The following is a 72089-nucleotide window of genomic DNA, read 5'->3' on the forward strand; positions in this document are numbered from 1 at the left end:
GAGTTTTACCAGGCCTGCTGAGTTTCTCCAAAATTTCTTGTCTTTTTTTATAAGATTTCCTGCATCCACAGTTCTTTTCTTTTAAAGGTAAGGAGGTGTGAATGGAAAGCAATACAAGGGAATGTTTAGAGTCTTTGACACATTGGATTAGTAATGCCAGATAAAATGGCAAGATCAAGGTGTTGGTCATGATTTATGTGGGAGGCTAAGAATGTCAAGGAGTGTGGTAATGTTGGGAGCATGAATACAAGTAGGCATAAGATGAAAGGGAGAAGAAATTATTCTAATTCATTCATGTGATGGGGGCATCCCTGGCTGTGCCAGCATCAGTTATTGATCCATAGTTGCCTTTCAGAAGGTGTTGCCTTCAAGATAGCACTGTTGATGTAGAATGACTGGAAACAAATTCTAGAAGTGGTCATTGTGATAATAGTAAACATGGACTGTCAATATTCAACTTTCAATATCTGATTGTCATAACTGAAAGACTTCAAGGACTAAAAATGTTTTTTTCAGAAAAAGACAACCACTGACTTCAAACGTGATTGCAGCAAGTCCACGGAACCCATTTGAAATAAACATTATATGCACTGAGATTACCCTATTATTTAAAGACTCAAGTTACCAACTGAGTTAGTGTTGAGAAATTTGCATCTCTTGCATAATTCACATGCATAATGAACTCATATTGGGAGATGAAAAATTAACTGCAAATTATTTAATATGGAAATACAGAGGGGCAGACTCAAGAATACACAAATAGACTCATATCAAGAGCTGCTTTGGGCAGCAAAATTGAGAGAGAAAAAGAAATATGAATTGGTAACAACAAGGTCACTGCAAGACCCTCTCTCTCTCTCCCAACATCAATGTCAGTGAATCGTGAAAATGCAACCTGGGACAATAAACACTCATTGAAAATTCAAGACCTTTGCTACTGTTGCAAAATATAAGTCAACAAGTAAACAACTGGACTGAGATTTTAAAAGTAATACCACAATCTGAGGACTAACTTTAAAAAAACACTTGCATAGCCATTCTATTTTCTGTGCTATAAACTTTCTCTTTTATTCTTTTCAGTGAGCATTAATATTATTCCTCTTTCTTTCACTCAAGAAAACCTTGTAGTTTGGCTCTAATTAATTACATTTTAGTTGAAATGTGAATGCTCCATGCTAAAAAAGAAATAAAAATATTGATGCAAATTCTTCTCCTCATCTGATCACAATAAAGGATTTAACACTTCAGTTATATAGGGCATTGATGAGACCACATCTCAGATACCATATGCAGCTTATTGACCTCCTTATTTAAGGATCAATGTAACTACATTAGAGATTGTTCAGAGAATGTTTACTTGTTTAATACCTGGAATGCATGGGTTGTCTTACAGGGATATGTTCGACACATGGGGTCTAATGGGATTTAGACAAATTTGGTGTGACTTGATCAAAGTGTATAAGATTCTGAATGATTTGGAGGTGCCAGTATTGGACTGGGGTGGACAAAGTTAAAATTCACCCAACCCCAGGTTATAGTCTCATAGGTTTATTTGGAAACACTAGCTTTCAAAATGCTGCTTCTTCTTCAACCACCTGATAAAGAAGCAGCACTTTGAAATCTAGTGCTTCCAAATAAACCTGTTGGACTATAACCTGGGGTTGTGTGATTTTTAACAAAATCCTGAATAGTCTTAAAAAGGTGGAATGGGGAAAGAATGTTCTCTGTCGTGAGTGAATCTAGAACTGGGAGCTTTGTTTTAAAATTAAGATTTACCCTTTCATTGTGGAGATGAACAATGTTCCCTGTAGGTTGCTGTGCAGCTGTACTGTACATGCCAATTAAATGACCTTAGAGGTCCATGCAGAAGATAAAAAATTGTAGGGAATGAAGGGCATGAGGTGATTTCTTTTTATTCTCTCTCTACTTCAGAAGGTAGTGGAAGTGAGTTTATTAAATATATTTGAGGCAGAGGCGGATTGATTCGTGTTAGGCGATGGTGGCAAATATCACCAACGGTAAATGGTGACTAAGACAGATCTTATTGATTGATAGAACAGGCTTGATGGGCCAAATTGCCTACTTCAGCTCCTATTCCATGTATTTGTTTAATTAAATAAAGATGAGGTGATAATAAAAAAGCAAATAGAAGCAGTGATCTCAGGTTTTGTGAATGGTTACAGAGAAAACTCAAGTTACATTTCAGGCTGGTTCAGTACAGTCAGTGCCTCCCTTTCATCCTCAAGACGTTTGGAATCAAAATATTTTGTCCTGGACTGTTCAAGTGGAGGTGGATGAGGGAAGTATAGTTAACACTACCCATCCCCCAGAAAGCAGATATAGCACCTTCATTGTGCAGTGGTTAATGATACCTATAGGTTCACAAAGACTGATAGATGCAAGTGGGAGATGAAGTATGTTTTCCTTGCCAATATTATCTCAGTTAACTGAAAATACTCAGCGAAACATGAGATTCAAAGAATTAAACCAATGGAGTCCTGAAACTATACCTTTGTTTGGAAAAATCAGATTTCTTTTTTGCTTAACAAAGCTCTCGGAGATGATACGTCTTTTACATTGTCAAAATTGTTTTGTACTGCAAAATCAAGAGAATGTTATAAGACAAGTGGAGATGGCAGAAGCAGAGAAGGACAGTGAGGCAAGGGAGGAGAAAACAGAAGTATCAGATGTATAAGCCATCAGATTACATGTAGCCTAAAGGCGAACTATAACAGTGGATATTGGTTTTCAGTGTTTTATGGATATATATCTTGCACAATCACTGCCCTTAAAAGAAGGACTTGCATTTGTGTATGTCTTTCACTATCATGAGAACTTTCAAACTGCTTTACAGCCAATGAAGTGCTTTTGTAGTGTTGTTGCTATCATAATGTAAGAAATACATAAGCCAATTTGCACACAACCAGCTTCCACAAACAGCAACTTGATAGTGACCCCATCATTTGTTTTTGTGATGTTGACTGAGGAATCAATATTCTCCAAGACGTAAGGACAGCTTTCCTGGTCTCCTTGAAAATAGTGCCATTGGCCTTTTGCATCCATCCTAAGTGAGATTAGGTGAGATCTTGATTTAATTCTAATTCAGAAGGTAACACTCCCTTGTTGCTCATAACATGTGCGAGCAAACTTACCAGTAAAGTACAACAAAAGCATCCAGATGCTTTACCTTTGCAGAGCAAACACAAACTAGCCCCGCACCTACTGCACAATGTCCATTCCCTGAAACATTCCAATGCAATATATATATATATATATATATATAGTATGTCACTTCTGATAGCACATTTTGAACATACAATACCTGAAATGTATCCTATGGTTATTAAACATTGAAAGGTGCAATAAAGGGAAAATATTGATCCATGCATTACTTGGGTTCTTGCTAGGATCTCTCTTGGTGTCCTGAGGAATGAGAGAGGGACACTTATGAGTCAGAGCAGCACCTGTTGTTTCAGGACAGATATTCAAGAAGGTGGGTTGGACTTCTCCCTCTTCTGTAGATACAGAGCACCCCTTCTCACTATAAGGACTATAATGTAACATCTTTTTGAATGGCAGAACAGGTTTTAGGGGCCAGCTGTCAGACTTCTGCCCCGAATTTGTATGATGATAAATGTATATGTATAGTTTTAAACCTGTAGATATTTGTTTCCGGTTTTAGGTAAATTCAAATTTATGGTAAAGTAGGCCATTTGGCACAGTGAACCTTCTCTACAATTCAATAAGATAATGGAGAATCTGATTGTGGCTTCAATTATAGATTGCCGCCTATCCCAATACATTTCGTTAGTATCTTAGTCTGTCAATAGGTTTCTAAATACTGAGGAACTAAATGTGACAGGGCAAACAGGTGTTGTAAACTATTTTATGAAGTATATTAGGATGCATAAAAGAGTTCTTGTAGTGCAATGGTAGTGCCTTGCCACTGAGGCAAGAGACCTAGGTTTCCATCCCACATATTCCAGAGGTGCGTAATAACATCTCTGAGACAAGTTGGTTAGAAAATATCTGTTAGCTTGTAGGCAAGGGCTTTTGTGCCTGGGTTCAAGTCCACCTGCATGCGTGAACAGGTTTTTTTTAAGACATACTGTATACATTAAGAGCTAGCTAGCAGGTCAGAGGGTTTTATTGTGTGTGGTTGGTTGAAATAAAATTCTAGCTAGAAAGTTTATGCCTGGAGTTTGTCTAGAAGCATCTAACTTCACGAACAACATTGGTTGAAAGTAAACTTTCGGGGTATGGTTACTCACCCCTGCTTTATGAATGCAAAACGTATGACAAATGAAAGAATTAGTAAGAATGACGTAGACTTAAGTTCTTACTCTAGCAAAGAGAAAAAAAGGCACGTCTTTCACAGTGTCTCTACCATTCATAAGCGGGATAAGAATTAAAGTTTTCAGAATCTGATAATTTAAACAGATTAAATTTTCAATAGAAAGTAAATTTTCATGGATAAAATTGATCAAAGAGCTGAATTACTGAATTCTTATATGGAATTGTTAACTTTTTACAGGTTTAGAAGGCTTGAAGATAGTTCCCCAATCTGTGTTGGCATTTGGGATATTTTGCCTGCACAAAAGGGTCAAGAATGGACATATCTTTTTTGATGAGTTAAATTTGCACACGAGCAAATGTCGGAAACATTAAAAGTAATTCCTTGTTTTCTTTCCAGCAGCATTTAGAGTGCAAAGGGAGCAATCAGCGATCCAACAGAGAATGACGACACAATGATAACTGCCTAGTGACACTATGTTATTACAGGTCATTGGTGACAAGTCAAAAAGAGAACTTACGAGAATGATTTGTAGATGCAGGTGTTGGACTGGGGTGTTCAAAGTCAAAAATCACACAACACCAGGTTATAGTCAAACAGGTTTATTTGGAAACACTAGATTTCAAAGCTCTGCTCCTTCATCAGGTGGTTGTGGAGAATAAGATCGTAGGACACAGAATTTATGGCAAAAGTTTACCATGTGATGTAACTGAAATTATGTGTTGAAAAAGACCTGTTTGTTAAGTCTCTCATCTCTTAGAATGAACATGTTGGTTTCAGTTCTTTCATATGTAAATCGTAGAATATTTAAAAGTTACATTCTCAAGTCAACTTTAACAAATGGTTTCATGTCACTTTTAAATGATCTACGATTTACATATGAAATAACTGAAACCAACATGGTCATTCTAAAAGATGACAGACTTAACAAACAATCCAGGTCTATTTCAGTTACATCACACTGTAAACTTTTGCTTTAAATTCTGTGTCTTACAATCTTATTCTCCACAACCACCTGATGAAGGAGCAGCGCTCCAAAAGCTAGTGCTTCCAAATAAATCTGTTGGACTATAGCCTGATGTTGAGAGATTTTTAACTAACCAGGAGAATGAGAGCAGAAATGTTTTTGACAATCTTGTAACTCATAACAGAATTTGGGATATACAGTAGTCCCCCCAGTGGGGATACGCTCCGCGACTTACCACAGAAACCCAAAACCATAGATAGGAGTGAAACCATTCATTTCAATGAGAAATTTACCTTCCTGGCAGGTTCCTGTTTCTGGAAGGTTCCCTAAAATATGTTCAGCCTGTGGTAAACCGCAGGTAACTGAAACCGTGGAAAATGATTCCACAGATATGAGAGTTGCCCTGTACAATAAGAAAATGAGCCCAAGAAACATTTTCGTGTAGTCAGTGTTACAGGTTTGATTCAAAATATACTGTGAACTGTCTCAAATGTTATAAGAGCATTTAAAAATAGACACGACAAAGAAGGTTCGGAGGAAGATTGGGATCAAAGAGAGTGTATTTTATTGATGGCAAGAAATTCCAGCCTAAAAATGTTGGTTGTTGAATCATTCCATTGTGCAGTATTGGATAGTGGATGCACATCTACAGTGTGTGGAAAGACTGGCTAAAATGTTGTCTAGACTCGAGTATAAAAGACTGGGGACAAAGTGAAGCAATTTGAGAGTTCCAACATTTTGGGATTTAAGAACAATACACTAAAATCTTAGGAAATAGTCAATCTATGTAAATTGCAATTTATACCACCAGGGCACAACCTCATTCCTTTAATGGAAATGGGTCCACAAATAATTTGAAATTTTGCTACTTTTGGAGAACAAAAAGTTGCATGACAAAAAGTCAATTGCATTAAAATTACACAGCAATTTCCCATCTATCCTCTAAAAAGTTAAATTTTTAGTAAACAGTTGAGGAATAAGGTGCAGGGGGCACAATAGACTTATAGAAGAAACAGGCGACAGATGTGAGATGTGCATGAAATTTCAAAAGGACACTATGATAACCCTAGAGTTTTTTTTAAGCCAAAGATTTCAATTAGGCTTTTTAAAGAAAACTTAATTCAAGGGATGTAGTATTACAGATAAGACAGCATTTTATTTAGCCGTTTCTAATTGTCTAGAGTATAGTTACCAGTCAACTACATTGCTGTGGGTCTGGATTCATACGTAGACTAGACCAGGTAAGGACAGCAGTTTCCTTTCATGAAGGACATTAGTGAACCAGACTTTTATTTTCTAACAATAAGCAGCAGTTTCATGGTCATAATTTGATTACAAATTCAAAGTCATGGTAGGATTTGAATCCAGGTTGCCAGAACATTACTTAGATCACTGAATAGTCTAGTGACAATAGCACTAGGCCATCACCTCCCAGTCAAAACACCAGCATCTCTTGCATCTGTGCCATCTTTAAAACACTGCTGGGCACCCTGACAAGCATTAGCAATCCAGCATTGCCCCTCACTGGCAGCTTAATGGCACAGCAGCAGCAAAGCCACACTACTCGCGGTACGCAACTGACATAGTTGACACTCCCTTGTATATAGCTTAAAAATGTGTTGCTGGAAAAACGCAGAAGGTCAGGCAGCATCAAAAGGAACAGGAGAATCGACGTTTTGGGCATAAGCCCTTCTTCAGGAATGAGGAGGGTGTGCCAAGCAGGCTAAGATAAAAGGTAGGGAGGAGGGGTGTTGGGAATACAACAGGTGAGGGTGATAGGCCGGAGAGGGGGTGGGGGCGGAGAGGTCGGGAAGAAGATTGCAGGTCAAGAAGGCGGTGCTGAGTCTGAGGGTTGGAACTGAGAAAAGGTGGGGGATGGGGAAATGAGAAAGCTGGAGAAATCTGCATTCATTCCTTGTGGTTGGAGGGTTCTCAGGGGGAAGATGAGGCGCTCTTCCTCCAGGCGTCGTGTTGCCATGGTCTGACGATGGAGGAGGCCAAGGACCTGCATGTCCTTGGCGGAGTGGGAGGGGGAGTTAAAGTGTTCAGCCACGAGGCGGTTGGGTTGCTTGGTGCGGGTGTCCCAGAGGTGTTCTCTGAAACGTTCCGCAAGTAGGCGGCTTGTCTCCCCGATGTATAGGAGGCCACGTGGATAGGCTATGACAAAGGTTATAACAGCAAACATTTTTTTAATGAAAAACTGAAGAGATGCACTCCTACCCCAAATTTAAAGATGAGATTCCAATGAAATGGCATTTTCATGGATTCAAATACTTCATCAGTTCCATCATCATTCCAATCCACTGTATAGCATCTTCTTAGATTAGATTCCCTACAGTGTGGAAACAAATCCCTTCCGCCTGACCTTCCGAAGAGTAACCCACCCAGACCCATTTCCCTCTGACTAATGCCTCTAACACTTTTGGCAATTTAACATGGCCAATTCCCCTGAACTGCACATCTTTGGACTGTGGGAGGAAACTGGACCACCCGGAGGAAACCCACGCAGATACAGGGAGAATGTGCAAACTCCACACAGACAGTCACCCGAGGTGGAATCGAACCTGGCACCCTGGTGCTGTGGGGCAGCACGGTGGCTCAGTAGTTAGCACTGCTGCCCCACAGTGTATATATATATATTCATGTCTAATTCTAACAATCCAATTATATACTTAATCCCTCTTTCCAAAACACTCCATTACCTTTAGACTTTCAGAAAGGACTCCCAAACCATTATAACGAAAACTGGACCCAATTGAAAGCAGATGCACTTTGATGTGCAGTTGCCTGCATGAACTGAAGATGTGCAAACTACAATCCACCTCTGTTCCCATTCTTCTGCAATTACAAAAATAATGGATGCTGGGTCCAGAACTTCAAGAACCAGGACTCCATGCCATTTTGGCAAAGCTGGAGCCCTTGGCCTGTAAAAATGTAAGCTTAATATTTTTATAAATCACAATTCAAATCTATTGGTAAGTCTTTTCATTAAAGAGCAACATATAGGTGTAGTATAAGATGACAAGATATGCCAGAGATACAAAATTTATTGTAAAATTAAACTTCTTGCAAGAATTTGAGTATAAAATACAATTTATGCCAACATACAATCCAAATCGTTGATGCAGATACAGAAAAAATAAAATTTTCCATATCACAATGAGTACTTCCCTCCAACAATAATTGCTTTATATTTCCTCCCACAAATTACAGACTTATAAAAATCATAAAAATATTGGCTCTTCTACTAAAATTTCAATATAGCATTAATATATTTTCTTTTCCCATCAAGCACTAGAAGCAACTTGCTGAACAAATTATACCGTAAAAGTAAAAGCTCAACCTTTCCAAAAGTAAAATCAAAAAGCCATTGTAAAACAATTTCTGAAATCTAAATGCAAATACATGACAAGAATATGACTGGATGCAGGGGTTTTTCTATTTTCGAGATCTAGTAGAACGCCCCATTGGCTTAGCTGGTTGTGGCATGGCAGCAAGTTCGATTTTTGGGGAACCATCCCTTTTGCCTATTTTTCTGCCTTGGTTTCTTACATTTCTAGTCACTGTTTCTGTAAAGTAATAGAAAAAATAAAATAATTTCAAAAGAAAAACCTTTGAGTACCAAGAATGCACACAAATTAGACAGGGATGATTAGTAATCTCAAAAAAGGTTCCTCTGGAGAAGAGTGATCACATAAATTGCATATCAAGTTTGATAGGAACGTGATTATGACCAAAACTAGAGACTTGCATTCAAACGCTGTCAAGTATTCAGGCACAAGTTGGAAGAAGTGGATAGATAAATTAGGTTAAAAGATTGATCGTGGGTTAACAATGACAAAAATATAAAAGTATAGGGTGACCACCGTATCCACAGAATCTGTTTCTGCAGGTTCAGTTATCCGTGGTTTACTGCAGGCAGAACATATTATATGGAACATTCAGAACCAGGGACCGGGGGCTGCCAGAGAGGAAACTTTCTCATTTAAATGAATGGGTTTGCTCCTATCGGCAGTTTCGGGCTTGTGCGGTGGGTCTTGAAACATACCTCCAGTGGATACGGGGGAGACTACTGTAATTCATAATCCTCAACACATATGCATGCCCTTGAAACAAAACCCCACAGAAAATGGTACAATTATGCCTAACTTAGAGAGGCAAGCATAATTGTACCATTGCCTGCATCAGTCCATAGACATCTCTCATTTACAAAGAAAGACAAGTAACAACATTCATCAAGCCTGGGGGAAAACAATGAGGTAGGCCCGAGGTGTACAGGGCCAACTGGCATCACTCTGGCCACCTGAGTTCCATAACTAGAAAGGATTGAGTGGGTATGTGATTAATCAAGCGAGTGACAGATGGAATATAATTTAGGCAAGTATGAAATTATCTTGTTAGGCAAGTTGAATGGAGATTTTTGAATGAGTGTAAAAGTAATACCATATTGGAATTTAGAGTTTCATGTGTCCCTGTTCACAAAACACAGATGTTAACATCCAAAAAGCAATCAACTTGGAAGGTCAACAGTATGTTCTGATTTTATAAATTATGTCAGAGAAAAATATCTCTATGAAATAGTGACCAAAAAGAGTAAAATTTAGCATTCAATTGGACAAAAAGGAACTAAAGTCAAAAACTCAGCTACTTCCCTTAGAGGGCAAAATGAGCTGTTATAGACTAGGATAAGAGGACTATCCGATGTCATATTAGATGGGCCTATACTCTGGACTTTAGAAGAATGAGACATTATTTCAATGAAGCAATTTCCCCCTAGTTAATAAAGGGGTTGACAAGGTAGATGCTAAAAGGCAACTTCTGTAGGTAGTGTATGCCTACGACTAGGAATCAGTCTCAGGTGAAGGGGTTGGCCATTTCGAACCAAAATGAGAATATTTTCTTTTTTCACTCAATTAAGTTTTGGGATTATTTACATTGGAGGGTTATGATGCTAAGTCATTCAATACATTGAAGGAGTACATATATAGAGCGTAATGTAGACTTGATGTAAAAGTTCAACCTTCATCTAATGAATATTAAAGGCTCAGTAGGCTGTTATGACATTCCTCCTCCACCTAGTTCTTGTACAATGGAAGATGCCAGATATTTCAATCTATTTACTGACAGATGCATCTGTAATGTGGTCCAAAAAAGTCAAATGTTTGAAATAAAAAGAATTGTGATTTAGTGTAGTTAAATATAGAATTCAACTTGGAATGTAAAAACTTAACCATTTATATTAGAAGCATCACCAATATTAAACTTAAGTAAACCTAAACTACCGCTAGCTAGGTAGTATTTAATACTCATTCTTAGATGCCCAGAGAGCAGTTAAGAGTCATCCACATTGCTCCAGGGGTGTGGAGTCATATGTAGGCCAGACATTTTATTTCACTAAATGATCCCAGTGAACCAGACAGTTTTTTTCTGGTGATCAACAATGGATTCATGGTTATCATGAGACTCAATATCAGACTTAAAAAAATTAAATTCAAATTCCACTATTTGTCATGGGAGGATTCAAACCAGTGTCCACAGAACATTATCTGGGTTCTAGATGAACATCTAGTGATAATACTACTAGGCCATTGCTTCCACAAATATATAACCAATTTTAATGAATTAAAGGCAATTTGTATTGCTTTAAATTGTTTAAAAATGTAATAATAAGTTTTGTTTTGAATTTCTTAATGACTTGTTTTATAGAGATGAAAAGTAGTTCTTACCAATTTTTGATTTTTTGGGAGATAAATCGGTAGTTTCTGTAATAGCACGCTTTCCTCTGAGGGTTCTTTTTGATGAACATGAAGGTGCTGGCTGAAGTGAAGCACTAACAACTAACTGATCTGAAATTGGTTCTATTGCTGCAGGCGCACAAGATTTGTTTGCCCTCGTAACTCTCCGAGCTGATTTTGCAGATTCCACTAACTGGAAGCTGGGATCTTGTGCTTTGCCATCATCTTCCAGCTCATCTTTCCTGGAATGCATAACCTCAGCACCATTTGTTCGCATTTCAACATTAGGTCTCCTCCGTTTATCTATTAATTCATTTTTGTCTACTTGAACAATCATATTAGCAGTTTCCTTGTCATTGTTTCGTCCTCTTCTGGCTGTCTTGGTCTTTTCAGATTCAGTAGCTGAATTTACTGTGACTTGTTTCTTTCCAGTTGCATTTACGCTCATCTCCTGACTGATAACAGCTGAAGTGCTTCTTTTAACCCTTCCACGGCCACCCTTTCCGAGAACAGGATCAACCGCTTCTTCAATTTGTGGCCCTTCATCTGAAAATGCTTGCTCAACAGATAGAGCATCTTTCTTAACATTTTTTGTTTTGTTGTTTACGTTAGTAACTGGCTTATGCAGCTTTTTGTCAAAAGACTTTTTTCCCTGAGTACCTTCCTCAGTTTGAGTTGCTTCTTTTGAAGTTGTCTTCGACAAATTCAGTTGTTCTGCAGCTTCAAAAACTGCATTTTCCACTTCAATTTTTGTTTCAATCTCTTTTGCAGATCTTCCCTTTCTAACACCTCTCTTGGGTCGAGTGTTTTCTTTGATTTCACATTCACCTGACAATACTGTATCAGTTTTCTTAGCATCACTCATCAATTCAAAGGCTTTTGCTGCTTCATTAATACTTTCACATTTATTCGCAGTTTGTTTAGCAGCTTGCACATCTCTCACCTTTGCCTTAGATGAATCCATAGCCATTTTAAGTTCTTCTTTCCTGGAGGTCCCACTGACCAGAACATGTTGCTCTTCATCATTAGTTGTGATTAATTTCTGCGCTGCTAGGTTTCTTTTTGATTTTCTAGATGGCAATTCTTTTACATTTTCTTCCTCAATTTGAGTTACTTTCTGTCTAGTGTTTCCTCTTAGTGCTCTTCTTATTGATGTAGGTGATGGCTTTAAGACTGATTCACTATGTTGACTGGTCTCTCTTGTTGCAGACATTTCGTCCTTAGCATTTTCATATTTATCTTTAGTAAATGCCTTTGATTCACACAAAACATTAGCTTTTCCCCTTTTTGGCCTTCCTTTCTGTTCAGGTGATTCAGGAATTACACATGCATCAGCAATTACTTTGTTGCTTGCACGCTCAGGTACTACTTTATCTGGTATTTTTATTGACTCCAACGAAGTTTGTGAATTTACTTCTTTTGCAGATTTTCCTCTTCGTGACCGTCTTTCAAGTACAGGAAGCTCTGTTCTCTTAAATGTATCTTGCAACATCTCTACTGTACCATCTAATTTGGCAGATGTAATGTTAGAATCCCAGTGTACATTTTTCTTTAATAGTGCTTCATCAAGTTCTTCTTTTCGCAATTTCTTTGCCAGAGCAGATTCCTGTCCAACTTCTTCCAAAAGAAAATCCTGGGGTCCTCTCTTTCCTCGTGTGGACCTGGATTTGGAACAAGCCAGGTCTTTTTCAAGTAATTTTAGATTTGCAGAGTTAACTCCATTTTCTTTATCTACCACTTCCTCATTTCTTAAATTATCCTGTAAGACATTTGAGTCCTTTAAGATTTCAGCACGTGTACAGCGAGTTCCTCTCCTCCTTGTGTACCCATCTGTTGTTCCAAGTTGCTTTTGTCCCTCAGGTTCTTCAACATTAGAATTCTTCCTTCTCTGTGATCTTCCTTTTGAAATAAGCACTTCAGGATCTTCAACTGGAAGGTCTTTAACCTCCTTGCCGTTTACAGAAGTTTTTGATGATGCACATTCATTTTTCGTCATCGTTAATTCGACATTTTGGACGTTACTAGTTTCATGCATTGCTAGGTTCAAAGGTGAATTGTCTAATTTTTCATTTTGTATGCATTGAGTTTCCTTCTCATCTTTTGAGGTCATTGCTATAGCCGAATTTTTCAGTTCTGTAACTTGGATAATTTCAGTTTCCACCTTTCTTCTTTGAAGTCTCTTCCTTGAATTTTTGTGCACCATCTCTTCAACTTGTAACACTGGAATTTGTCTTTTATCTCGCCTGTAGGTCTTTGCTGAAGTAGAAGGGTCTGTTACTTCATTGTCTTGAATATTTTGGGCTTCTGTCTTGTCTTCAGTGCTGTTGACATTTTGAACTATCTTCTTCCCTCTCAATGATTGAATTAATGGTGAAAATAGCTCGTTCAACTCCTCATCTTTACATGGACAATCATTTCTAATTGGTGTGGCATTGTTGCTTGGCAATTCTTTCAATTGAACATTGAGAATATTTTGAATTTCATTCTTCCCATTCAACACAGTTACTTCCTCAATTTGATCAAGGAGTGCATCTCCTTTGCCTGGAGTAGTATTATTTGATCTAAGTGACATTTTCACATCAACATCTTGATTGTTGCAGATTTGCTTTCCTTTTGTTGAGGCAGACAGTTGCTTTGATTCAACCTGTGGAATTTCATTCTTCTCTTTCAATAATCTCCTTGCCTGCGATTTCAACACATTTATTTCCTCTATTTGCTCTCGGGGAGACTCTTTTTTCCCTGGCATGGCTTTATTTGATCTAAGCGATATTTTCTCATCAGTTATCAGACTGTGAACTTTCTTCCTTTTTATTGAGGTAGACAATTCTTCGGACTCAATTGGTTGTATTTCATCCTTTTCTTTCAACAATCTCCGCGCCTGTGGCTTCAACACAGTTACTTCTTTAATTGACTCTTGGGGAGATTCTTTCTCATCTGGTGTGGTCTTGTTCAATGCAACTGACATCTGCACATCAACATCATTAGATTCCTTCTTTGCTAAAGATTTCCTGGTTGAAACCATTTTGCTTACTTCCTCTATGCATTCAACTAAACATCCGCTCTTATTTGGTGTGGCATTCATTGTCATTAGACATTCTTTTGAACCAATTTTGTTTGTTTCCTTCCTTCCTTTTAACGATCTCCTTGCTGGTAAAATTAATTTATTCAATACAGCTTGTCCATCTTTAGATTCTAAAAAAAGAAAATAAGTATTTACATAATATTTTCACAAACTTAATGGCCCAATGAGCTTTGTACCAAGTATTTGTTTGGTTAGTATTACCATTATAATGCAGGAAATATGGAAGCCAATTTATACATAGCAAGGTCCCATAAACAATGACTAGGTGTTTATTAGCAATCATAGGTGGGAATAAATAAATGTTGGCCAGCAAACAAAGGAAATCCTGCTCAGATTCATTTTATTCAGCTGGTGTTGGTTTAGATCCCATCTGGAGAAAACCAGCACTTCATATGGTACTATAATGCAGCGATCAGGATAGATATTGTACTCAAGTCTCTACAGAACTGAGAATCCATAACCCTGTTCAAAATTGAACTTCTACACCCAACTAAATCTCACTGTGTTCATTAGCGCATTAACACTCAACAATATAACTACATTTTACAGATTTCACCAAAACTAAAGCCAGTTTTTATGAACTTCACTTAGACGCATTAATTTAAATGTTACACTTATAAATGATTTGTAATCAACTGCTTTTATTATTTTTAACTCTGAAATATACATAGTTGATCTCAAATGAGCAGCACCTAAATTAATCCTCAGGGTCCCTGAATAGACAAACATGATAAGCCTCCTATTAGTTGCTACAAGCACATGTATTTGGAAAGGTTAGGATTGATTAGGGACAGTCAATATGGTTTTGTGCATGGAAAATCCTGTATCACTAACTTGACTGAGTTTTTTTTTGAAGAAGTGACAAAGAAGATTAATGAAGGCAGAATGATGGACACTGTCTATATGGACTGCAGTAAGGCGTTCGACAAGGTTCTGCATGGTAGACTGGTTAACAAGGTTAGATCACATAGAATACAGGAGAATAACCATTTGGATACAAAATTGGCCAGAAGGTAGGAGACACTGTATCAGTAAAGGGTTTTTTTTGGACTGGACATCTGCGGCCAGTGATGTGCCATAGGGATTGGTGCTGGGCCCACTGCTTTTTGCCACTGATATAAATGATTTGGATATGAATTTAGGAAGTATGGTTATTAAATTTGTAGATGACATCAAAACTGGTGGGTGTAGTAGACATCGAAGGCTGCCTCAGAACAACAAAATCTTGATCAGATGTGCCAAGTGGCAGTAAATGGAGTTTAATCTAGATAAATGTGAAGTGCAACATTTTGATAGGGCACATCAGGACAGGACTTATAAACTGAATGTTGCTGCACAAAGATATCTTGGAGTGCAGTTTCATACTTCCTTGAAAGTGGAGTTGCAGGCAGACAGGATAGTGAAGGCAGCACTTGGTACACTTGCCTTTATTGGTCAGTGCATTGTAAGGTCATGCTGCGGCTGTGCAGGACATTGGTTTGGCCACTTTTGGAATACTGCACTCAATTCTGGTCTTTATGCTATAGGAAGGATGTTGTGAAACTTAAAAAAAGGGTTCAGAAAAGACTTATAAAAGATGTTGCCAGGGTTACAGGGTATGAGCTGTAGGGAGAGGCTGAATAGGCTGGGGCTATTTTCCCTGGAGCAGCTAAGCACCATAAAGAAGTCTATAAAATCACAAGGGGCATGGATAGGGTGAACAGTCGAGGTCTTTTCTCTGGGGTGGGGGAGTCCAAAACTAGAGGGCATAAGTTTCAGGTGAGAGGGGAAAAATTTAAAAGGGACAACCTTTTCATGCAGAGAGTGGTGCGTGTATGGAATGAACTGCCATAAGTCATGGAGGTTGTCCACCAGATGTGCACACTTAATTACTGGCTCTAAAAATAATTTTCAGTGTCAGTACAGATACTAAGAATTAATCCTATCCAATTTAATATTTTGCTTTTTGCCAGAACAAACACATGAAGCGATAAGTTCAAAACTAAATCTATTTCTTTTTGAACTATTCTTTTTCCTTCAAACCACACTTACTACACTGATGCTGGCAATTATAACAGAACCTTCAGCCAGTACAAATTTTGGGTTGGGAACAAATTCAAGTCTCAAAAGGAAATGGCTAACATCTAAATCATTGTAATGCCCACTTCCACTCTATGACTGGAAATTCATATAGGAGTATGGCCCTAATAATTAGTTGCCTGAGATAATGGATCCACAGTACTGCACACCCCTTGCTCAAAGTAAGAAATCCTGCCTCCAAATCAGAGAACTATTAGTTCTCAGTACCAGTAGCACCACAAGAAACATGTCCAGACTAAGCCAGTGATGGAAATCAGATAGAATATGTGGGATGGGCTAGTCAGGTTGCCTTGCCATCAAAGCAGGAGGCAACAATCAAGATGTCAGTGGGAAGGGGTTTGAAGAATCACAGCTGAGGGTCATACTTTTTGTTAGGGTGCTGTCTGGTCAGACTCAAGGTGCTTGAGCAGGACTGAACACTTCCTTCCCTTGACAGCCAAATTACATGGCATGGGTACTCACCACTGCTGGCAAAATACTACTGCAGCAGAAAAAGGACTTTACTTGAGTACCTCAACCCCAACACATGCAATCCACCCGATATTTACACTGCTCTCAGTAGAATACCAGTGGAGGTGAATAGTGATATGAATGGAACCCCTGCTATCCAATACAATTTTATGTCCTCAATCCTGTCTGCCTGCCCCTAGTGAAGACGACTACATAATATTTTAGCAGTAGATGCTAGGATAGGGAATAGAGAAACAACCTTGACATAGAATCCAAATCAACTGGAACCAGATCTTCAGCATTCAGTACAGAGTCCACTGAAATCAGGTGATCAGAAAACTGCTCACAGTTATGAAATAGATCCCATATGTCATGCCTCCAGTTTAATTATAATAATACATGAAGAGGAGAGGGGAACAATTAAAGAATTCAAGTCAGAACTCTTACCTTTAAAACTTTGGTTAACTAATATTTTAGTTGCAAGGCATCACTTCTACCAGTAGAAAGGTTTTCATTGTTAATAAGGATTCTTTATCCATCAGATTTAGGAATATTAATTAAGCATAAAATTAAATTTCATTCTCCCAATAAGTTAATTAAAATAATCCAACTGTGTGACATGTTTAGGGAAATGAAAAACTTAGGCCAGATAATTTGTGAAACATACCACCTGTTTGGCTCTCCAAATAATCAACACTTTTAGTTTCAAACATGTGAGAAGTTTCAAACTGCTCAGATTGCAGCATTTGCAGTTCTTGGGAAGATGGAGAGGTCACACGTTCAGTCTGAATTTGTTCCTTTCTAGACACCTGAAATTAAAGTAAGTTGTATGTAAGAATAAACAGCTTTAAAATATTCTTTCATATACCTTAATCCCATCACTCAGTTTTAACTTAAATGTAGAGTCAGGTACTTTAAAACACTCCAGCATAGTGGAGTAATAAGATATACAAAAGCATTTTGGTCATACTTTAGACCACTTATGAATCTAGTGCAGGACTGGAAAGGAATTTAACTCTATCAAGAGAAGGTGTGTTTTTAATTTAATTTGTACTGCTTTTGGGGCAGACTATGACCAGAACAGAGAAAGGAAACAGAACATGCAAAGATAAAAAGCCAACATATCCTCAAGCCTCTAAGGAAACAGAAACAAATCAATTTATATCTTACTTGCCTTAACATCTGATGTCAGACTTGAATTATCACAGGTTTGGCTGGAAGATTTTTTTTTTGTTGATTGTAAGTCATTGTGATGTTCTACAACCTGACTCAATTTATTTTCTGTTGTTTCTGTTATCTGTCTAACACTATTCATATTCTCAGGTGATGTAGGTAGTTTATTCGTTGCCTCTTTGTTTGCACTTCTCTGTAAACTTGGTTGCAGCTTGGAATCTGGACTCTCTTCAGTTTTTATAGCAGCTGAAAACATTTCATCCAAACTCGTCTTGTCGCAGCTTTCTATCTCCTTCACAGTATGAAATAAATTCTTTATTCCATCATAGTTTACTCCAGGAGATTCTGCTTTTTGTTTAGTTTCAGTCATAAGCTTAGGCAGCCCAGCAAAATTTTCCACTGGCTTGCCTTTGACTCTGGGAGTCTTCATGATCCTTTTAATACCAACCATATCTTCCACTGGCTGGCTTTTGACTCTGGGAGACCTCATGATCCTTTTAATACCAACCATGTCTTCCACTGGCTGGCTTTTGACTCTGGGAGACCTCATGATCCTTTTAATACCAACCATATCTTCCACTGGCTGGCTTTTGACTCTGGGAGACCTCATGATCCTTTTAATACCAACCATATCTTCCACTGGCTGGCCTTTGACTTTGGGAGTTTTCATGATTCTTTTTACACCAACCATATCTTCCACTGGCTTGCCTTTTACTTTGGGAGTTTTCATGATTCTCTTTACACCAACCATACCTTCCACAGGCTTGCCTTTTACTTTGGGAGTTTTCATGATTCTTTTTACACCAACCATATCTTTCACAGGCTTGCCTTTTACTTTGGGAGTTTTCATGATTCTTTTTACACCAACCATATCTTCCACAGGCTTGCCTTTTACTTTGGGAGTTTTCATGATTCTTTTTACACCAACCATACCTTCCACAGGCTTGCCTTTTACTTTGGGAGTTTTCATGATTCTTTTTACACCAACCATATCTTCCACAGGTTTGCCTTTTACTTTTGTGATGTTTTTGTAACAATCATTTATACCAGAAGAGAAATCAACTCTGCATCTCAGTAAACGTGAAACTGAATTGCTGTATTTTCCACTACTTTGACCAGGGGTACTTAATGGTGAGACAGTCATTACACCTAAAAGAAAAAGCAACACAAACATCTTTAAAGTGTTACGCATTTTAAATATTGGCAAAAGACTTTATAACATAATTTTTGATGTAATTAGTCATTGAAACTTGTTGACATTGTATTTGTTACTTCAATTATCTTTCCTATCTATAACACACTATGTAGTACACTACATCAACAAGATCCTATTTAAACTTCTTTTAATAAATAACTTGCACCAATTCCTGCTCATCCCTCATGTCTGTGTTCATTGTTTACACAGATTCCAAGCTCAGCAGCTTTAAAAATTCAGTTTCCAATCACATCTAAGCAATGCTTCATTCTAACTCTGCAACTTTATGCAGCCTTACAAAACTTGAAATTTTTTGCTTTTCCATACATCTGACTCCATGTAAATCTCCAACTTTCATTAGTCCATCCGTGGCAGCAGGGCTATCAAACACTTAGGCCTCAGGTTGGGCTTTCTTACTAAATCCTTTAGACTTTCTCTGGTCTGATTCTATTTGGTAACTTTCCTGTGAATAGCCTCTCTGTTAGAACTTTTCCTACATTAAAGTGGCACTATACAGATACAGGTCTTGTTTGCAAGTTTTGGTTATTACATTAGAAATAGATAACTAAAATGGGGAATAAGTTATATGGGAGCACAATTTTAAAACTCAACAAAAACACTTCACTCCATGTAGGTAAGTGGTTGTCTAAGCTTAAAAGCTTACATAAACTGTAGTTTATCAGTAAGTATTTATCTAAATGCCATCCACGAGTGGGTTTTTTTAATGGAATCTTTATAAAGTTGTTTTGACTCATGACACGTTTCCTATTTTATGCTTCTAGAAGATGGGTCGTAGTGATCTGCAACATTTCTTTTATCATCCTATATAGCCATCCAGAAACCTTGCCCATACCCACAATACTTGCAGCTTAATGCCTCAATCTGCTTCTCTATTCACTGCACCAGTGAAGTTTCAGGCTCCCCATACAAGCTCAGGTTTTATCTTGCTCTGTACTATAAGCTGCTCCCCCATAAATTTCTTTATTACTTCTGGTCATAACCTCTGTCATAATTGATGTTACTTCTTTCTTTACCTTGTCCAGAATTATTGCATTCCTTATTAGGTTTTAAAGAACAGGCACCTGTTCTTTCAAGCACTTAAAGTGCCGATAAGAAAAATAGCCCAATAAAATTCCATATTTAATATATTGATTTCCAAGCTGGGAAGCTGGATTTGTTTTAATGCATTGTGTGAAACTGATCAGGTTTGAACTAGGAAAAAACGATGAAAGCAAGAAGGTATAAGAAATGCAGAAAAGGGTGGATGGGGCGGGGGAAGAAGAAAGATCTGAAGGCAAGAGATAGTATAGGGACTGAAGAAGCAAATGTAGTATTAACATAATAGCCAGTGATAGTGCACTCACCAGTTTCTTCAGGTGTTTTGATAATGGACTCATCGAATGATTTCTGTGCTATTGGGTTGGCCAGAGCAGTTTGAGAATTATCAACAATATCTGAGGTTAAGCATACTGGCTGTGTGCTCACATTTTCATTTGTTGGAGTACTAAACATTTCAGCCATGCCTATATTAAAATAACATCACCAAAAAAAGTTATGAACATAATAGTTTACAAACAGTGTCGCAACTTTAAAAAAGGATGGATAGAAGTGCCTGAAAAAAAAACTGGATCATGCTGCTTTGAATTCAAAATGCTGAAGTTCATCTGGCCTCAGGATATTTAGAAATGCCACCAATGCAGGAATAGCAATATAGTTCCAAGTCAGGGTGCTATGTAGCTCGGTGGAAAACTGCAAAGAGATGTTCCCATACTTTTCCTTCTTGGTGAAAGAGGGGTTTTGGAGACTGCTGTTAAAAGAGTCTTGGTGACTCATTACAGTGTCATCACTGAACATTGGTGGTGCAGGCAGTGTCATTTTAAGTTTACAGACTTGCCCATCAAGTGGGCTGCTTTATTTTGAAGTTGCACTCACCTAGGCAAATGGACAGAATTCCACTAGCAGCTTATTTTCCACAGGATAATCTTTGAGAAGTCAATTTGCAAGATTCACACTGCAAAATTCCCAGTCTTTTACCTATTTTTGTAGCCACTAATTGACTGAACTGGCCCAGATATATCAATGATGATATTGTGAAAACCACAGCTTTTGCTGTGCCCAGTGTCTTCGGACATTTCTTGATGTCATTTGGAGTGAATTAACCTAGATGAGGACAGACACCTGCGATGTTTGCATCTTAAAAAACCAATAATAGATCATCCACTTCTGGTGAAGATAGTTGCAAACATTTTAGTTTTTTTTTGAACAGGCTTCCAGTTGGGAATATTAATGTAGCTTCCTCTTTTGTCAGTTTTTAAAGTAAATACTTCCACCTCCAACTTGAAGTGGGAGGACTTAAAAGCTGATCTGATTAGATACATTTGGAATTATTTAGCTCTATTACATGCTGCTTGGGCTATTTAGCAAACATATGGTTTTGAGTTCTGCCTTCACTAGGTTGACGCCTTATTTTTAGGCATGCCAGGTTATTGTTTCTGCACTTCACACTTAACCAGGGTTGATCATCTGGCTTGATGGTAAAGCAGAGTGAGGGACGTGCTAGAACACAAGGTTAGATTGTGGTTGAATGCAACTCTGATGCTACTGATGGGCTAGTATTTCAAGGATGCTCACTTGACTACACGTTTATCAGCATAGCAGTAAAAATGGACAATACAATTCTTAGTCACATTATTTCATGTTTACTGATATAGTATTCCAGCCATCTGTATTAAAATACATTCACTACGTCTCAGCTTATAACCAATTAAAGACCAGAAAAAAATGTCCACATCTTTTCTAATCATGGAGCAGAAGGAAGGGAGTTTCGTGTGAAAGACAAGATGCCAATTGCAGCAATTGTGGAGGGACTGAATTAAGCTATTTTCTAGTGAATTAGAAATGCACCAGACAAACCCAATCTGACCACTTACCACCCCATCAGTCTGCTCTTGATCAGTAAAAGTGATGGAAGGGAGGAGAGTATAATCAGTGTTATCAAGCAGCACCCATTCAGCAATAATTTGCTTATTGACACCTAGTTTGGAGTTTTATTATGGCCACTCAGCTCCAGACTTCCTTACAGGCTTAATTCAAACAAGGACAAAGAAAAATGAATTCCTGAGGAAAGGTGAGAGTGACTGGCCTAGACATCAAGGCCACATTTGATAGAGTGTGGCAAAAGATTGGAGACATTGGGAATCAAGAGAAAAACTTTCTACTGACTGGAGTCATACTTAGCACAGAAGAAGCGAGTGTTGTAGTTGTTGGAGGTCAGTCATCTCCGCTCCAGGACAAGTCTGCAAAAATCCTCGGCCAACCATCTTCAGCTGCTTCATCAATGACCTTCACCAGTCACAAACTGACATCATTTCATCAATAACTTTCCCTCCATTACAAGGTAAGAAGTCAGGATATTTGACAATGCTTAGCATCATCTGTGATCCTTGAGATACTGAAGTAATCCATGTTCAAATGCAACAAGACCTAGAACAATGTCCAGCTTGAGCTGAGAAGTTGAGTGTAACAAATCCTAGGCAATGACCATCTCCAATAAGAGAGATTCTAACCACCTCCCCACGACAAATCAGCAGTATGTTGGAATAGTCCCACTTGCCTAGATGAGTGCAGCTCCAAAAAACAATGACACCTGAAACCATCCAGGACAAAACCTGCCCACTTGACTGGCATCACCATCCCCTTCACTGACACTGAGTAGCAGCAGTTTGCACCACAGAAATTCACTAACATGCTTTAGATTGTACCTTCCTCACACATGGTCATTTCCTCCTAGAAGGGCGAGGGCAACAGATACATGGGAACACCATCATCACCTCGTCAAGCCACTCACCATCTGGCCCAGGAAATACTTCACTGCTTTTTCATTGTTGTTAAAATCCTGGAATTTCCGCCCTAACAACATTAAGAGTCTACTGCAGCAAAAGGACGGCAGTGGTTCGAGAAGGTAGCTCATCACCTTCTTAAGGACACTAGAGACTGGCAATAAAGACTGGCCCAACCAGTGACACCCAGGTCACAAGTGATTAGACAAGGAAAATTATGGTATAAAGTGAAAAATTCAGCCCATCACATTGAATGAAATGACACTTTAATGATTTCACTTCAGATCAAGTTTAGATTGATCAACAGAGCAAAACTTTCAAAGTAATGCCAGAAAGCAAAAAGAAATTCTGAGTATAATGTCTAGTAATCTTACCGGACAAACTTTCATCCATTTCATAGTCTTTACGTCTCAGTGAAACAGTTCTTATGACCCGCGGAACCTGTCCAGTTGGTTTAATAGTAGTAACCTGTGACTTTCCAATGACTATGGTTGCTGGGGATGCAGCATGACCAGTACTAAAGTGGCCTTTCACTGAATGAACAGGAGTCTGTTGAAACAAAATTTGACATATGAATGGATTAAAAATAGTAAACAAAAGAATCAAATGTTTATACGTCTAGCTTAGATGAGCTCATTTATAATTCAAACCACATTTTAGCAGTTAGTATGAAATAACAAGGAACTTTACAAATTGATTCGGCACCATTAAATTCAGTCATACATGAAAAGGTCAGGTTTAATGATTATTTAACATGGTAATGGGAAATAATCTTTACCACTTTCAAAGAGACAGTATTCTTGGTCCGTTTTTGCACCACAGCAGATTTCTTTCTTGCACACTGCAACTGAGGTTTTGCCACTCCTTCCTTCACTATCTGTGCCCATGATTTTTTCGCTAAAATTAAATTGCAAATATTAATTTTAAATGATCAGGAAAACTTAAAACTTCTCCTTGTTTAACCACCCAGCTCAAGCATGTTTAAATCTTTATTACAAGCTCAATTGTCACGTTCAAACAAGATATTATATACATCTAGTTGCCCAGAAGATTTGGGAGCTTTAACTTTAAAGAAACGGGGTGAGATCTAGGTGGTTATTCTATACCTTGCTAGTCTCTGGGTCTAGCAAGAGCAAACTATGCAAGGTAAACAGTCACACGTGCTTTCCTTTCCAAACCAGGTAAGGCCAGACAAGAATTTTTTTCTACAAATGCTGCTTTATTTTATGAAACTATCCAAAGCCTGTTCAGATGACCTATAGACACAAGGTTGCCACTGCAAGATTAATCTGTCCAAATTTGGTGCCTTTTGTGCATCACTCAAGTAATTTTTAAGAGTTAGATGCATTAGCACACAACGCTTGTTGCCATAAGTTATCGCAAACAAAAAAGCCTTCAAATCTTACCTAAATGCCATGCAAACATGGATCTATTATAAAAGGCTATTCATCGAGTAGCTTATTTGATATTATGTAAGGATAACTTATGGAATAAATGGTTTGCATTCTTAAAAATATGACTTGCATAAAGAGTCACCAATCAAAACTGTAACCTTAATGTCCCTCCTCACCAGTTGGGATGTGTCCCCATTTAATCAGCAACTGAAAATATGGTATACGGCTGGGTGGACTACTGTAAGTAAAAAGAGAGCTGTGTTGGGCTAGTGTACTCTATGTTATAATCCTTCAAGAGAATTTTCCCAGTATTAAAGTGTTCTTGTGGTGCAGTAGCAGCATCCTTCCCCAAAGCAACAAGACCTGCTCCAGTGTATGTAGCTTTCTGAACAGGTTGATCAGAAAATTCTTAATGCTGTCATGAGCTCAATATATTCTCCACACAAAGTGTGGATAGGCAATATTTGTAGCACTTTGTACTACATTTCATATAGTTTCCAATCAGGTTATTCCATAATTTTCACAAACATACTATATGTTAGGAAATTCCGTATGACAACTTTGCTTACTTGTGCTCCATCACATCCAATCAATGTAATGAAATAGGATGCGAATTTTTACTTCTATCAAACTATAGGTTTCTTTCTCCATTGCATCATTCACAACATTCATCAAGCGAGAAAGGTAAAATGGTTCTGCCAATGTCACTTAAAGTTGAAGAATTTTAACAGTATGAAGCTCAACTGATCTACGATCAACCATCTTTTAAAAAAAAGATGAAAATAACTGCAGAGGCATCTTAGCAAGTCCGATAGTAGAGAAGAGAGGAAGAAAGTTAATATTTAGAGTCCGAAATTACTTCACTTTGGAACATAGAAAAAAAATGAGAAGATTTCATTTTTGAGGCTCTGTCATAAAGAGCACAGTGGTTCAGTGGTTAGCACTGCTGCCCCACAGCACCAGGGTCCCAGGTTCAATTCCAGCCTTGGGCGACTGTCTGTGTAGAATTTGCACATTCTCTATGTGTCTGCGTGGGTTTCCTCGGTGCTCCGGTTTCCTCCCACAGTCCAAAGATGTGGTCAGGTGAATTGGCCATGCTAAATTGCCCATAGATTAGGTGCATTAGTCAGAGGGAAATGGGTTTGGGTGGGTTACTCTTTGGAAGGTCGGCGTGAACTTGTTGGGCCGAAGGGCCTGTTTCCACACTGTAGGGATTCTAATCTGAACATACAAATCTAGCTAATTCCGACAAAAAAAAGTAAAATTAAGATAAGCCTTACCAAATAAATTGGCAGCAGAAGCTCCTGTCTGTCTTCTGGCACGTACTGCTGCAAGTAACAAACCACTTCGTCTGGTGCTCTTTCTGGAAGAACTTTTCCCAGAGCTTGACATTAAACCTGTTTTCTCCTGAGATTTTCTGAACAGGGCTACATCAGAGGAAGTTGGTGTAAAGCAAGGAGACTTTGATCGGTTTAATGAGGGGGTGACAACATGTGAGATGGAGAAACGTCCACGTGTACGTGGAGAAGAATCAAATGATCTTTCATCAATTGAACTTGGCAATTTATTGGCTACCGATTGTCTGGGTGACGAAGTTGGCAATGCTTTAACATCAGATGACTTCTTGGTAATGGATGAGGGAGACTTGCTTTGTGAAGGAGATCTTGGAACAGATGACTTCTTGCTGGAAGACAAAGAGGGTATTGTTGTTGACAAGGGAGCTATCTTGCTTGACATTGGTGTCTTGACTAAGGGTGATCCCTTTACAGGTGACTTTTTAGCAGTTGTTAACGCAGACTCCTTGACTGGCGAGGAAATTTTGGCAGGTGATTTCTTGGTTTGCCTGGAAGAATCTTCTGATGGGGTGCGAGACCGCCTGGGACTTATTTGATCATGTTCAGTTTGCTCATTAAATTCCTGAGGGGGATAAAAAAAGTTATTTCAGAGAAAAACCTGTTCATAAAATAACTAAGGATTCTGGGTAACCAAAGATGGAGGACAGAAACATTTCTGGTTCTAACAACTGCTTTGAGATATAATAGGTGTTGAGGGACAGAGAGAGAGACAGACAGAGAGAGACAGACAGAGAGAGAGACAGACAGAGAGAGAGAGAGACAGAGACAGACAGAGAGAGAGAGACAGAGAGAGAGAGAGAGACAGAGAGAGAGACAGTAAATCTGCACTAGTGAGTAGAGTGGGTTCTTTCTTGATTATATGTTTTATTGATATAAGTATCTTGATTAAACTTCAAATATAAGCCTTAAGTATTAATTTAACCTGGAGCAGTGTTTTGTAGAGGAATAGGACAGTGTTGTTTTCTGGGTCTGTAGGTTGAAAGAAGCAAAAATGGCCTTTAGTAGAATGATATGCTCTTCTTGTCGGACGTGGGAGTTTAGGGAGAGTTTACATGTTATTACTGAGGATTATATCTCCACTAAATGGCATTGGCTGTGAACCCTATCAGAATGAGTGAATCGGTCGGAGCAACAGTGAGGGGCATTGAAAAATTTACAAGAGCAAGGGAATGCGGTGGATGGCTGTTATAGGAAGGGAAAAAATGCTGCAGATAGTGACATAGATGGGTTAACTCCAGGAAAGGTAAGAGAGGTAGGCACTTAGCCTCAAAAGACTCCTGCACTACCCCCACTTCAAACAAGTATGCTATCTTTGAAAATGTAGGGAGAGATGGAATCTCAGGAGAACGTAGCACGAACAGCCAAGTTTCTGGTATTGAGACTGGGCTCTAATGCATTAAGGGTGTATGTCAGCTTCCAAAAGATCGATTGTGTTAGGGGACATAATCTAGTCTCAAGGTACAGACAGATGTTTCTATGGCCAGCAGCAAGAAATCAGAATGGTGTGTTGCTACCCTGGTGCCAATATCAAAGATGTCTCAGTGTGCAGAATGTTCTCAAGGGGGAGAGGGGTCAACAGGAGGTCATTATACACATTGGAACCAACAACATGGGAAGGGAAAGGGCTGAGATTCTGAAGGGAGATAACAGAGTTAGGCAAGAATTTAAAAAAAAGGTCCTCGATAGTAGTAATATCTGGATTACTCCCAATGCTACGAGCTAGTGAGGGCAGGAATAGGAGGACAGAGCAGATGAATGCATGGCTGAGGAGCTGGTATATGGGAGAAGGATCCACATTTTTGATAGAAGTGACCTGTACAAGAAGGACGGATTGCACCTAAATTGGAAGGGGACTAATATATGGGGAGGGAGATTTGCTCAAGCTGCTCGGGAGGATTTAAACTAGTAAGGTGGGAGGGGTTGGATCCAGGGAGATAGTGAGGAAAGAGATCAATCTGAGACTGGTACAGTTGAGGAAAGAAAAGAGTCAAACAGTCAGGGACAAAGCAGAGAACATGGTAGGACTGATAAATTGAACTGCATTTATTTCAGTGCAAGAGGCCGGCAAGGGAAGGCAGATGAACTCAGGGCGTGGTTAGGAACATGGGACTGGGATATCATAGTAATTACAGAAACATGGCTCAGGGATGGACAGAACTGGCAGCTTAATGTTCCAGGATACAAATACGAAAGAAAGGGAGGCAAGAGAGGAGGTGGAATGGCATCTTCGATCAGGAATAGCATTACAGCTGTACTGAGGGAGGATATTCCTGGAAATACATCCAGGAAGGTTATTTGGGCAGAACTGAAAAATAAGAAAGGGATGATCACCTTGTTGGGATTCTATTATAGACCCCCTAATAGTCAGAGGAAAATTGAGAAACAAATTTAGAAGGAGATCTCAGTTATCTGTAAGAATAATAGGATAGTTAAGGGATGAGGATTTTAACTTTCCAAACATAGACTGGGACTGCCATAGTGTTAATGGTTTAGATGGATAGTAATTTGTTAAGTGTGTACAAGAAAATTTTATGATTCAATATGTAGATTTACCTACTAGAGAAGGTGCAAAACTTGACCTACTCTTGGGAAATAAGGCAGGGCAGGTGACTGAGGTGTCAGCATGAGAGCACTGTGGGGCCAGTGACCATAATTGTATTAGTTTTAATAATAATGATGGAAAAGGATAGACAAGATCTAAAAGTTGAAGTTCTAAATTGGAGAAAGGCCAATTTTATGGTATTAGGCAAGAACTTTCAAAAACTGACTGGGGGCAGGTGTTCGCAGGTAAGTGGACGGCTGGAAAATGGGGAGCCTTCAGAAATGAGATGACAAGAGTCCAGAGAAAGTATATTCCTGTTATGGTGAAAGGAACAGCTGGTAGGTATAGGGAATGTTGAATGACTAAAAAAATTGAAGTTTTGGTTAAGAAAAAGAAGGAAGCATGTGTCAGGTACAGACAGGAGAGATCGAGTGAATCCTTAGAAGAATATAAAGGCAAGAGGAGTGTAATTAAGGGGGAAATCAAGAGGGCAAAAAGGGGACATGAGATAGCTTTGGCAAGTATGGTTAAGGAGAATCAAAATGGTTTTTACAAATACATTAAGGGTAACTAGGGAGAGAATAGAACGACTCAAAAATCAGCAAGGCGACCTTTGTGTGGAGCCGCAGGTAATACTAAACGAGTATTTTGAATCAGTATTTACTATAGAAAAGGACAAGAAAAGATATAGAATACAGGTAAATAGGTGGTGACATCTTGAAAAATGTCCTTATTACAGAGGAGGAAGTGCTGGATAAATCCCCAGGACCTGATCAGGTGTACCCTAGAACTCTGTGGGAATCTAAGGAAGTGATTGTTGGGCCTCTTACTGAGATATTTGTATCATCAATAGTCACAGGTGAGGTGCCGGAAGACTGGAGGTTGGCTAACGTGATATCACTACTTAAGAAAGGGTGGCAAGGACAAGCCAGGAAACTATAGATCGGTGAGACTGACGTCAGTGATGGGCAATTTGTTAGAGGGAATTCTGAGGGACAGGATGTACATGTATGTGGAAAGGCAAGGTCTAATTAGGGATAGTCAACATGGCTTTGTGCGTGGGAAATCATGTCTCACAAACTTGATTTGAGTTTTTTTGAAGAAATAACAGAGGATTGATATGGGCAGGGTGGTAGATGTGATGTATGCGGGCTTCAGTAAGGCCTTCGACAAGGTTCCCCATGGGAGACTGGTTAGCAAAGTTAGATCTCATGAAATGCAGGGAGAACTAGCCATTTGGATATAGAACTGGCTAAAGGTAGAAGACAGAGGGTGGTGGTGGAGGGCTATTTTTCAGACTGGAGGCCTGTGACCAGTGGAGTGCACAAGGATCTGTGCTAGTTCCATTACTTTTATATGCTTATATAAAAGATTAGGATGTGAGCATAAGAGGTATAGCTGGTAAGTTTGTAGATGACACCAAAATTGGAGGTGTAGTGGACAGCAAAGAAGGCTACCTCAGATTACAACGAGATCTTGATCAGATGGACCAATGGGCTAAGTGACTGAAAGTTTAATTTAGGTAAATGTGAGGTGCTATATTTTGGGAAAGCAAATCTTAGCAGGACTTAGAACATAGAACATTACAGCGCAGTACAGGCCCTTCGGCCCTCGATGTTGCGCCGCTCCGTCATACTAATCTGAAGCCCATCCCACCTACACTATTCCATTTACATCCATTTGTCTGTCCAATGACGACTTAAATGCACTTAAACTTGGCAAATCTACTACCGATGCAGGTAAAGCATTCCATACGTACCCTTACTATTCTGAGTAAAGAAACTACCTCTGACATCTATGTCCCCTCACTTTAAAGTTGTGTCCCCTCGTGTTTGCCATCCCCATACTTGGAAAAAGGCGCTCCCTGTCCACCCTAACTTATACACTTAATGGTAAGGTCTTAGCGAGTGTTGCTGAACAAAGATCTTGGAGTGCAGATTCTTAGCTCCTTGAAAGTGGAATCGCTGGTTGATAGGTTAGTGAAGGCAGCATTTGGTATGCTTTCCTTTATTGGTCAGAGTACTGAGGTACAGGAGTTGGGAGTCATGTTGCAGCTGCACAGGACATTGGTTAGGCCACTATTAGAATATTGTGTATAATTCTATCTTCCTTCCTATCGAAAAGATGTTGTGAAACTTGAACGGGTTCAGAAAAGATTTACAAGAATGTTGCCAGGGCTGAAGAATTTGAGCTACAGGGAGAGGCTGAACAGGCTGGGGCTGTTTTCCCTGGAGCGTCAGAGGCTGAGGGGTGACCTTATCAATGTTTATAAAATCATACGGGACATGGCTAGGATAAATAGACAAAGTCTTTTCCCTGGGGTGGGGCATAGGTCTAGGGTGAGAGGGGAAAGATATAGAAGAGATGTATAGGGCAACCTCTTCACACAGAAGGTGGTACATGTATGGAATGAGCTCCCAGAGGAAGTGGTGGAGGCCAATACAATTGCAACATTTAAAAGGCATCTGGATGGGTACATGAATAGGAAGGGTTTGGAGGGATATGGGCCAGGTGCTGGCAGGTGGGACTAGATTGGGTTGGGATATCTGATCGACATGGACAAGTTGGACCAACAGGTCTGTTTCCATGCTGCACATCTCTATGACTCTACCCATTATTTCTAGTTTAACAGAAAACCAATTTAAAATGCCTCCTAATCAAAATTACAAATATTAAAATATACAAATATTGGCTCCAAAAGGCGAAAACGCAACATGCAGATACCAGAATTCTAAGGATTTCAAAACTAATTTCTATTGTGAAGTCAACCAATTTCTCTGACCTTAAAATGCTGCTTCTGTAGAAAGTCTGATAAACTTGGGGAATACTTGTTTAAGTAATTTTTTAAAAAAAAATTTAAGATAGCACCAAATTAACGTTAGTTACAAACCTTCACAAACCTTGCAAAAATTAATGTTAGTTTGAAGAGTTAGTCATTTTAATGTATTTAAAAACAGTTTATCGGACACAGCCTTTATTTTCCATATGTTAATAAGCTATTGACAATCTAAGTCTCTGACTTTAGAGACAAATGTAAATGCACCTGGAGAGAAAAAAAAAATCAGTTTCTTTACTTAATATGCTAATATTTGCGACACATTACCTAGTAGGTTCACACAAGCCCAAATAACTGCCAACTATTGAATCCCACCACTCTGGTCCACAGACTTTTCCAATGACTACATCAATTTCCATACGCATCTCACAATGACAAAATAACACTGCTCGCCATGTAACCTCAAACCATTCAACCAATTTCTTCATGCAAGAAATTTTTTCATGTGGAAACATTCATTGGCTTCAAAAGGATTGAGAAGTCAGTCTTTCAACTGAATTTTTTACTCCATAAGAGAGCAGCATTATCACCTACATAACCGTTCCTTGAACTAATAGTGAGAAGTGGTGTTTAATTCCATGGACGTACCAGTTTTCTAAGTTCATACCTTACCTTCAAAATCTCTTTAATTAACCTTTAATTAATTTGTTTTAGCAATTTTATTTTGTTTAATTTTTACAAGTTTAACTCCCTTTCAAAATTCTCAAGTAATAATGGTTGTTACATCTGATTTGTGCCACAAGGTGGTACTGTCACCAAGCTTTCACAATAAAACATGGTTCTCAATTAGTTATTACAATTAATGCACTGTGGTGAAACAAGGACACTGTATTTCTATATCGCAACATTGCTTGGAAATTTACTGAAGTAGAACAACTTAAGTGCACCTTAAGTTACCTGAATCGTACAACTGTGTATTCCTATGATGGACGCACGTTTCAATACTGTATGTGGAGTACTTCGAAATGGTGTGCTCACTCTGGTTGGAGTGCCTCCTTTTCGGAGGGGAGAGCTTGGTGGCATGCGTTTGTCAAACAACTCCGGACTCAGGTTTGCACCAAAAGAAACTCTCTTTCGTTTAAAAATTGGTGCATAAGCATTTTCTTCATTTGCACTTCTACGTTTTTTAGATGAATGAAGGATAGCACCTGATGAGAAATAATCAAAAAGGAACAATTTGGTTGAAAGGAACAAAACGAAATTAAAGCGTAAAACAAAATTCACCTTCAAATTTCTAGGTTAATTCAAAAGCCACCACTATTAAAGCAGTGTTAGCAAAGTTGTAAAGAGCCTATGAAGTTCCAAAATAGCCACCACTACTCAAACTACATTTAACTTTAGCGCAGTAGGATACAAATTCACAGCAATACTTTAACTTTTAAAAATTTTTTAAGTGTTCAAATAGTTTATCAGCAAGAGCAAAAATAGAAATTTAAAAAAGCAGATTAACTGAATCAACAAGGTGACTCATGTTTAACATCGATTCTTAACTTCACTACTTTATTGCACACTCAAGTAACTTGAGATTCTGAAAATATTTATTAAAAAATAATTCCCACTTTTCATTACTTAGTCACACTGCATCTTTAAGACAGAAAAGCCCACAAAGGCTGCTTCAGAGATGAAAGAGTAGATTGCACGCGTCAGATTATTGAAATTTTTTTCTGTGAAAACCATTCACCCCCACTTTTAATTTATAGTTGAGAGTTGATTTTACCTGGAGATGAAGAGGATTCTTTGCTACTACAATTCAGATTGAATCCAACATCTGCAGCTGAAAACTGGCCCAGTTGTTCAGTGGTGGTATTCATAGGACTTTTATGATCCCCCCTTACCACCTTCTCAGTTTGTTCACTAGTTAAGAACCTGTGTGGACTATTAGATGTACAAGTCTTATCCAAGCATTCTGCTTCAGTTGGGCAGTTACCTTCCCTTCTATTGTTGCGCACACGGAGTGAAGAGGGAGTGGTGTGTCTTTTCGGTTTAGTTGAAGCAGGTGGTTTTGCAACTGAAAGCTTAGAGACATTTATGGATTCAACTTGATCTGCTTGACTCTCTGACGGTTGTATAGCTTTGACACTCAATGACGATCTGCCACGTTTGTTGGGGGTTTCAGCCTTCTCCTTGCCTCCATGAGCAGGTGCCCCTTTCAGATCTATTGAAATATCTTTTGACTTTGCAACTGAAGGCTCAGAGACATTTATGGATACAACTTGATCTGGCTGAATCTCTGGAGGTTGTATAGCTTTGACATTCAATGACGATCTGCCACGTTTGTTGGGGGTTTCAGCCTTCTCCTTGTCTCCATGAGCAGGTGCCCCTTTCAGATCTATTGAAATATCTTTTGACTTTGCAACTGAAGGCTCAGAGACATTTATGGATACAACTTGATCTGGCTGAATCTCTGGAGGTTGTATAGTTTTATTGTTGTGCATTGATGATCTACCACGTTTCTTGGGGGTTTCAGCCTTTTCCTTGTCTCCATAAGTCGATGGCTGTTTCATATTTACTGCCTGTGAAACTGTAGGCTCAGAGGCATTTGTGGAATCAACTTGATCTGTTTCAATCTCTGTACGTTGTACATTTTGGTTATGCAATGATGATCTGCCACGTTTTTTGGGGGTTTCAGACCTTTTCTTGTCTCCATGAGCAGCTGGCTGTTTCATATCTACTGCCTGTGCAACTGAAGGCTCAGTGACATTTGTGGATTCAACTTGATCTAGCTGAATCTCTGGAGGTTGTACAGTTTTGTTGTTACGCAATGATGATCTGCTACGTTTCTTGGGGGTTTCAGCCCTTTCCTTGTCTCCATGAGCAGGTAGGTGCTCCATTTCAACAGTTTTCATACCTATTCCTTTTTCCATTGAAAAGTCAAGATTCTCATGAATTTTCTTTATAGCTTCATCTACTGTTATCGAGTTGCAAGTTGTAAAATTCTGACTCTTTCGTTTTATGTTTGGTGTACGTTTTGGAGGCAGGTGATTTTGATCCTTCCCTTTAACACCTACTTCAAAAGATGTAAGTGGTGTAGCATTTGCCCCAAAAGAGGGATTATCTGTAAACTTGTTTAGTTTTTCAGAAATATTATTTTGCTTGGCACTGTTAATGTCAGTTGGTTTGGCAGATGCATCATCCTCAACTAACAAAGACTCCAACTTGTTAACTTTTTCACATGTGTTGTCTTTTTTCATCTTTCCTTCTTCTAGCTTAACTTTGCTTCTCCTCCCAGACACTCGAATTGTGCTTGGCGATGTTTGGGAATTCTTGCCAAACTGAGAAACCATGGCATCAGATTTCTTTTCCACAACACTAGCTTCTTCTGTCAAGTCAGTGATGCTTTCTTTAACAGATATGTCAGTGTTTTCTTTGTTTGGTTTAACCGGAATTGGCTTTGTGACTTCGTGCTTGAACATTTCATAAAGTTTGGAAAAAGGAGATGTATGTTCCTCATCAGCAGGTTGTTCATTGTTAAGAATCTTTGAGGAGCTTCTCTTCCGTGCAGGTTTTGGAGCTGAATCACCCTTTTCATTTGGCGTAGCCTTTGTGGATTTAGTTGGTGCTTCAAGGATTTCATCTACATCAGCAAAAAAAAACAAAACTCTGACCATGTGCTCCCAGCTTAGAAGTTCACTTGAGAAATAAAGTATGGGCTACTAGTCGGCAAGGTTTCCCATTTGCAAATAGATCAGATATTGGGAAGGATGACAGTCTAAAAGAGGCTAAGCAGAATCGGGTCATTTTTCACAGCAACAAATTCCAGTAGAACTTTTTCAGGATTAACACAAGTATGGAGTGGAGATGGTGGAAAAACAAGCTGTTTCCATTGTTGGTGGGTAGAGAGAAATGACTCTCTTTGGGAGAGAATGGGGAAGTAAAGGTTCACTTCACATGAATATATTTAATACAAGGGACATAAAAAATAACTGCAACACTTCAATTTATATTTGATACAGGATTTAACAAAACAGGCAAAGAAAAGGACTGGAAGTTTGGTACACAGCTAACACCAGTATGGATGCAGTGACCCAACAGTCTTCTATGCTATTACTTTATATTTTCTGGAAATTTGATTTAAATTAGTTGAGACTTAGTATACTTCTAAAGGACTAAAGCCTAGAGGTGGTGCACTTTCTTAAAAGCAGAAGTGACATGGAACAATGGAGAAAGTGAGGACTGCAGATGCTGGAGATCAGAGTGGAGAGTGTGGTGCTGGAAAAGCACAGCAGGTCAGGCAGCATCCAAGGAGCAAGAGAATCAACATTTCAGGCGTAAGCGCTTTTCCAGCACCACACTCTCCACTCTGGCAAGGAACAATCCCTTACTTATGATAGTGTATACAAGTTTAATTTACTGCAAAGTTTAGAAGGGAAAAGATAATGGAAGGAATGGTGCAGCATCCGAATATGGCACACAGACTGTTGCTCTACAGTACACAACCGGATACAAACTGTTCAATAAATAGTGGGTTTTCACATCATAGTGAGAATTCCTTTCAGCTGGCAGGATCAAACCTGGTCTGGTGTTAGTCAAAGACTTCATATTGGTGATTCAATTAAAATAAAATGAGCAGACAAATCAAGGTCAATATCACAGAGGCATTCTATAGTACATTCGGGAAATGTAGATTAGGGGCTCCAAAAAAATGAGATGCAGGACATTCACAGGAGTATTGCAACTCCATCACCCAAATCCATATCTCATTCCATGTTCAAGGCAATTAAAAAAAAATAAATTGTGACAAAGTTAGAAAAATACAGACTGAGAAGCTTCAAGGAAACATGGAACATCATTCCCTCTAAGTCTTAAACCACTCGATGTTTAACTGGTATTCTTTTAATATGGTGGATAAAAACCTGAACTTCTTAAATAATTGTATTGTGGGAGTAGCTGCACCACATGTACTGCAGCAATTATGTATTTGCTAGCGAGGTCCACATCCTCAAAAACCTTTGGCACATAAATCAGACATCTGGGTGTGCAATCAAAGCATATTGTTAAACAGACACACATACAAGAACTACCAACCAGATTTGCATCCACTTGTAGACCGATGATCATTACCAGAAGATTGTGAACAATCATCCACTTCCTGTTGAACATGAAGAACCTGTTTAATTGAAACATTAATTGCATTAAGGAAAAAATGTTGAGTTTAAGAATAATGGAGAGGCATTGTCAATGAGAAAAGTTTGAAGTACTAGCATCTGGAAATAGGCATACTGAATTTCAGTTTGACATTCAAAATGTTCTTAGAGATTGAATCTAATGACATATAATAAATACTGTATATACTAATGTATGGGTCAAATCTTGATGTGTTTTTAAAATCTGAAATTAGGTGGTCGACTTATACACGAAGTATTGTTTTCGAGGGGATGAACATTTATCTACAAAGTAGATAAAGTGGAAATTTATCTTCCCGGCAGCCCCCTGGTTCTGGAATGTTCCTTGTACAGGTACACAATCCTTTATCCGAAAAGCTGGGGACCAGCTGGTTTTTGAAAGTTGGAAGCTTTCGAATTTCAAAATAAGTGTCAGTTTGACGGTGAAATTTTTAAATGTCTTACTGAATAGCAGACTCGCTACAGGCTGAGACAGAATGGAGGCCTGCCCAGGCTGAGCTATGCATCCCCATGCCCCATCTGAGTGACATACATCGAGTGGAAGTGAAGTTGAGTTAACTGCCAACCAACCTTGCTAATGAGGAAAAAACTTCACGAGAAAACCTTTGGAATTCAGATAAAGGGTTGCCTACTTGTAATACGTTCGGGCCACGGTAAAGCATGGGTTACTCAAACCGACTCAATGGATACATTGGTCGCCCCATATTGTTGTACCATTACAGTAATTCTGAAAACCTGGAGCAAAGCAGAGGCTGGCAGACTGGAAGACCCAGAACGGAGTAGTACAGCCAGCAGACTGGAAAGTCGGAGCAGAGCACAATGGGCAGGCACACTGACTCATACATGTTGATCTGTAACTGTGAAGAACTAGGGTAGGCTTATACATGAGATATGGAAAATAAAAAAAAATTGGCCAAAATAAGGGGTTGAGTTATATATGAGATCAACCTAGACACGAGTATTAACATTATTAATTCCTATTGCATGGAGAAGCTCGTTCTGAGCCTTCTATCCATCTAAGCGGGAAAACCAGATACATTGAATAACCTATATATTAAATTTAAAATCTTTAACCATTGTTAACTGGAAATAGTAGGGCTCAATTTCCAGCACACTGCCCCATTGTGTCATGACAGTGTGCTAGCCATTCCCAAATACATTACCTCATTCTATGTCTGTTTGAATTCCATTTCTCACTGCTTTGCCTACCTGAGAAAGTCTATAGCCTTAAAACTTGTCTTTAAACATTCAAACTAAAATGTAACGCTGAGTTGTAGAACATATTTGTTGCACATTAGAAAACAGATAGGACAGGTCGGGAGACTCAGAAAAAGAGGGGACCCAAGGTATGCAAGTGATAAAAAGATCTGTGCTCACCGAGTGATAACAGGATGCTCTAAGGCAATTAAGAACATTTGCCTTAGCATTGTGAAATTAATGAAACAGTTTGACTCTGACCCGGAAACGAAACTCGGTATTATAAAGCCTTGTAATTGACAACCAAGTCCTGTCAATTATAATGGATTATTATTACCCTTGCAAGCTGGGCTGATACAGAGAAAACATCTTTGCTGTTACAATACCCTGACTTGACAGATGAAAAGGACACTAGAGAGAGACCATTTTAGTGCTGACGCTACTGAAGCCAGTAGAAAATGAACTCTTAGTGCTTATCTGTTATGGATTGAACTTAATTTCATTTTTGACACTTTATGATGATATTGAGTAGCCATTACCGGTTATTAAATACAAACTCTGTAAAGGTAATATTGATGAAGATTTAACTTACCTGCTATTCTTGCAGACCACTCTACAGACCTTACAGACTGCCCCATTGTCAATTCTAACTAAACAGATCTTACGTCTAATTTGAATTTGAATCACAACCCCATAAAAAAAATATTTAATTCAAAGACTAATGAATCAGTTTAGATGTAACCTTACGGGAACATCTCAGCCTCAGGTACAGAATGATTCAGTGCTTAAAAAGCAAGAGTCTGCTCCTTGCTTAGAAATTATTCTAGGCGTAACATTGAAGAGATTCTGGCACACTGTATCGGGAAGCCATTTTATGGTCAAAGGTTTGCCCTCCTTGCTCAGGACCCATTTTTGAAAAACAATTGTATCTGGCACATGAGCTGTGCAAGGTTACCTTATGAACTCTCCAATTAGCTCAGACTGGTACCTCCATGATAGGAATTTATCTCACAAGCAGGAGCCTAGCTTGGCTGGGTTTGTTTTTCCCACCTAATGAATGGCTTAGGCCCTGTAGAAGTGATTAGTGAAGCGTACACAGACCGGTCAATTAACTTTTCTTTATTACAAATTATTATCTTTTGCGGTTATCTGTCTAATTAAGAACATGCAATGTTTTTGTAAACTTTTGTATAAAGGAAGCCACTTTGTATCAGTACATCAGAGTAACCTGCTAGGGCACTTGAAGAGCCAGTACCCTACTCTCCTAGGTTATTAGAACCTAGCTTCTAGGTATCAGTATTATGTTGTAACAGTGATGCGACTAGTAAATAAAGGGGATGACTAAAATTAAACTAAACTGTCTGTAAGAGTTTTTTTTTATTCCAGATGACCAAAGAATTCCGGGATGAACCAAAAGAGACTCACAGGGTCAGTCCACATGGGATTCCCTGAGCTGTCTCAAAACTGACTTTAACATACCTGACCAGTTTGATAATATCCTCCTGCAGCTTACTGATATCTTCCTCGCTATTAATGTTACCAATATCATCTGATTTCATTTGTTCCATCATTAGTGACTGGGTCCAGCTATTTTTGTTCTTGTTCTCGGCAGGACAGCCAGTTACACTCTTTAACGATTAGCAAATCAATTGACTTCTAGCACCATTCAGAAATTCTCAGTGTTTTTTTTTGGGTGTTAACTGTAATTACCAACTTCAGTCAATTTCAAACCTGAAATGGTGGAATTTAATATTTTGCCCTCAAGCTTGCTGGTCCAGTATCATGAGCACTGTGTTATTGTGCATATTAGACCTGTTCAGCTCCTGCGGTGGCGAGAAATTAAAATATACTGTGGCTACAATGCAATATAATGTGACAATAATTTAGCATTCAGAATAAAACGAAGATTTTTCTTTTGAAAGCCTATTATGAAGTGTTATATTACTTATTAATTTGCCTGTTCACCTTTCAATGAACTTGCTTCACGGTTTAAAACTAAAAGAAGATTTCATGAGACATAATATGATCACCACTTACCAATGACAGAAGATGCAGATTTATTCTACTTGTTAAAAGATCAACAAAAGTTTCAGTGCATTATCTAAGATAGCAATGTAATTTTGTTTAGATAAATTTCCATGAAAAGTCCTAAACCACATGAATGATTTAAAAACATTTTATGACCTTCCTAAGCGCAGAACTGATAGGTGAGGATAATGAGTTTCATAATCCAAAAGCCAGAGATTGTGCCTGCAAGTATGAACTTCAATAGTCTTTAGGGTTCAATGCCACAGACAGGATTTACAACTGCTGAATGACAACAGACAACATCTTTGAAGCTTCACATTTGTATCACTAGTCAGTTTATCAAGTAATCAAGTAGCCATCCTTATATGTATAAACTCAAAAACTATTTCAAAGTTTTTTCTGTTATAGCCCAATATCAATTCCAAGATATGGTTGTCTTAGATCTCAACAATCCAGTACAGAGGAGCTTTTCTCCCTTAACTCCAATTAAACATATATGATTGTGAAAATGTATTAACCAAAATGTTTTAAAATAATCACTGACTAAATATATACTTATACCTTGGCCTATGTAGAAAGAACATAGTCTCCATTGATTTACACAGTCTGCAACATAAAAATTGTATTTGCAAAGAAAAAGCTGCTCAACTGGAGCCATTGAAGCCTGCAACAGTTGCAAAGAAATCCTATGCAAGAGTCAATTATGGTAAAGTTAGTTCATTGAGCATATCATTCAAATTTCAATGAGATTGGTTCCAGAGAAAAGAAAGAGGGCCTGTTCTTGCTCTAGAAAAAATATTTCTAACCCTGTTTGTATCCATAAGCTTATTATACCCACAAACCTACTCAGGTGATGTCTTCAACAACTGGCATTAGGATTTCTTAAAACAGGGGAATCCAAAATATAACACTGCTAAGGCCAGATAAAAATGAATTCAGCTAGCACATCTGACCTAAGAGGAAACCCTAAAGTCAACAGCTTGCTAGCAAAGACTTCAATCGCAGATCAACATTTGGACATTATATGAACAATTAATTTCTCTGATCGTAATTGTTACTTGTCCAAAGTACTTTCACAATGGCACTTCTGTTTTTATATTTTTCCCCTGGACTTGGATGCTATGTCTGAATCCTTGTCTTCTTTCCTCCCTTTGCTGAAGTAAATTTGGCAAGTTTCCTCCCTTTCTAAAGTCAAACCTTGCCATGACTAGTGGAGGAATGGAACAGGGATGGGAATCTGTTCATCCCTAACCAAATCCTAGTATTACTCAGCAGATCTTCCCCTCAAATTCACCAGTACAAACTGGGGTAAACATGGACCAATCGCAACCCCAAGTGTGTCTTCTTCTGAACAAAGAGGAGAAGGGTCAAACCACCTTAAAGACACCTGAAATCATTAATGGTCAGATCAAACAAAATGGTTCACTTGAAAAGAACAAAAGACAGCAATCTGAAAAATCAGTATTAGCAAGACTCTGGAAGGATTGATACTGATATTTTGTACACTTTGATCTATATTCACTTCAACATAAAAATGTAGGGACATACTTGTAAAGTTTCGTTCCTCAGACTTGACGAACTCCGTCTTTTTCTTGGGCTAGTGTTGTGCACTGAATCCAGAGGGTACTCAAACCTAAATCAAGGAAGAATAAAAAGGGATTCATTGTTACGACTTTTGTCACATTACAAATGATAAACTGCTTCCACTGCATGTTTTTATAGAAATGGCAAATGAATAACCAAAAAGATTACATTAGCAGTAGAAAATACTCGTCTGAATGTTCAAGTTCTGAGCTAACACTAAAAGCAGCCAGTTGATATAAAAGGCCAAGAAACCAACCACTTACAGATTACATTAATCAACTTTTTGATCATCAATGAGCACTTTACAAAGCACCTTGAAAATAGCGAACCTCTCATAATCCAAAAAGAAAATTAGTAAGACCTAGTAAAGACAACTGTGGACACAAATAGATCAGAAAGCAGACAAAAATAACACGTTTTGAACAACAAAAAAAACACTGCCCATTTTAATGTAATACTTTCAATTGCTGAGTGAGCTACTTTATATTGTGTTTTTAATGTCTGCTTTTAATATTGTTTCAATTTCAGAAAACACTGAAAAGAGGAGTAATAATTAGACCACATAGGTAGTCAAAGTGATTAGCTCATGAAGAAAGTCTGGAGGAAACCTTGACCTCAGGTTCTGAAACTTTGTCTTGTTACCTTTACTTTCTAATTATTTAGCATCTGATTGGTAAAAGGATGCTAACACAATGACTTCTTATATAAAAAAGTTAACATTTTTATAAAATGCATTTTTACATACTACTCTGATGACATCAGTAATCAAATAACAGCTACATATCTTATATATGTATTTCTGTTTAAGGTTGGCACTTATTTTCTTTTATTTTCTTGAGGGGTACATCTCATTTTCTAATAATATTCCCTGTTCTTCGTGTTTTTATAAAATCTTACTAGCATTTATTTTAGAATTAGAACCGATAGAAGAATTGGCTGGTAACTGACATCAGAGTGAGATTAACATGACTAAACCTATCACTGTGCCATTATTATACTACAGCAGGATTACTTCAGAACATAAGAATTAACTGTCAACATTTAAAGTTTTAATTATTGGTTGTAATTATAATGCAGAAAACCCATATCTAAATGCAACAAGAGCTGGACAATATGGAGGTTAAAGCTGACAAATTGCAAGTAACATCACGTACCTCACATCAACCATTTCCAACAAGAGAAAATCTAACCATAATCTCATAATATTCAATGGCATTACCATCACTGAATACCCCACTGTCAACATACCAGGGTTTACCATTGGCCAGGAATCGAACTGGACAAGCCATATAAATACTATGGCTATAACAGTTGATCAGAGGGTAGGAATCCTGCAGCAAGTAGCTCATTCCTGATTACCATCTACAACGTGCAAGAGTGTGATGGAATACTACCAACTTGCCTGAACAATATTCAAGAAACTTGACACCATGCAGGACTAATCAGCCTACTTGATTGACACCAAATATTGATTCCCTGCACCACCACCAATACCAATATTAACAATGTGTATCATCTACAAGATACCCTGAAGATTCCTCATACAGCACCTTCCAAATCCACACTCACTACAATCTAGAAGCACAAGGCAACAACTACATGAGAACACTGCCTGCAAGTTCCCTTCCAAACAACTCACCACCATGACTTGGAAATATATCACTGTTTATCAGGGTCATTGCAACAAAATCCTGGAATTCCCTTCTTCCTGCCATTGTGGGACTACCCAAATTAAATGACTGCAGTTGCTCAAGGCAGCTCACCACCACCTTCAAGGTCATCTAGAAATGGACAATAAATGAGGGCCTAGCAAATGACACCCATATCCATTAAAAATAATTAAATACAAAAATCTAATACTTTAGGAGCGTCAACTTCATGTTAGTAATATAAACATGCAAAGTAGAGCAGTTTAATTGAAAGGTGAGTTAGTTTGGATCATGTTACCTGAAAGAACGATCAATAACTGTGAACACATCGTGATGCTTTAGACGTTCAGAGTGAAGCACAACATTGCCATTTAAATGTGTTCGATTAACTTCACTCAAATTAGTTAAAATTACCTGCAAACAAAATGCAAAGTTTTCAAAAGGTAGGCCAAAGTTGCAGTGTACGATTTTCGAAAGTGAAATTAATAGTAATTTTTAAAAATTACCTCATTATTTTCATTTACTTCAAGCTTACAATGTTCTTTTGAAACATGTGGCAACTGGATACGGATATCACAGTCAGTTTTCCTACAGGGATAACAAAACACATGATTAAAAAAAACCACTTGTATTTATAGTACAGTGATATTTGGAAACTGAAGCAGAACAGCAGACTTACCTTCCAAATAAGCATGAAGATGACGTCAAAGGAAAATTATATCCATCTGCTCCAGTACGCTTGATGACTACGATTTTACCATAGAGTGGCATTTTCTAAGATAATTTCTTACCTAAAAGCAGAAATACACGGTATAACTTTTAACCATGAGAAATTCTAATACTCATTATTTTAAACAACTTTCCTCAAACTATTTAAAACAATTCTTGTATCGCTGGACATCAGAGCACATCTAGGAAAACTTAAAACAGTGGAATTGACAACTGATCTTCGAGAAACCTGTTTGAGAAACATCACAGCACAAAAACAGATAAGAGTATAGCTTTAAGAATAGCCTTGCTGTAAATCTATAACAGCGAGTACAATGGGTTCTTGATTGTATGTTTCTTGAGAAACATCTCTTAAGCCATAAGTATTAACTTAACCTGCAGCAGTGTTTTGCAGAGGAATAAAACGGTACTATTTTCTGGGTCTGTAGATTGGAAGAAGCAAAAATGGCCTTCAGCAGTGATCTGCTCTTATCAAATGTAGGAGTTTAGGAAGAGTTTACGTGTTACTGAGGATTATAACTGCAACAAATACCATTGGTTGCAAACCCTATCAGAATGAATGAATCAGTTGGAGCAACAGTTAGAGACAATGAGGAATTTACAAGAAGGGGCTATGATGGATAGCAATCATAGGAAGGGAGAAAAGCTGCAGAAACAGTCACGTACATGGGTTAATGCCAGGAAAGGTAAGAGAGGTAGATAGGTAGTGCAGGAGTCTTCTGCAGCTATCTCCATTTCGACCAAGATTTGGAAAATGGAGACGGTAATGAATTCTCAGGGGAATGCAGCACAAACAGCCAGGTTTCTGGTATCAAGTCAGACTCTAATGAAAAGAGCAGTACACTGGGTTCCAAGCAATCAAATATGTTAGGGAACACTCTAGTCAGAGGTACAGACAGACATTTCTGTGGCCAGCAACAAAAAACAGAAAGGAGCTTAGCCTCCCTGCTGCCAGGGTCAAGGATGTCTCAGAGGGTGCAGTATGTTCTCAAAGGGAAGAGGGACTAGCAGGAGGTCATTGCACACATTGGAACCAATGGCAAAGGAAGGAAAAGGATGAGATTCTAAAGGGAGAATATAGAAAGTTAGGCAAGAATTTAAAAAGGAGGTCTGCAAGGGTTACTCCTGATAATATCTGGATTACACCCGGTGCTATGAGTTAGTGAGGGTAGGAATAGGAGGAAAGAGCAGATGAACGCGTGGCTGAGGAGCTGGTATATGGGAGAAGGATTCACATATTTGGATCATGGATTCTCATCTGAGGGTAGAAGCATACTAGAAGGATGGATTGCACCTGAATTGGAAGGGGACTAATATACTGGCAGGGAGATTTGCTAGAGCTGCTCGGGAGGATTTAGACAAGGAAGGTAGGGGGTTGTGACCCAGGCAGATAGTGAAGAAAGAGATCAATCTGAGACTGTTACTGCTGGGAAAAATAGTGAGTCAGTCAGGGCAGACAGAGACAAATCAGAAAACAAAGTAGGACTGATAAATTAAACTGCATTTACCTCAATGCAAGAGGCAAATCAAGGAAGGCAGATGCATTCAAGAGCATGATTAGGAACATGGGACTGGGATATCATAGCAATTAAAGAAATGTGGCTCACGGATGGACAGGACTGGCAACTTAATGTTCCAGGATACAAACGCTACAGGAAGGATATAAAGGGAGGCAAGAGAGGAAGGGGAGTGACATTTTTGATAAGGGATAGCATTACAGCTACTCAGAGAGAATATTCCCGGAAATACATTCAGGAGCTTAGAAATAAGAAAGGGATGATCATCTTGTTGGGATTGTATTATAGACCCCCTAATAGTCAGCAGGAAATTGAGAAACAAATTTGTAAGGAGGTCTCAGTTATATGTAAGAGTAATAGAGTGGTTATGACAGGGGATTTTAATTTTCCAAACATAGACTGGACTGCCATAGAGTTTAGATGGAGAGAATTTGCTAAGTGTTCTCTAGTAGGTACTTTCACATACTTAATCAGAACAAGAAAATGTTCTGATTAAGTATGTGGATGTACCTACTAGAGAGGTTGCAAGCAGGACCTACTCTTGGGAAATAAGGCAGGGCAGGTAACTGAGGTGTCAGTGGGGGAGCACTTTGGGGCCAGTGACCATAATTCTATAAGTATTAAAATAGTGATGGAAAAGGATACATCAGTACTAAAAATTGAAGTTCTAAGTTGGAGGAAGGCTAATTTTGACAGTATTAGGTAAGAACTTTTAAAAGCTGATTGGGGACAGATGTTCACAGGTAATGGGGCCTCTGAAAATGGGATGCCTTCAGAAATAAGACAATGAGAGTCCAGAGACAGTATATTCCTGTTAGAGTAAAAGGAAAGAGTGGTATGTGTAGTGAATGCTGGATGACGAGAGCAATTGAGGATTTAGTTAAGGAAAAGAAGGACGCATATGTAAGGTCGAGACAGGGGAGATGAAATGAATCCTTAGAAGTATATAAAGGCAGTAGGAGTATACTTAACAGAGAAAAATCAGGAGGGCAAAAAGGGGACACGAGATAATTTTGGCAAATATGGTTAAGGAGAATTGAAAGGATTTTTTGTAAATACATTAATGACAAAAGGGCAACTAGGGAGAGAATAGGGCCCCTCAAAGATCAGCAAGGCGGCCTTTGAATGGAGCTGCAGGAGATGAGGGAGACACTAAATGAGTATTTTGCATCAGTGTATACTGTGGAGAAGGGCATGGAAGATTTAGGATGTAGGGAAATAGATGGTGACATCTTGGAAAATGCCCATATTACAGGGGAGGATGTGTTGGATGTCTTGAAATGCATTAAGGCGGGTAAATCCCTAGGACCTGATCAAATGTACTCCAGAACTCTGTGGGAAGCTGAGGAAGTGATTGCTGAACCCCTTGCTGAGATAGTTTCTCATTGATAGTCACAGCTAAGATGCCAGAAGACTGGAGGTTGGCTAATATGGTATCACTATTTCAAAAAGGTGGTAAGGACAAGCCAGGGAACTACAGACAGGTGAGCCTGATGTCAGTGATGGGCAAGTTATTTGAGGGAATCCAGAGGGACAGGATGTACATGTATGTGGAAAGGCAAGGACTGATTAGGGATAGTCAACATGGCTTTGTGCATGGAAAAATCATGTCTCATGAACAGGACTGGGTTTTTTTTAAAAAAGTAATAAGAGGATTGATATAGGCAGAATGGTGGATGTGATTTATGTGGACTTCAGTGAGGCACTCAACAAGGTTCACCATGGGAGACTGATTAGCAAGGTTAGACCTCATGGAATACAGGGAGAACTAGCCATTTGGATACAGAACTGGCTCAAACGTAGAAGACAGAGGTGATGGTGGAGCTGTTTTTCAGACTGGAGGCCTGTGACCAGTGAAATGCCACAAGGATCGGTGCTGGGTCCACTACTTTTCATCATTTATATAAATGATTTGGATATGAACATAAGTCTAAGCTTGCAGATGACAACAAAATTGGAGGTATAGAGGACAGCAAAGAAGTTACCTCAGATTACAATGGTATCTTGATCAGATGATCCAGTAGGCTGAGGATTGGCAAATGGAGTTTAATTTAGATAAATGGGAGTAGCTGCACTTGGGAAAGTAAATCTTAACAGGACTTATACACTTAATGGTACGGTCCTAGAGAGTGTTGCTGAACAAAGAGACCTTGCAATGAGAATTCATAGTTCCTTAAATTAGAGTCGTAGGTAGATAGGATAGTGAAAGCTGCATTTGGTATGCTTTCCTTTATTGGTCACAGCATTGAGTATAGGAGTGGGGAGGTAATGTTGCAGCTGTACAGGACATTGGTTAGGGTATTTTTGGAATATTGCATGCAGTTATGGTCTCCTTACTATCAGAAGGATGTTGTGAAACTTGAAAAGGTTCAGAAAAGATGTACAAGGATGTTGCCAGGGTTGGAGGATTTGAGCTACAGGGAGATTGAATAGGCTGGGGCTGTTTTCCCTGGAGTGTCAGAGGCTCAGGGGTGACCTTATAGAGTTTTATAAAATCATGATGGGCAAGGACTTCCTCCCCCAGGGTGGGGGAATCCAGAACTAGAGGGCATAGGTTTAGCGTGAGAGGGGAAAGATATAAAAGACCCAAGGAGCAACGTTTCCACCCAAAGGATGGTGCATTGATGGAATGAGCGGCCAGAGGAAGTGGTGGAGGCTGGTAAAATTGCAATATTTAAAAGGCATCTGGGCTGGGTGCTGACAAGTGGGACTAGATTAGGTTGGGATATCTGGTTGTCGCGGACAAGTTGGACCAAAGAGTCTGATTCCATGCTTTACATCTCTGACTCTATGCTTTTTGTACATTTCTGCCTCGAAGACTCTGAGCAATTAGAAATTAACACAGCATTCAGACCAAGAATAATCAAGATAATGGCATTGTCAACTTTTCAATATTGTACTCATATGCAGCATTGTTATTTATCAATGTGTCAAATGTAATCTATATTTTTGGACTATTATTTATATACAGAAAATAAATCCTTAAATTCCATTGGGCACCATTCCTTCTCCATTTCATCGATGACATTGTGATGCTCTTTCTTTTACCCAGAATGGAAAAAATTAATTCTCCTAATTTGAATAGAATGACCTACCCCGGCTTCTAATTTCCACCCTTCTTTCAACTTCATTTAGTCAGTCAACACTTCCTTTCCCTATAATTTTATTTTTTGGGACAGACTTTGACAAAGTATTACAGCAACTTTCTCATGCATTGCTACACGTAAGAACTCAATTTCTTTCTTTCAGCTTTTCCCATCTCCACATCTGTTCTGATGATGCAACCTTGCACAACAGTCCTTCTGAAGAGTTCTATTTTTGTTCAATCAAGGATTCCCCTGCACCTGTCATTTGATTGGCAGGATTCCCCATCATTTCTCAAATTTAACTTCTGCTATTACCCCTTTCCCTCGTGCCTGGAATCAGGATAAGAACTTCCACCCCCCCATCTTCACTTTGCATCCAGTTAGCATCATATTCAAAAAGACCATTCTCTGCGATTTTCACTACCTCAGCACTTCTCCGCATCAGATATACCTTATCCCTGCAGACTGTATTTCCTCCACAAAACTCCAGTCCACTGATCTAATATGCTTTTCTCACACAATTTCAAGTGTTACATCTATCCTTTTATCTCTTCTCTACTTGCTGTTCAAGGTTAAGACACTCCTTGCAGGTAAATCAGCTCATTTCAATTTAAAGTTAGCATGTTTACTACCCACAATGTAGTGTCCTTCACATTAAGGAGACAAACTGCAGACTGGGTAACTACCTTACGGAAGATCATTTCTGAGTTTACAAGCACGATGGCAAGCTTCTGGGTGTTTGGCACTTGAATTCATCAATTTGCTCATATCTATGCACTCTACTTGCTGTAATGTTCCAGTGAAGGTCAAAGTAAGTTGGTGAAATAGTACCCATCATTACAACTCTCTGAATTCAACGATTTCAAACGATGGACTGACTCTCATTTTGATTTTCTTTTTTACAAGTGACAATCTGCGCTGTTTTCAATATCATTGCTTTCAGACAGCTGATTCTTCTTCTCTCATTAACTTTTACACTGGACATTTTTCCCCCCCATTTGCTATAACTTTACCACTACCTTTGCCTTTTGTCCTTTAAATGTATGTTATTAATCCTTTCTGCCCTTTATCCGATCGCAGACCTTTCTTTTAGTTCTATGACCCTCAATTTCAGCATATTTGTACCTCAGTTCAGAAGTTACTTGTTTCAAAATATTAACTGTTTCTCTCTCCACAGGTAACATTCAATACAACACTTTTTATTAAATAAATGCTACAGCTGCAAGAGCACTGAAAAATTAGCTTGCTGCATGATTCAAGAAGACAGCTTATGTCACTTTCTCAAAGGCAATAAATGTTACTTCTGCCAGTAATACCCACATACAATGAAATAAAATAAAACTTGCCATAAGTACGCATATCACACAATTTTGATAATTGGCATCCTTTTGAAAAAACCTCTGTATTAAAAACATTCTTAACAGTCCATTTTTGCCAAAATTCTTGCAACAAATCACCGCATTTAAAATGGAGGATGGAATATTTTGGAGGTTATGGAAATCTTGACTGCCAGCCTGAGTCCCACATTGCTTCTTCACAGGAAAGCCCAGCACATTTTGCGTCACCAAGACAAATGACAGGCTACTGGCAGACCTTTTTCCATCAGCAGACAATCTTGTAGATGGAAATATCAAAACCAAGATAGGCAAAAACAAGAATTGCTGGAAAAACTCAGGAGGTCTGGTGGCACCTGTGGAGAGAAAGCAGAGTCAATGTGTCAGGTCCAATGACCCTTCTTCAGAACTGAATGTAGCTAGGAAAAGTATATGAGGGTGAGGTGGGGGTGGAATAGTAAAAATAGGTGGAAATGAAGCCTAGAGAGAGACAACAGTTGAGCAAAGGAATGGGTAATAGTCAGTCTGGGGGAATCAATAGCTGCTGAAGGGGACAATTAGAAGATGACAATAGGTTCGTTGGTTGCAATGGCAACTCATGTGATGACAAGGCCAAGGCCTGGTCTGTGGAGTTTGGGTTAAGGACAAGGGAGAAGGTGCTCAGGCTCTAAAACTATTACACTCAATATTGAGTCCTGAAGGCTGCAGACCAGCAACTCTTGGATCCTCAACGATGCTCCTAGTGAGGTAGTTCCTGCTGTCAGTATCACATTTAGCAAAGGCCTCGGATTGAGGGGGGAATAAGGTACAGGTGAGTGATAGCAGGCTGTGATTCATCGGGGTGGGGACTAGAGGGATGTCAATAAGAACAGAGCATGGCTCACAAATGCTGAAACCCAAAATAACACAGAGTATAATTAAACAAGGGAATGAACGCCACCCAGTCCTTTATGAGAACAAAGACAAAAGCTTTAGGATTTTCTTTTTATGCTCTTCAAATGTTAAAACCATGACCCTGCTTGGCTTATACCACCAGCAGGTTTAAGCATTTAGCTTACATTAGGGTCTTACATTGGAGAGAGAGGAGGGCCAGCCACAGACACCAGATTTAATTTCAGCAAAGATGGGAGGGTCCCACTATCATTCTCCCGTTCTTTTCAATGACCAACCCTGCCAAATTCACCATTGGGTTGACCACAAGATTCTGTCCATTGCTTTAGGGTTAATTTTATTCAGTTAGTCCACTTGCCACCTCAGCATTTTAGACTTTTAAATTTGCTTTCATATCATCTTGCTGTCTCACAATTTAGTTCAGATCTGCTCAGATTCTTGTTTCCTGTCATAGGTAACACAGTAAATTGGCAAAAAACAATACGAATCAGAGAATCATGAATGAGGTGCTTTGTTCATGAAAGTGAAGAATGCTAATCCAATTAATTTGAACACAAACATATATCCTTAACACAGCAGCAAAAAAATCAAAAGCTCTTCAAAAACAATACTGATCACTAAAGATAGTCAGCTAAGAGTCAATAACCAGAAGCTGGATCCAAGAAGTAGCTTTCAAGAGTGCTTCAAGAAAGAAGTAATGGCAGAATGGCTTAAGATTAAGAAAATGCCAAACCTTAAGAGTCTGCGCTAGTGAAGGTTGTACTGACACCAAAAACGCCGGGGGGGGGGGGGGGGGGGGGAGAGTTGCGAATCTGTTATGCAAGAAACCAGAAAGTCTGATTTGGGAGAATTAGGTGGCTAGAGACGGTCAGAGAAGATGATATTCGCTTCTGGAGAGATTAAGAACTAATGTCACATTCTGAACACGGGGTGAATAAAACTCAAGAGCTCAGGCTTGGAGAGTGTGTGCAGTGTGCGAGGCTAGTCGGATGAGTATTAGAATAGCAAAATCCACAGGTACAGGCACAGTTCTGTGTTTCGGCAGCTTAAGTTTATAAAACAGAGGAACTAACAGTCAGCATCTTTCGAATGACCGTTTGTACGCATGTCATTTCTATACAATCCATTCCTTGTTGTGACACTAAAATTTATGGATTGAAAATACAAGTCGCCCCTTTCTTGACCTTATTTTAAACAAATATCAAATTATTTTGTTGTGGAAAGAATTATTGCCTGCGTTCACCCTCTTTCTTCTCAACTTCCAGGTTACAAATATGTTTAAAAAGAGTTCCTTCTGGAGATGAACGGGTTGACTCAGAGACCGATCGGGTATTCTAAAGTGAGCAGCCGTAAAACTTGTATTTTCGATTTGGAACTACCGGCTGGGGGGAAAAGAGGAGAGACCAGTGAAAAGAAATAGTCAAAAATGAACATGTGTAGATGCTAATGGGATGGTGATCCCCAGAGACTTTTCCCAGTCGGAGCAGGCAGGTATTATAATAGACAACATGTACAGTTCTGGCGTCTCAAAAAGAGCGGGCTCACATTACAACCCTCGAACCGGAAGATTGAAAATTTTAAAAGCAAACATGGTTGCCCAGAGCTCAAACTGAACACGTTAAACCGCTTCATCTCAGACCCAGACGGATCTCCTTAAAATGTTAGAGTCCTAGGGGAGGGTTGACAGCTCCACATTTTAAAGTTCAATTCCCAGCAACATTGGGAAGGGATAGGTTGTGGGGAGTGAGAATGTCAAAAACTTGTACGGCTTTGTAACGTTCTGGGCACGGCAGAAGAGAAAAACAAAGCAAATTACAGATCAAAGACGATCTGCGACCAAGTCCTCGTTCACAACTTTTTTAAAAAATCACAACAACAGGGGATGTTTAAGCACCGATCGCAATCGGAGAAGGAAATAAATAAAATTACAACTGCAAACATTTTTAAAAATTACTACCACATGCCAGGAGAAATTAGACACAAACAAAAGAGATAACGATCCCCATAAACAAAACGTCTTGCTGCACACCTTTCCTCTCAATGCTAGGTCCTTGCAAGAGTTCTCAGGAACATTCGGTGCCGTTGTCGACCACTCACCTGGCCGCGATTATATTTGTTTCCCACCTCCTCCCGCCCTGCCTCCTTTCTCAGGCTCTGGCCGATCGTGGGGTACAGCCGACGCTGTACCTCTCCTTCCCCCGAGCCCCGGCAGGTTCTTCCCGAGCACTTTCCGCCGTCCCTCTTCGCGTCCCAACCGTCAAAGAGCCCGCTCGAACCGGCCGCACCCTGATCGCAAACACCTCCAACCGCCCCTTTCCCAGTCCCAGTCCCAGTCCTGCCCCCCCCAATAAGTCTAACCTTTACACGTTGATCATATCACTATCTCCTTCTCCATTCACCACTCCGACTCAGTAAACACATGCGCCGCCCGCGCGCGCTCCCCTTCCTTTAAAACGTTTTTAAAAACTTCGACCTTTCTTTCCCGAACCACCGCGAGCGCGCGCGCGTTTCCTCTCAGTCAAAAAAAACCGTTTGAATTCCGGCGCCAAACGAACCGATTGGCTGATCCGCGCGTCGCCGTCACGCGGACCAATCACCTCTCGGCCCGGTCGGATCCGCCTGCCGTTTGCCTCTGGCTGCCGCCGTTGCTGCGCCTGCGCAGTCGCGGCACGGTTGCCCGCTGTCCGTTACCGCGCATGCGCGGTTCTGCTCACGCTAACTGTTGTAGATCCACTGTTTAACGTCGAGAGTTAAAACACCTTGCCAGTACTGTACAAGTCGAGGGAACACTCAATACTCGGCAATCCTTCGAACTGTTATCCATCCCAAACATGTTTGGGTTTATGATTTGGAGTTGCCAGTGTTGAACTGGGGTGTACAAAGATAAAAATCATACTAAACACCCGGTTATAGTCCATCAAGTTTATTCGGAAGCATTAGCTTTCGGAGCTCAGCTCCTTCATCTGGTGGTTGTGGAGTATAAGATTGTAAGACACAGAATTTATAGTAAAAGTTTGCAGTGTGGTGTTGCTGAAATTATATATTAAAAAAAACAGGATTATTTGTTAAGTCTCTCATCGTTTAGAATGACAATGTTGGTTTCAGTTCATCAATATGTAAAGCCCAGAACTTTTTTAAAGTTACATTCTCAAGTGAACTTTAAACAATGGGTGTCATTCGGCCCAGATAATGCATTTAAGGTACCCTGTGTGAGGCTGTCTGCAATATGTTCAGACTGATTCTAATCTAAAAAAGGGATATGCAGAATCTTACATGGAATTATGCAGTTTTAGAGCAAAATAAAGTATAATTCTGCAAGTACAAATTCACCCCACAAATCTATATGTATGTATGTGTGTGTTGGGGGGGGGGGAGGGGAGTGTGAGAGAGTGTGTATATGTGTGTGTGAATATAAAGGTAAAAATCACACAACACCAGGTTATAGTCCAACAGGTTTAATTGGAAGCACACTAGCTTTCAGAGCGACGCCTCAAAAGCTAGTGCGCTTCCAATTAAACCTGTTGGACTATAACCTGGTGTTGTGTGATTTTTAACTTTGTACACCCCAGTCCAACACCGGCATCTCCAAATCATGAATATAAAGGGATATACATCTGTGAGAGGGTGGATGTGAACATATCAGAGAGCTTGTGTATGAGAGAGGGTCTGTGTGTGTATAGTGCAGTAGGTGTGACATGAACCCAAGGTCCCAGTTGAGGCCATCCACCCGAGTAGAGAACTTGGCTATCAGCCTCTGCTCGGCCACTTTGTGTTGTTGCCTGTCCCAAAGTCTGCCTTGGAGGATAGTCACTTGAAGGTCTAAGCTCGAATGTCTTGGACTGCTGAAGTGTTCTTTGACTGAGAGGGAACACTCTTGTCTGTTGATTGTTGTGCAATGTTCATCCATCCATTGCCATAGCCTCTGCTTGGTCTTGCCTATGTATTATGTTTAGTTTATGTTTGGGTTTAGGTCTTCTTCAGTGATCCACCCTTTCTGATTGAGAAGTGAGAGGCTGTGCTTCTGAAAGCAACTGTTGTAAATGCTGGAAATCCACATTTCAAATGAGGCGTCCATTCTGACTTTGAGCTATGGCAGGCTTTATATCTGAAAAAAAAGGAAAGGAGATCATGCACACAAAACACAAGATACACTTTTTATCAAGTGGTAGAATTCAGTCTTCATAAAGATTAAGAAATTATTTTCTGCATGAGATATACCATAAATTTACAATAAAAGCAAAATATTAAAAACAGTGCTGGAAAAACTCATCAGGTCTGCCAGCATCTGTGGACAGAGGAATAGAGTTAACAGTTCAAGGTCCCCATGAAATCTTTAGGATGAAAGGAGCAGGAAAGTAGTGTTTTTTTTTGTCATTCACTCGTAGGACATGGGCATTGCCAGCTGGCCAGCATTTATTGCCCTTGAGAAATTGGAGGTCAGCTGCTTTCTTGAACTGCTGCAGTCCACAAACTGTAGGTCGGCCCATAATGCCATAAGGAAGGAATTTCCAGGATTTTGACCTGGCGACCGGAGGAACACTGACATGTTTCTAAGTCAGGATGATGAGTGGCTTGGAAGGGAATTTGCAGATGGTAGTATTCCCATTCATCTGCTGCCTTTATCCTTCTAGATGGAAGTGATTGTTGGTTTGGAAGGAACTGTCTGAGGATCTTTGGTAAGTCAATAACCCATTGTTACACAAAACTCTTGAAAAGTGCTGCCAAGACCAGCTGTTCTTCTTCAATTTGTTCTCTTTGTTATAAAAATAAAAATATCGTATTTGGAAGAAACATTAAAGGAATTAGAACATCAAAATTTACAGCACAAACTTCAGTCCACAATGTTGTCCCAAGCATTTTTCTTAATCCAAGATCAACCTATTTTACACACCCCTCAATTTACTGTATCTATGTGCTTATCCAGCAGTGGCTTAAGTGTCCCTAATGTCTCTGATGCTACTACCACAGCTGGCTATGCATTCCATGCACCTACCACTCTCTGCACAAAGAACCTACCTCTGACATCTGCCCTATACCCTCCTCCAATCGCCATAAAATTATGACCCCTTGTGATAGCCATTTCTGCCTGGAGAAATGTCTCTGGCTATCTATCTATGCCTCTCATGACCTTGTATGCCTCTCATTACCTTGTACACCTCCATCAAATCACATCTCTTCCTTATTTCCAGTGTGAAAAGCCTTAGCTTAGTCAACCTCTCTTCATTAGATATACCCTCCAATCCAGACAGCATCCTGGTAAATCTCCTCTGCACCCTCTCCAAAGCATATCCACATTCTTCCTATAATGAGGTGACCAGAATTGGACACAATATTCCAAGTGTGGTCTAACCAGGATTTTATAGAACAGCAGCAAAACCTCACAGTTCTTAAACTCAATCCCCCTGTTAACAAAAGCCAAAACACCATACGCCTTCTTAACAACCCTATCAACTTGGGTAGCAACTTTGAAGATCTATGTATGTGGACCCCAAGATCCTGCTGTTCTTCCACACTGCCAAGAATCCTGCCTTTAACCCTACACAGCATTCAAATTTGACCTTCCAAAATGAATCATTTTGCGTTTATCCAGGTCAAACTCCATCTGCTACTTCTCAGCCCAGCTCTGCATCCTGTCAATGTCTTGTTGTTGCCTGCAACAACCCTCGACAATATATCTACAACACCTTTGTGTCATCGGCAAACTTATTAACCCACTCTTCCATTTCTTCATCCAAGCCATTTATAAAAACTACAAAGAGCAAAGGCCCAAGAACAGATCCCTGCGGGACACCACGGGTCACCAACCTGCAGGCAGAATATCTTCCTTCCCCTACTACTTGCTGTCTTCTTTTGGCCAGCCAAGTTTCCCTGTATCACATATCTCCTAACTTTCTGAATGAGCCTATTGTGGGAAACCTCATCAAATGCCTTACTGAAATCCAAATATACTACATCATCTGCTTGACCTTCATTAACTTGTCTCGTCACATCCTCATAGAACTCAATAAGGCTTGTGAGGCTTGCCCTCTTCTCTAGATATCTAAGGGTCCCCCACCTTACCAGTCCTTGCCTGTCTCAGTGGACTTGGTATCCAACATTTGCAACAAGTGCTCCTTCAACAGCCTCCACATTTCTGTTGTGCATTTCCTGAAGAACAAACATCTCTATGACTCTATAACTCTATTGTTCCCAATTTATACCCCACAGCTCCTGTCTAATAGCAGTATAATTTCCCCTCCCCCAACTAAATACTATCCCTTACTGTCTGTTCCTATCCCTCTCCACGGCTATGGTAAAGGTAAGGCAGTTGTGGCCACTGTCACTAAAATGCTGTCCCAACTGGTCTAGCTTGTTGCCTAGCACCAACTCCAATACGGCCTCCACCTAGTCAGCCTATCTACATATTTAGTCAGGAGTCCTTCCTGGACACACTTGACAAAATTGGCTCCATTCAGACCATCTGCACAAAGGAGGTTTCAATCAACATTTGAGAAGTTGAAGTCTCCCATAATAATTCTGTTACATCTGCACCTTTCTAAGATCTGCTGTCCAATCTGTTCTTCCATTGCTCTGCTGCCATTAAGGGGTCAATAGAAAACACCCAATAAAATGACTGCTCCTTTCCTGCTAATGACTTCCACCCATACTGATTCAGCAGAGAAACCATCCTCAACAACCTCCTTTTCTGCAGATGTGATGCACAGTCAAATTAACAATATTACTTCCCCTCCTCTTTTACCCTCCTCCCTATTCTTTTACAAAGATTTAAACCCTAGAACATCCAGCACCCATTCCTGTCCCTGTGAAATCCATGTCTCCATTATGACCACAGCGTCGTAGTTCCAAGTACTGATCCATGCGCTAAGTTCATCACTGTTATTCCTGACACTCCTTGTATTGGAACAGACACACTTTAACCCGTCCTTTTGCCCTATCAATTGTGTATGCTTTCTGACAGACTCTCTACATTCTATTTCTGCCCATTCAACAACTACCCTCTCATCTGATGTGTAGTTCTGGTTCCCATCCCCCTGCCAGACTAATTTCAACCCTCCCAAAGTGTTCTAGCAAATCTCCCACCCAGTTTTCGAGCAAGTTTCAGCACTGACTGATCGAGCTTCAAAATTTAAAGGGATGGACTTTTGCCTGCTGCCGACACTAAATTCTCAGACAAACGGTGTGAAAGATGCATAATTGTTTGCAAATGACAAATTAGTGAAGGAAGAACTTCATTGTTATCTAAGCCACCTTTGTCTGCTGTCAGCAGATGCAGATATCCCTGGGCTTATTACATTTGTGAGTAGTGATTCTAAATGCGGCATTCTCCCTTTTCACCACCTTCAAATCCCACCATCAGCAAGTTCATATCCAAACTACTCACTGTCCAGATTTGGAAATTAATCCCTTCTCCCAGCGTAACTAGATCAAAGTACTGGAACTCCTACTCTAACTGCATTGTGGGTGTACTTGCAACAAATAGACTGCGGCAATTCATATGGCAGCTAACCATCACCTTCTCAAGGATAACCAGAGATGGGCAATAAATGCTGGCGTAGCATTTTTTAGTGATTTTTAAAAAAAAAATCCCAGTTGCCTATACAGGAACAACTTACACCAGCCTTCATGTTCTGCACTGTCTTCCCACTGCTGACTCTGAGGCCTTCCGTGGCAAATCAACAATTACTGCCACATTGCATGTCTCCTGAATGCTCGTTCATTTGTAAACAAGGAACTTCCCATCCATGACTTTACAGTTGATGATAGCACTAACATTATGATGGACTGAAAACTTGGTTTACAGGTTATGACACTTGCCCTTGCTAAAACACTTTTCCTAATAATTTATATTTTCCATCACCTGTCTTGCCCAAAAGATAGGTGATGGAGAATATAAAGTATTTGGGGTGGCATGGTGGCTCAGTGGTTAGTACTGCTGCCTCACAGCAGCAGGGTCCCAGGTTCGATTTCAGCCTCAGGCAACTGTCTGTGTGGAGTTTGCACATTCTCCCTGTGTCTGCATGGGTTTCCTCCAGGTGCTCTGGTCTCCTCCCACCATCCAAAGATGTGCAGGTTAGGTGAGTAGGCCTAACCTCACCTAGCCATGCTAAATTACCCATAGTGTTAGGTGCATTAGTCAGAGGGAAGTGGGTCTGGGTGGGTTACTCTTTGGAGGGTCAGTGTGGACTGGTTGGGCCAAATGGCCTGTTTCCACATTGTAGGTAATTAAAACACAGGTGATTGTGTATCCTTTATGATGCTATCTCAACTTAGTCTGTTCCCTTGCTTCTTGAACTCTTATCAGTATCTCCAACCCTCATCCACTCAAAATCACCTGCTCATTTGAGGTTGTAATTTTACCACCCAGAACATTTTCTCATCAAAATATCCCTATTTCTTTCCTCTCTAAGACTCCGTACTGTGACTGCTTGTTTTATTCTCTCTAATCTGAACTCACTACATTCCTGCCCTCCATCAAACCTTCTCTTCAAGTAAATTGCAAGATGTGCATTCATGTCACCCCTTTCCATTTGGCATGGGTTCTCAGTTCCTGTGATCTTAATCACACAATACATTTCTGATCACCTTGTACTTCCCACCACTGACATCCTTGTTCTGAAATTTCTTTCTGATGACTCACCATCCTGAACTCTTAACAGTTATGGGGAGATCATGAGCCTCTTTGTCACTAAGATTGAGACCATTTGTTCAGCTGTGCCTCAGCTCTCCCATCGTTTGTCTGAAATTTGTTTTAATTCCCTACCTTACTTGTGAATGTACTTATTTTTCTAATTTCACTCCCTTCTCTCCTCAATTCCTCTCCAACTCATGTTCTTCAACAACGACACTACTGGTCTCATGGTGCAATATGTTGTCTCTCAAACTGGTGTCTTATGTTTCTCCTAACTCCATGTTTGATTCTCTCCAATCAGGATTCTAATTTTGTCACAGCACATCGAAATTACCTGAATTAAAGTAACATATATCCTCTATAAGACCATAAGACATAGGAGCAGAAATTAGGCCATTCAGCTTATCGAGTCTGCTCCACCATTCAATTATGGCTGATAAGTTTCTCAACCCCATTCTCCCACTTTCTCCCTGTAACGCTTGATCCTCAAGAACCTATCAATTTCAATCTTAAATATACGCACTGCCCTGACCTCCACAGCCTTCTGTTGCAATGAATTCCATAGATTCACTACTCTCTGGCTGAAGAAATTTCTCCTTATCTCTATTCTAAAAGGTCTTTACTTTACTCTCCTAACTTGTCCAAATCCTTCTGCAGCCTCCCACCTCCTCAATGCTACCTGTCCCTCTACCTATCTTTGTATTGTCTGCAAACTTAGCCAGAATACCCTTTATCTAGATAATTAATAAATCAAGTGAAAAGTTGTGGTCCAGACACTGAGTCTTGTGCAACACCACTTGTCACTGGCTGCCATCCTGAGAAGGAAACTTTTATCCCCACTCAGTAGCCTCCTATGCAACACCTTGTTAAAGGCCTTCTTGGATTCCAGGTAGGTAACATCCATTGGCTCTCCTTGCTCTAATCTGCTTGTTATTTCCTCAAAGAATTCTAGAATTATCAGCCATGACCTTCCCCCTGATGAAACCATGTTGACTTTGCCATATTTTATCATATACTTCCAATTAATCAGAAATCTCATCCTTCACAATGGATTTCAGGACCTTACCCATAAACAAGGTTATGCTAATTGGTCTGAAATTTTCTATCTTTTACCTTACTCCATTTTTAAACAGGGTGTCACGTTGGTGATTTTCCAGTCCTCTGAGATCCTTCCTGATTCTAGCGATTCCTGAAAGATCACCACTAATGCCTCCACTATCTCTTCAGCTATCTCTCTTAGAACTCTGGGGTGTAGTCCATCTGGTCCAGGTGATCATCAGCCCATTCAGTTTTTCTAGCACCTTCTCCTTAGTGATGGCCACCATACTCAGCTCTCACTGTCGTGAATTTTTGGGATTTTACTTGTGTCTTCTACTGTGAAGACTGACTCAAAGTAATTATTCAGTTCCTCCACTATTTCCTTGTTCTCCACTACTTTCTCATCTGTGTCATTTTCCAGTACGCAATATCCACTTTTGCCTCTCTTTTGCACTTTAAATCTCTAAAGAAACTCTTACAGTCTTCCTTTATATTACTGGCTAGCTTACCCTCGTATTCAATCTATCTTCGATGATAACCAAGGCACGCTAGCCCTCTTCATTTTCACAGTTTCTTTGCTGCTTTCTCATGGTTATCAATACTATTTTCCATCAATTACTCTCCTCCAATTATTGAACTGAATGAGTTGGCCCTCAGATTCCACTTTGTTGGTACTGTATGATACAATGGTTTTAAGAGGTGTATTTTGTCCTTTTTTGGGAAGAGAGATCTTAAGACACATGTGATGAGCTGTCTATTTGAATCGAATAAAGTAAACAGTTTGTGGGTTTTTTAAAAGTTGTAACAATAGAAGTAGCTGGAAAGGGTGGTTTCAAACTTCCACAGAACAGTAATTTATAGTTTTAGATTTTCAGTAGCAACTGTTGTGGTCTTGAAGCTGGATGTAGAAGGTATTTTTCCTCTTCTGTTACATCTAAAAGCTGGGGGCTTCTTTTCCTGTTGTTAGAATTCTGTTTTACTAAATTTGCCTTTGCCGCTGGTGTGTTTATGGGATTATACTGTATTGGAACAGTTAATTAGTAGCAGTTAATATGTCTATTATTTTATTAAGCATTTTGTTAGTTACATTTAAGCCAACTCTTGATATTTATTTTTATTTTGTTTGTATTTTAACAGTAATGTTATAAAGTAAAGTGCATTTTGCTTAATGTTGAGAAGTTTGACCATTTAAATTGCATCTGGAACACGACATCTTATATTTAAGATTAAAATAAGAAACAGTTCAAGTCTAAGCTATCTTCTGAATATATTTTAAGAATATATTTAAAGGGTTTGTTTGGTCCATAACAGTATCCAGAAAATCTCCAAGAATAGCTTCTCTACCCATGCATGCACCAAATGGATTGATCAGTGCACTTCCCCTTCTATTTCATATCTGCAATTTGCTCCCCAGTAACATTATCCACATGTACAGCATTAAATTCCAGCACTAATTCACTATAATTTATCTCAACTCTTCAATACCTCAATCTTGTAATAATTATAAAGGCGTAAGATTTATTATGTAGATGCAGTTTATATTGAAAAAAAGGCTGATATGACATTAGAGCAAAATGATGTGAGACTCTAAAGGTGACAGTCACAGTCAACTTCACATTTTGTATCAGTGTAAGCAAGAACCATTTAATACCATAGCTAAACCCAAAGTTTTATATTTTGATTGAAATGAAATGGAACAGAAGAAAACTTTTTTTTTGCTGTGTTTATTGAGTTCAGGAAATGTTCTTTATAACTTATATGGAATATAATTGATAGCTAACAGTAAAAGAAATTATGTGAATTTCTAAAATGTTAGAGTGGTGATTTAGTGATTATGGATGTAGGTTTGCTCGCTGAGCTGGAAGGTTCATTTTCAGACAGTTTCAGATGCACTAGGCAACGTCATCAGTGAGTCTCCGGATGAAGCACTGATGGTATGGCCCATTTATGTGTTGGGGTTTCCTTGGGTTGGTGATGTCTTTTCAAGTGGTGATGTCATTTCCTGTTCTTTTTCTCAGGGCATGGTAAATGGGATCCAAGTCAATGTGTTTGTTGATAAAGTTCTGGTTGGAATGCCATATTTCTAGCAATTCTCATGCAAATCTCTGTTTGGCTTGTCCTAGGATGGATGTGTTGTCCCAGTCAAAGTGGTGTCCTTCCTCATCTGTATGTAAGGATACTGGTGAGAATGGGTCATGTCTTTTTATGGCTAGTTGCTGTTCATGTATCCTGGTGGCTAGTTTCCTGCCTGTTTGTCCAATGTAGTGTTTGTTACAGTTCTTGCAAGGTAATTTGTAAATGACATTAGTTTTGTTTGTTGTCTGTATAGAATCTTTCAAGTTCAATAGCTGCTGTTTTAGTGGGTTGGTGGAACCTTTCAGCTTAGTGAGCAAACCTCTATCCAGAGCCTCAGCCTGAGCTACAAAGCTTCTGTTACCTTACTATCCTTATAATAATAAAGCATCTTTTCATGATAAGGTCTCCAGAGGGGTTTGCTTATAGTGTGTGAGAAAAATATGTTCTATTGTCAAGTGCCAATCCTTAACACATAATTCCTCTTGTTCTGGAGAGGCCAAGATTCTTCTCCCTGAAACTGGGTTTCATCCTCCTTTTCCTGTCCTTTTCGGCATGTTTTTCAAAGAAATATACGCATCAGAAAGAATTTTAACCTTTTCTCTTCTTATGTATGCAAAAAATTTCTCTTCCTACTACATCGCCACCCCCCACCCTGCTCCCACTACTGTTGCTCACAACCATTTCCCCCAGGGGGTACATCTTTCTTTTACTTGTCCCATTTTAAAAACAGTTCCCCAAATGAATTGTTCATTCTATCTCTTCTCCCATTTCAAAACAGTCTCATCCTTCATCCTAATCCAAAAATATTCCTTTATCCTGTGTTCTTCCTTCTCCTTATTATTGGGTATTAGTCTTGCTAAAATAAAGTCAAGAGTTAACATTTTCATCACAGACAGGAAAATATTTGTGTCATCTATTTATTAAGCACATGATGTTCAAGCATTTTTGACTTTGACATATTCAAAATACTTCTCAACTGTCAAGTTACAGATATTAATATTGGGATACCTGTAAAAAAAACATTTACTTTCCTTTGCCTCTGTTTCTCAGAAACTTTCTGTCTAAGTATTTATTTTACAATACAAACCTCCATTTGTATTTCTTGGTTTTTTTAATGTCCTGTATAGAATTTAATTTTCTTATTTTTTCTCCTCATTATGTTTTTCTTCCTCCCTTTCATCTATTCTTTTTTCATCACTTTTCTCTCCATTTTTTGTGATGCTTATTTTTTTCTCATTAAAAGTATAGCTCAGTAGAGATATTTATTTTTCCCATTGCTGAATGTTTGCCACACCTTCGGAGGAGACAATACTAAGCACTGTATTTTACTGTTCTTGATGTCGGACGTGTTTTTTCTGTAAATGTTGGTATTGGCTCAGGTATATGAACTTAAACAGAAAAAGAGACTGAACTAAGGCCCCAATTGATAGCAAATGCTGACATTTTCAGCCACTAATGATTCAAGTGGCTCAACCAGCCTCCACTCCAGACACAGTTCCACTTTTTCACAATTTCCTTACATATTTAGGATACTGTGCCCAAATCATAGATTATCTAATGTAACCATTTTATGATTATATCTTGGATGTAACCCCAGCTTTTGGGTCTTTTACATAGGAAGCAAATTCCTGCACATGTACATTTAGGTTTTTCCTCTGGAGACATTACAACTAGTCTCGGAATGTCGGGGGTTCAGCTGGTCAAGTGATTTTGATAACATGGTGTTTCTAACCAGAGAATAAAGTAATTAAAGCTCTGATAAAGTGGACAATCATAGAATTCTTTATGCCTGTTTTGTACTCATTTTATGCCTCATGGAATGATTCTACACAAAAGAACCAGAGATGGCATAAAGAAGGCTTTCTTTTGACACTGTGAGTGGTTATGATCTTGAATACACTGCCTGACTGAGAGTGTGATAGCAGCAGATTCATTTCTTGCTTTCAGGAGAAAATTAGATAATTAAAGGGAAGAAAAGCGGAAAGTGGGCATGCTGAATTGAGCTTATAATTAGAATAAATGCACACTTCAAGCCAAATAACCTCATCCTAAACTGTATTCATTCTACAATTCTATGGGCCGTATTTAACAAGCCATTGTAGTCTATGCATTACCCCAGATAAAATGTCTGGAGCAGCCCATTCACAAGTCTAATGGCTGCACTACAGTCATTAAATGGCTGATTGGCAATTAGTTAAGGTGAAGTGGACTTCCGGACCTCAGAAACATTGGATTGAATCTTCATCTTTTGGCTAAATGCTCATTGTGTCAAAGTTTTTGGAAGATTTGTCACTGTGAGTCCTAGTGAGCTTCCTTGTTGTGTCTTACCAAACCTCGCTGGTATCTTTACATTTCACTATATCACCATTTTACCTGTTACAATTCCCAAAACAGCTTGTCCATCCTGGGACATGCTGAAATTGACTGGCATTCCTGGCACTGATGCCATCTTTAAAAGCTGTTGTGTAACTAGGCTGTTAGTCCAGCGTGTTCTGCACAGCTCCTGACATTTGCCTCAGACATGGCATCCAAGCAAAGTTTTTCACCCAATTTTGTGGGCAATGGGTCACAGGTGTGTGTCCTCTTGCCCTCAGGAGCAACAGAGGATGCCATGAGACCAGGTCACACCAACCTCGTCTGAGGTTGCCACCCAGGTCAATGCAGTGTTAGACATCTGGAGGAATGCACAGCAGTACAGAGTCATAGGATCATGGAGGATGGAAACAGACCCTTAGGTCCAACTCATCCACGTCAATCAGGCATTCCAATTTGACGTAGTCCCATTTGCCAGCATTTGGTCCTTATCCCTCTAAACCCTTCATACTCATATATCCATTCAGATGCCTTTTAAGTGTTGTAATTGTACCAGCCTCTACCACTTCTTCTCGCAGCTTATTCCATACACGCACCAACCTCTGTATGAAAATGACCCCTCAGGTCATTTTAAAATCTTTCCTCTATGCCTTCTAGTTTTGGACTTCCCCATCCTGGGATAAAGATCTTGGCTACTTGCCCCTCATGATTTTATAAATGTCTATAGGGTCACTCCTCAGCCTCTGATGTTCCAGGGAAAAAGACCCCAGTGTAATCAGCCTCTCCCTGTATCTCAAGATACATGGAAAACAATTCAGATATGACTGTCGGAGCAGAAAATACATTGTATAGTGCAGAGGAAAGTTCCGATGCATTGAATTCGTGTTGATGGGCCCTGCATGCTTTCACTAGACTTTACTGAGATATAAAGACATTAGGAAGGACACAGGGATGTTTTGTTGGAATGCTGGAAGGGTGGAGGCTTTTATTCACCAGGGAATTTTGGAAAAGCTGGAACTGTTGTACCTGAAACAAGGAAGATGTAGTAACCTAATAGAAGGTTTCCAGTTTTTGTGAAGTTTGGAAAAAGTAAAGAGAAGGAAATTCTCCAGTCCAAGCAATATCCTTGTAAATCTTTCATTCACCCTCTCAAGTTTAACAACATCTTTTCTGTAGAAGGGTGACTAGAATTGTACGCAGTATTCCAAAAGTGGTCGCACCAATGTCCTATACAATAACAACATGATCTCCCATCTCCAAACTCAATGTTCTGACCAATCAAGGCAAACATGCCAGATGCCTTTTGTCTACCCAAGCATGTCTACTGCAACTCCACTTTCAAGAAAATTTGTGCCTGCATCCCTAGGCTTCTTTGTTTGGCAACACTCCTCATGGCCCTACCATTAACTGTAAAAGTTCTGCCCTGGTTTTCCTTACCAATCTCTGAAGTTTTGTTGTTGACTTGTTTGAAAGAGAAAATATTCCTTCTGTTTACTCTTTCCAAACATTACATCAACTGGAAACCCTCAATTAGGTTACTACCCATTCTTCTAGGAGAAAGTGAGGACTGCAGATCCTGAAGTAGGGCTCATGCTCCTTGGATGCTGCGTGACGTGCTGCGCTTTTCCAGCAACACATTTTCAGCTACTACCCATTCTTCCCTGTTTCAGGTGCAACAGTTCTAACTTTTCCAAAATTCCCTGGTAAATAAAAGCCTCCATCCTTCCATCATTCCAACAACTCCCCCTCTGTGTCCTTTCTAATGTCTTTTTTATCTCACTAAAGTCTAGAGAAAGCATGGAGGGTCCAACAATACAAATTCAATGCATCAGAACTCTCTTCTGCACTATACAATGTATTTGCTGCTCCTGCAGTCACATTTGAATTGCTTTGCCCTATATCTTCCTCAGCTTCCTGTTTCTAATAAACACTTCAATGCAGAACAAATCTATCAAATGGCTTTCATTCTAACATGGACAGAGGCTGCAGTGAGCTGTCACATTCAGAGATGATCTGAATGACAAAGTACAAAATGTCTAATCACAGGACCCATGCATGAATTCCTCATGCTAACTGAGGCAGTGCTGTCCTCCCTGTGACACATACTATCGAGAATGATGTCAAGAGATCTTCACTGTTGTTATGTAATATTCTGTTGTACAAATATATTCCTGGCTGTGTATATATGATCTTTGTCTAACTGCCCCATTGATCCAAATTAGATTCTACTCATACTCACAGAATTGTCTCCACTCTATGAGCCTAAGTGTCACCAGCTTTTCGCCAATACTTCACACTCATTCTCTGCTACTGCACCCAACTCCCACTGAGTCTCGTGCTCTATCACTCTCATTATTGCCTGCAACATTTCTCACAAAGGCTGTCATCACCTCATTCACTCAGGACCTACACTATTTGCACCAAAATTAACAGCTGGGACATAGCCTAAAACTGGCTTCCTCTCATTGCAGGAGGAAAATAGGGCAGAATGAGTCAAGACAACTCATGCCTGCCCGTCATTTGGTTATTCACCATTATGTGGAGAGAGTAGCTGACTGAATGGATCTAATTTCCTGCACTGGTATCAAAGATTGCCTTTACTATTATAAACTTCCTGAGTGAAGGTTATCTCCCTTGACTTGACTAAGGATTGCTGACAACCATAACATGCTTCTGGGCTTGTGTCTGTGGTAAAAGACACAGCAATACAACAGTATTATGAATACCTAGTATCTCTGGTTGAGGGGGCTAAATACAGAAGGCAAGTCAGGGATGCTGACCAGGTAGATTAAAGTGAGTAAGAGCTATGACAGCAAGTGAATAAGCCAAAGTTACAACCTCTTCAGTCTATGAGCTGGATTCACACCCTTGAGCACATACCATCATTTACACCAGCATTGTAATGATGGATGCCAGTGCAGCTCATAGTGCAGCATTGAAGTAAAGAAGCACACAGCACATCAGAGATGTGCTGTGAGGATTCTTAGATGCGGGCACACATCTGATGCTCATGGGTACTCCCAATCCCATTCTCTGCCACCAGGGAAAACTGCTGGGCTGGATGTTTGTCAGGGCCTTCTCCCAAATGGGTGGCAGGATAAGGCTCTGAAGTGGTAATCAATTATCTGCCTTATGGCCTTAATTAACCCACCCTAATTGGTGGCCAGCTAATCCACGCCTCCCTGGTTGCTGGTAAAATTGTTATAGGGGTAGGAGCACGTAGAGAATTGGCAGGAAGAATGATCGCTGGATTTAACATGCTTCTATCAAACCCAGCCCTATGGTTATAAAAGTAGGCCATTTAGCTTATTATGTCTACGTCAACTCATTAGTAAAGCTAGTCAATCAACCCTTGAGTTTTGACAATTCTACATAATCCTGTAATTTATTGTCCTTCACGTATTTATTAAGTTTTCCTTTGAATGTCATAATTGAATATGCTTTCACTATTCCTTCAGGAAGTGCATTCCAGATTTCAATGACCCCTCTAGCAGTTCAACCAGGACATCTTCTGCTACGGAATATCAGTATCTGCATTATCTTCCCTATCAGCTCCATCCTTCAATTACAAAATTTTCAGTGTTTATAAGAAAAATAAACACTCAAGTTGTCTTTTATACAAAATACTAATTTGTTCTCATCCTCCTCTTTCTGCCTTTTTAAAAAACATTTCCTCTGCACCCTGCATAATCATCTTGGTTTTCTGGTGTGTTATTAAGTCATTGGTTGTAAAAAGTATGGAAGTATTAAAACAAACTCCATCAGTTTTTCTTTAAAAAAACATAAATTGTTAAATGATATTTTTTCATTGATAGAAAGTGATTGGAACTCAAAAATTATTTTTATTCTATTGATTATGATGTGGAAAAATGCTTTAGGTAATAAGTGAAGAAAAAGATATAAAATAGCAAGTTAGAAAGGAGAAACCCACAGAGATCTAATAAAAGAGGAAGTAGAAAATTGATGAAGAGGCCAATATAGATGGCCAAGTTGACAGGAAATTAGTTAGAATGTAGATCAGCGATCCTAAGTTCATGTTTGACATAATTTCATAACAGTAAATATAAATATGCTGTTGCTTTTGAGGGGATTTAAATTTGGTTTGAAGGTGTTGGTTTCTACTTCCTTTATTTATAATATATTTCGCTGTACCACATAAGCAACCATTGAACTATTACTGGAAGCTTCTATAACCATATTTCACTTGATTGTCAGGACATTTTTGAGTAAATTATATTATAGAAATGATAATTATCAGAAAATTAGTTCTGTAGTAGAATGTTAGATGGTCAATTCAGAGTATGATACATCTCCTTCTTAATCTTACAAATATGTTTGTTTGGAAATGTAATTACAAGAAGTAATGGCTTATCAAAATGAAAAGTAAACATTCCACCTTTCAGGCAATGGAAACAGTCTAATATTTATCCATATTTGAACTATTCTTTGCAGTAATGATATAACTTTAGCTATCATGAGTTATTTTACATAGTTCCCTACACATTAATAGAGTGCACATAATTGTTAACATCAAAATATTGAACAAATTCTCGATGCTTGATGTATATTTGAAAATAAAAATGCAGTTGTGATGAAGAGTTAGTCAATACTTTGCTGCAAGTTTGATTGGAGCTTCCTCTTTTTTTGAATATTTCTGTCATTGATGTCTGGCTGGAACATAAGAAAAAGTTAAACAATTACTAACAAAAGCATCATAATGCCATTCAGTCCATCAACTCCACACTGACCCTCCAAAGAGCATCCCACCTAGATCCACCCCTATATCCCTGGATTTTCTGTGGGTAACCCAACTAACCAGCAAATCCCTGGAACTAAGGGTAATTCAGCAAGGCCAATCCACCTCACTTGCATATCTTTGGACTGAGGGAGGAAACCAGAGAACCCAGAGGATACCCACACAGACAGTCATCTGAGGCTGGAATCAAACCTGGGTCCCGGGTGCTGTGAGGCAACAGTGCTAACCACTGAGCCACCTTGCCACAAATCAGTTGATTTTTTTTTTATGCGAATGATTAAAATATGAATTGCACAACAAGGGAACAGTGGCACTTTAATTCCCTGTTGCTTTTAATAATTAGTATTTTTAATAAGAAAAGTTCCTATAATGTCAGTACTAAGAGGGGATTTACTCACCTTGAGCAATGAGGATATGGTTGCTCATTATACCTTGGAAAATTGCTAGACATTGCCAACAAATTCTCTGCCCATAAGCTATTTCGATTAACAAGCTGGGTTTCCTGTCAGGTGAAATTGAGTACCTCAGATGCTGGAGATTAGAGTCAAGAGTGTGGTGCTGGAAAACATCCAAGGAGCAGGAAAATCGACATTTTGGGCAAAAGCCCTTCTCCAGGAATGAGGCTGGGAGCCTTGGGGTAGAGATAAATATGAGTGGGGTGTGGCTGAGGGGAAGGTACCTGAGAGTAGATGGAGGTGGGGTAAAGGTGAAAGGACTGATGGGAGGGTGGAGAGGATAGATGGGAAGGAAAATGGACAGATGGGAAGGAAAATGGACAGATGGGACGGGTCATGAGGATGGTGCTGAGCTGGAAGGTTGGAACTGGGGTAAGGTGGGGGGAGGGGAAATGAGAAACTGGTGAAATCCACATTGATGCAGTGTGGTTGGAGCATCCTGAGGCAGAAGATGAGGTGTTCTTCCTCCAGGTGTTGGGTGGTAAGGGAGTGGCGATGGAGGAGGCCCAGGACCTGCATGTCCTCAACAGAGTGGGAGGGGGAGTTGAAGTGTTCAGCCACAGGGTAGTGGGGTTGATTGGAGCGGGTGTCCCGGAGACATTCTCTGAAGCGCTCTGTGGATAGGTATCCTGTCTCCCCAATCGAGAGGAGACCACATCAGGAACAACATTTACAGCAAATGACATGTGTGGAAGTGCAGGTGAAACTTTGATGAATGTGGAAGGCACCTTTGGACTCTTGGACGGTGGTGAGGAGAGAGGTGTGGGTGCAGGTGTTGCAATTCCTGTGGTGGCAGGGGAAGGTGCCTGGAGGGAAGGGTGGGGTGTTAGGGAGCGTGGAACTAATGAGGTAGTCACAGAGATGATGGAAATGGTGGAGGGTGATGCAATGTATATGGAGGTTGGTGGGGTGGAAGGTAAGGACTAGGGTAGTTTTGTCCTTGTTGCGATTAGAGGGGTGAAGTTCGAGGGCGGAGGTATGGGATGTGGATGAGATGTGCTGGAGAGCATCATCAACCATGCGGGAGGAAAAATTGCAGTCTTTAAAGAAGGAGGCCATCTGGTGGGTTCTGTGTTGGATCTGGTCCTCCTGTGAACAGATGTGGCAGAAGTGGAGGAATAGGGAATAAGGGATCGCATTTTTCAGGAGGCAGGGTGGGAGGAGGTGTAATCCAGGTAACTGTGGGAGTCAGTAGGAATGTAGAAAATGTCAGTGTTGAGTTGGTCACCGCTGATGGAGATGGAGAGGTCCAGGAAGGGGAGAGAGGTAATCAGAGATAGTCCAGGTGAATTTAAGGTCGGCATGGAATGTGTTGGTGAAGCTGATGAACTTGGTTTGCAGTTAGGCAAGGTGGGAGAGCAACAATTATTGAGTTGACATGAGGTTCATTCCTTTCTCAACCCAATATAAGGTTGGAGAAAGGTCGGATATCAGAGAGCAAGACAAGGAGATGGGAAGGCCTTTGAAGACAGACTGGAGATCCAAGGCCTGGTGATGAGAAGTAGTGGGAAGTCTTGTTAGCGAAATAGAGGATGGTGGAGGGCTGGTGTGGTAAGGTCATGGGGAATCAGCAGGATTGGGGAAGGGGGAGGAATTGTCTGATTGTGGAGACTTGGCCAGGTAGGCTACCAAATCCAAGAGGTAAGTAGAAAAGCTTTTATTCAACTGCTGATCCAAAGCCTGGGAATCCTGACCAACCAGAATTAAATTAAAAATGGTCAGTAAGAAAATGATGCACACAGTCTTACAATATTTACTGACCCAGGATGAGATTGGTCACCTGTTTATAATCAGCAGTGGTCAGACCTTTAGCAATGTAACTTTCTATTTGACCCAAACTTGTCCATTTTGGTCGGCTTGAAATTTCCCCATGTTCCTCAGTTTCTGTAAGCATTGGTGTCATTGTATCAGTTACTTACTATAATAGCTTGAGGAATATTCGCCCTCTCATACAAATATTGATATTTGGGTATCTCAAAATCAGTTATTACACCTTCATCATTTATCATCTGAAATAAAAAATAAAATTTTACAAAATTACCAAACTACCATTTCCAGGAATTGAAATACTGAAAGTCTTTAGGAAATAAATGGAGTATTTCATTTTAATGGAGTAGGACTACAGAACATTGATCTACTAGCACATTAAACACAAAAGGTGAGTTCTAGGCACAGCAAATGGCGAGGAAGGCAAATAATATGTTTATATTAATGTCCAGGAATGGAAAATAAAAGAGGGGAAATTTTACTGTAGCTGTACTGCAGCCTCAGTCAGACCTCATTTGGAATATTGTTGGTTTCTTTATTGAAAAAAATATATTGTGTTAGAAACATTGAGGCGAGGGTTCAACTATCTCAATCATGGAATGAAGAGTTTATTTTATGAGGAAAGATTGAAAGTATTGGATCTTGACTCATTGGAATTTTGAAGAATGAAAAGTGATCTTATTTAAATATACAAGATCCATAGCAGTCTTGAAGGGTGGATCCTGAGAGGATGTTTCTTTTTGTAGTGAGATTGGAACTAAGAGGTCTCCCTTGTAAAGTGGGAATGAGCAGCAATATTTTCTCTCAGAGCCGCAGTAGTGGAATTTTCTTACCCAGAAATTAATGAGAGGCTGTGTCATTGAATTTATTCAAGGCAAGGTAAGGTAGATTGCTGGTAGTTAAGAGATCCAAAGGATACGGAGGGCGGACAGGAAAGCGGAGTTGAGACCACAACTAAATCTTTTTATGGAATAGG

At 39.4% G+C, this 72089-nt stretch overlaps 1 protein-coding gene across 4 annotated transcripts; it reads right to left on the reverse strand.

Moving 5' to 3' along the window:
* Positions 1 to 8336: 8336 nt before the first annotated feature.
* On the reverse strand, positions 8337 to 52622 carry LOC132826249 (proliferation marker protein Ki-67-like). Of its 4 annotated transcripts, none has more exons than XM_060841960.1 (16): positions 52438 to 52622; positions 43202 to 43313; positions 43029 to 43110; positions 42821 to 42936; positions 40838 to 40922; positions 35967 to 36048; positions 32659 to 34515; positions 31839 to 32089; positions 25489 to 26125; positions 23593 to 23711; positions 23189 to 23363; positions 20340 to 20498; positions 17782 to 18929; positions 17275 to 17416; positions 10988 to 14188; positions 8337 to 8830 (listed from the first exon to the last, which is right to left on the reverse strand). In XM_060841960.1, the coding sequence occupies exons 2-16, from the start codon at positions 43291 to 43293 to the stop codon at positions 8700 to 8702; spliced, it is 8277 nt and encodes a 2758-aa protein (XP_060697943.1). In that variant the 5' UTR covers positions 43294 to 43313; positions 52438 to 52622; the 3' UTR covers positions 8337 to 8699. The 4 variants fall into 4 exon arrangements, with proteins under 4 accessions (XP_060697943.1, XP_060697946.1, XP_060697944.1 ...); XM_060841963.1 differs by having other exon boundaries at positions 52553 to 52606; XM_060841961.1 differs by lacking the exon at positions 52438 to 52622 and adding an exon at positions 52177 to 52357.
* Between the last annotated feature and the right edge of the window lie 19467 nt (positions 52623 to 72089).

Source organism: Hemiscyllium ocellatum, chromosome 22 (assembly GCF_020745735.1).
Source record: "Hemiscyllium ocellatum isolate sHemOce1 chromosome 22, sHemOce1.pat.X.cur, whole genome shotgun sequence".
NCBI lineage: Eukaryota > Metazoa > Chordata > Chondrichthyes > Orectolobiformes > Hemiscylliidae > Hemiscyllium > Hemiscyllium ocellatum.

Bases quoted from the DNA above. Each gene is read 5' to 3' on its own strand.
- LOC132826249 (XM_060841960.1), bottom strand. From the start codon at position 43,293: ATGCCACTCTATGGTAAAATCGTAGTCATCAAGCGTACTGGAGCAGAT. The intron at 40,923-42,820 runs GTAACATGATCC...TCCTTGATTTAG, and splicing joins GTTATTGATCGTTCTTTCAG to GTTTGAGTACCCTCTGGATT. The intron at 36,049-40,837 runs GTATGTCCCTAC...TCAATTAAACAG, and splicing joins TGAGGAACGAAACTTTACAA to GTTCTTCATGTTCAACAGGA.